This window comes from Scyliorhinus torazame, chromosome 26, assembly GCF_047496885.1.
Source record: "Scyliorhinus torazame isolate Kashiwa2021f chromosome 26, sScyTor2.1, whole genome shotgun sequence".
Lineage (NCBI taxonomy): Eukaryota > Metazoa > Chordata > Chondrichthyes > Carcharhiniformes > Scyliorhinidae > Scyliorhinus > Scyliorhinus torazame.
In genome coordinates, this window is record NC_092732.1 from 21,985,272 (window position 1) to 22,054,660 (window position 69,389).

Consider the following 69,389-nt stretch of genomic DNA (forward strand, 5'->3'; position numbering starts at 1 on the left):
ACGAAGGCAGGTGAAAGAGAGCGGAACGAGATGAAGGAGGGTGAAAGAGAGCGAAACGAGAAGAAGGAGGGTGAAAGAGAGCGAAACAAGACGAAGGAGGGTGAAAGAGAGCGAAACGAGATGAAGGAGTGTCAAAGAGAGCGAAACGAGACGAAGGAGGGTGAAACAGAGCGAAACTAGACGAACGAGGGTGAAAGAGAGCGAAAGGAGTCGAAGGAGGGTGAAAGAGAGCGGAACGAGATGAAGGAGGATGAAAGAGACCGAAACGAGGTGAAGGAGGGTGGAAGAGAGTGAAACGAGACGAAGGAGGGTGAAAGAGTGCGAAATGAGAAGAAGGAGGGTGAATGAGAGCAAAAAAAGACAAAGGAGGGTGAAAGAGAGCGAAACGAAATGAAGGAGGGTGGAAAAGAGCGAAACGAGACGAAGGAGGGTGAAAGAGAGTGAAACGAGACGAAGGAAGGTGAAAGAGAGCGAAAAGAGATAAAGGAGGGTGAAAGAGGGCGAAACGAGACGAAGGAGTGTGAAACAGAGCGAAACGAGACGAAGGAGGATGAAAGAGAGCTAAACGAGATGAAGGAGGGTCAAAGAGGGCGAAACGAGACGAAGGAGGGTGAAAAAGGGCGAAGCGAGACGAAGGAGCATAAAAGAGAGCGAAACGAGATGAAGGAGGGTGAAAGAGGGCGAAACGAGACGAAGGATGGTGAAAGAAAGCGAAACGAGACGAAGGAGGGTGAAAGAGAGTGAAACGAGACGAAGGAGGGTGAAAGAGGTCGAAACGAGACGAAGGCGGGTGAAAGAGAGCGGAACGAGATGAAGGAGGGTGAAAGAGAGCGAAACGAGAGAAAGGAGGGTGAAAGAGAGCGAAACGAGACGAAGGAGGGTGAAAGAGGACGAAACGAGACAAAGGAGGGTGAAAGAGAGCGAAAAGAGACAAAGGAGGGTGAAAGAGGGCGAAACGAGACGAAGGAGTGTGAAACAGAGCGAAACGAGATGAATGAGGATGAAAGAGAGCTAAACGAGACGAAGGAGGGTCAAAGAGAGCAAAACGAGATTAAGGAGGGTCAAAGAGGGCGAAACGAGACGAAGGAGGGTGAAAAAGGGCGAAGCGAGACGAAGGAGCATAAAAGAGAGCGAAACGAGATGAAGGAGGGTGAAAGAGGGCGAAACGAGACGAAGGATGGTGAAAGAAAGCGAAACGAGACGAAGGAGGGTGAAAGAGAGTGAAACGAGACGAAGGAGGGTGAAAGCGGGCGAAACGAGACTAAGGCAGGTGAAAGAGAGCGGAACGAGATGAAGGAGGGTGAAAGAGAGCGAAACGAGAAAAAGGAGGGTGAAAGAGAGCGAAACGAGATGAAGGAGGGTGAAAGAGAGCGAAACGAGATGAAGGAGTGTCAAAGAGAGCGAAACGAGACGAAGGAGGGTGAAAGAGAGCGAAACGAGACGAATGAGGGTGAAAGAGAGCGAAAGGAGTCGAAGGAGGGTGAAAGAGAGCGGAACGAGATGAAGGAGGATGAAAGAGACCGAAACGAGGTGAAGGAGGGTGAAAGAGAGCGAAATGAAATGAAGGTGGGTGAAAGAGATCGAAACAAGACAAAGGAGGGTAAAAGAGACCGAAACGAGACGAAAGAGGGTGGAAGAGAGTGAAACGAGACGAAGGAGGGTGAAAGAGTGCGAAATGAGAAGAAGGAGGGTGAATGAGAGCAAAAAAAGACAAAGGAGGGTGAAAGAGAGCGAAACGAAATGAAGGAGGGTGGAAGAGAGCGAAACGAGACGAAGGAGGGTGAAAGAGAGCGAAACGAGACGAAGGAAGGTGAAAGAGAGCGAAAAGAGATAAAGGAGGGTGAAAGAGGGCGAAACGAGACGAAGGAGTGTGAAACAGAGCGAAACGAGACGAAGGAGGATGAAAGAGAGCTAAACGAGATGAAGGAGGGTCAAAGAGGGCGAAACGAGACGAAGGAGGGTGAAAAAGGGCGAAGCGAGACGAAGGAGCATAAAAGAGAGCGAAACGAGATGAAGGAGTGTGAAAGAGGGCGAAACGAGACAAAGGATGGTGAAAGAAAGCGAAACGAGACGAAGGAGGGTGAAAGAGAGTGAAACGAGACGAAGGAGGGTGAAAGAGGGCGAAACGAGACGAAGGCGGGTGAAAGAGAGCGGAACGAGATGAAGGAGGGTGAAAGAGAGCGAAACGAGAAGAAGGAGGGTGAAAGAGAGCGAAACGAGACGAAGGAGGGTGAAAGAGAGCGAAACGAGATGAAGGAGTGTCAAAGAGAGCGAAACGAGACGAAGGAGGGTGAAAGAGAGCGAAACGAGATGAAGGAGGGTGAAAGAGAGCGAAAGGAGTCGAAGGAGGGTGAAAGAGAGCGGAACGAGATGAAGGAGGATGAAAGAGACCGAAACGAGGTGAAGGTGGGTGAAAGAGAGCGAAACGAGATGAAGTTGGGTGAAGGAGATCGAAATCAGACAAAGGAGGGTAAAAGAGACCGAAACGAGACGAAAGAGGGTGGAAGAGAGTGAAACGAGATGAAGGAGGGTGAATGAGAGCGAAATGAGAAGAAGGAGGGTGAATGAGAGCGAAACGAGATGAAGGAGGGTGAAAGAGAGCGAAAGGAGTCGAAGGAGGGTGAAAGAGAGCGGAACGAGATGAAGGAGGATGAAAGAGACCGAAACGAGGTGAAGGAGGGTGAAAGAGAGCGAAATGAGAAGAAGGAGGGTGAATGAGAGCGAAACGAGACAAAGGAGGGTGAAAGAGAGCGAAACGAAATGAAGGAGGGTGGAAGAGAGCGAAACGAGACGAAGGAGGGTGAAAGAGAGTGAAACGAGACGAAGGAAGGTGAAAGAGAGCGAAAAGAGATAAAGGAGGGTGAAAGAGGGTGAAACGAGACGAAGGCGGGTGGAACAGAGCGAAACAAGACGAAGGAGGGTGAAAGTGAGGGAAACGTGACAAAGGAGGGTGAAAGAGAGCAAAACGAGACGAAGGAGTGTGAAACAGAGCGAAACGAGACGAAGGAGGGTGAAAGAGAGTGAAAGGAGTCGAAGGAGGGTGAAAGAGAGTGGAACGAGACGAAGGAGGGTGAAAGAGACCGAAACTAGACGAAGGCGGGTGAAAGAGAGCGGAACGAGATGAAGGAGCATGAAAGAGAGCGAAACGAGAAGAAGCAGGGTGAAAGTGAGCGAAACGAGACGAAGGAGGGTGAAAGAGAGAGAAACGAGATGAAGGAGTGTCAAAGAGAGCGAAACGAGACGAAGGAGGGTGAAAGAGAGCGAAAGGAGTCGAAGGAGGGTGAAAGAGAGCGGAACGAGACGAAGGAGGGTGAAAGAGACCAAAACTAGACAAAGGCGGGTGAAAGAGAGCGGAACGAGATGAAGGAGCGTGAAAGAGAGTGAAACGAGACGAAGGAAGGTGAAAGAGAGCGAAACGAGACCAAAGAGGGTGAAAGAGAGAGAAACTAGACGAAGGAAGGTGAAAGAGAGTGAAAAGAGTCAAAGGAGGGTGAAAGGGAGCGAAACGAGATGAAGGAGGGTGAAAGAGTGCGAAACGAGACGAACTCGGGTGGAACAGAGCGAAACAAGATGAAGGAGGATGAAAGAGAGCAAAACGAGATGAAGGGGGGGTGAAAGAGAGCAAAACGAGACGAAGGAGTGTGAAAGAGAGCGAAACGAGACGATGCAGGGTGAAAGAGAGCGAAACGAGAGGAATGAGGGTGAAAGAGAGCGAAACGAGATGAAGGAGGGTGAAAGAGAGTGAAACGAGACAAAGGAGGGTGAAAGAGAGCGAAACGAGACGAAGGAGGGTGAAAGAGAGCGAAAGGAGTCGAAAGAAGGTGAAAGAGAGCGGAACGAGACGAAGGAGGGTGAAAGAGACCGAAACTAGACGAAGGCGGGTGAAAGAGAGCGGAACGAGATGAAGGAGGGTGGAAGAGAGCGAAACGAGAAGAAGGAGGGTGAAAGAGAGCGAAACGAGACGAAGGAGGGTGAAAGAGAGCGAAACGAGATGAAGGAGTGTCAAAGAGAGCGAAACGAGACGAAGGAGGGTGAAAGAGAGCGAAACGAGACGAAGGAGGGTGAAAGAGAGCGAAAGGAGTCGAAGGAGGGTGAAAGAGAGCGGAACGAGATGAAGGAGGATGAAAGAGACCGAAACGAGGTGAAGGAGGGTGAAAGAGAGCGAAACGAGATGAAGGTGGGTGAAGGAGATCGAAACCAGACAAAGGAGGGTAAAAGAGTCCGAAACGAGATGAAAGAGGGTGGAAGAGAGTGAAACGAGACGAAGGAAGGTGAAAGAGAGCGAAACGAGGCCAATGAGGGTGAAAGAGAGAGAAACCAGATGAAGGAAGGTGAAAGAGAGTGAAAAGAGTCAAAGGAGGTTGAAAGCGTGCGAAACGAGACGAAGTCGGGTGGAACAGAGCGAAACAAAATGAAGGAGGATGAAAGAGAGCAAAACGAGATGAAGGGGGGTGAAAGAGAGCAAAACGAGACGAAGGAGTGTGAAAGAGAGCGAAACGAGACGATGGAGGGTGAAAGAGAGCAAAACGAGAGGAAGGAGGGTGAAAGAGAGCAAAACGAGAGGAAGGAGGGTGAAAGAGAGAGAAACGTGACGAAGGAGGGTGAAAGGGAGCAAAACGAGATGAAGGAGGGTGAAAGAGAGCGAAACGAGATGAAGGAGGGTGAAAGAGAGCGAAAAGAGACAAAGGAGGGTGAAAGAGGGCGAAACGAGACGAAGGAGTGTGAAACAGAGCGAAACAAGACGAAGGAGGGTGAAAGAGAGTGAAACGAGACGAAGGAGGGTGAAAGAGGGCGAAACGAGACAAAGGCGGGTGGAACAGAGCGAAACAAGACGAAGGAGGGTGAAAAAGGGCGAAGCGAGACGAAGGAGGGTGAAAGAGAGCGAGAAGAGACAAAGGAGGGTGAAAGAGGGCGAAACGAGACGAAGGCGGGTGGAACAGAGCGAAACAAGACGAAGGAGGGTGAAAGTGAGCGAAACAAGACGAAGAAGGGTGAAAGAGAGCAAAACGAGACGAAGGAGTGTGAAACAGCGAAACGAGATGAAGGAGGATGAAAGACAGCTAAACGAGACGAAGGAGGGTGAAAGAGAGCGAAACGAGATGAAGGAGTGTGAAACAGAGCGAAACGAGACGAAGGAGGGTGAAAGAGAGCGAAAGGAGTCGAAGGAGGGTGAAAGAGAGTGGAACGAGACGAAGGAGGGTGAAAGAGACCGAAACTAGACGAAGGCGGGTGAAAAAGAGCGGAACGAGATGAAGGAGCGTGAAAGAGAGGGAAACGAGAAGAAGCAGGGTGAAGGAGAGCGAAACGAGACGAAGGAGGGTGAAAGAGAGAGAAACGAGATGAAGGAGTGTCAAAGAGAGCGAAACGAGACGAAGGAGGGTGAAAGAGAGCGAAAGGAGTCGAAGGAGGGTGAAAGAGAGCGGAACGAGACGACGGAGGGTGAAAGAGACCGAAACTAGACGAAGGCGGGTGAAAGAGAGCGGAACGAGATGAAGGAGCATGAAAGAGAGTGAAACGAGACGAAGGAAGGTGAAAGAGCGCGAAACGAGACCAAAGAGGGTGAAAGAGAGAGAAACTAGACGAAGGAAGGTGAAAGAAGTGAAAAGAGTCAAAGGAGGGTGAAAGGGAGCGGAACGAGACGAAGGAGGGTGAAAGAGACCGAAACTAGACGAAGGCGGGTGAAAGAGAGCGGAACGAGATGAAGGAGGATGAAAGAGACCGAAACGACTTGAAGGAGGGTGAAAGAGAGCGAAACGAGATGAAGGTGGGTGAAAGAGATCGAAACAAGACAAAGGAGGGTAAAAGAGACCGAAACGAGACGAAAGAGGGTGGAAGAGAGTGAAACGAGACGAAGGAGGGTGAAAGAGAGCGAAATGAGAAGAAGGAGGGTGAATGAGAGCGAAACGAGACAAAGGAGGGTGAAAGAGAGCGAAACGAAATGAAGGAGGGTGGAAGAGAGCGAAACGAGACGAAGGAGGGTGAAAGAGAGTGAAATGAGACGAAGGAAGGTGAAAGAGAGCGAAAAGAGATAAAGGAGGGTGAAAGAGGGCGAAACGAGACGAAGGAGTGTGATACAGAGCGAAACGAGACGAAGGAGGATGAAAGAGAGCTAAACGAGATGAAGGAGGGTCAAAGATGGCGAAACGAGACGAAGGAGGGTGAAAAAGGGCGAAGCGAGACGAAGGAGCATAAAAGAGAGCGAAACGAGATGAAGGAGGGTGAAAGAGGGCGAAACGAGACGAAGGATGGTGAAAGAAAGCGAAACGAGACGAAGGAGGGTGAAAGAGAGTGAAACGAGACGAAGGAGGGTGAAAGAGGGCGAAACGAGACGAAGGCGGGTGAAAGAGAGCGGAACGAGATGAAGGAGGGTGAAAGAGAGCGAAACGAGAAGAAGGAGGGTGAAAGAGAGCGAAACGAGACGAAGGAGGGTGAAAGAGAGTGAAACGAGATGAAGGAGTGTCAAAGAGAGCGGAACGAGATGAAGGAGGATGAAAGAGACCGAAACGAGGTGAAGGAGGGTGAAAGAGAGCGAAATGAGATGAAGGTGGGTGAAAGAGAGCGAAATGAGAAGAAGGAGGGTGAATGAGAGCGAAACGAGACAAAGGAGGGTGAAAGAGAGCGAAACGAAATGAAGGAGGGTGGAAGAGAGCGAAACGAGACGAAGGAGGGTGAAAGAGAGTGAAACGAGACGAAGGAAGGTGAAAGAGAGCGAAAAGAGATAAAGGAGGGTGAAAGAGGGCGAAACGAGACGAAGGCGGGTGGAACAGAGCGAAACAAGAAGAAGGAGGGTGAAAGTGAGCGAAACGAGACAAAGGAGGGTGAAAGAGAGCAAAACGAGATGAAGGAGTGTGAAACAGAGCGAAACGAGACGAAGGAGGGTGAAAGAGAGTGAAAGGAGTCGAAGGAGGGTGAAAGAGAGTGGAACGAGACGAAGGAGGGTGAAAGAGACCGAAACTAGACGAAGGCGGGTGAAAGAGAGCGGAACAAGATGAAGGAGCATGAAACAGAGCGAAACGAGAAGAAGCAGGGTGAAAGAGAGCCAAACGAGACGAAGGAGGGTGAAAGAGAGAGAAACGAGATGAAGGAGTGTCAAAGAGAGCGAAACGAGACGAAGGAGGGTGAAAGAGAGCGAAAGGAGTCGAAGGAGGGTGAAAGAGAGCGGAACGAGACGAAGGAGGGTGAAAGAGACCGAAACTAGACAAAGGCGGGTGAAAGAGAGCGGAACGAGATGAAGGAGCGTGAAAGAGAGTGAATCGAGACGAAGGAAGGTGAAAGAGAACGAAACGAGACCAAAGAGGGTGAAAGAGAGAGAAACTAGACGAAGGAAGGTGAAAGAGAGCGAAACGAGAGGAATGAGGGTGAAAGAGAGCGAAACGAGACGAAGGAGGGTGAAAGAGAGCGAAACGAGATGAAGGAGTGTCAAAGAGAGCGAAACGAGACGAAGGAGGGTGAAAGAGAGCGAAACGAGACGAAGGAGGGTGAAAGAGAGCGAAAGGAGTCGAAGGAGGGTGAAAGAGAGCGGAACGAGATGAAGGAGGATGAAAGAGACCGAAACGAGGTGAAGGAGGGTGAAAGAGAGCGAAACGAGATGAAGGTGGGTGAAGGAGATCGAAACCAGACAAAGGAGGGTAAAAGAGACCGAAACGAGACGAAAGAGGGTGGAAGAGAGTGAAACGAGACGAAGGAAGGTGAAAGAGAGCGAAACGAGACCAATGAGGGTGAAAGAGAGAGAAACCAGATGAAGGAAGGTGAAAGAGAGTGAAAAGAGTCAAAGGAGGTTGAAAGCGTGCGAAACGAGACGAAGTCGGGTGGAACAGAGCGAAACAAAATGAAGGAGGATGAAAGAGAGCAAAACGAGATGAAGGGGGGTGAAAGAGAGCAAAACGAGACGAAGGAGTGTGAAAGAGAGCGAAACGAGACGATGGAGGGTGAAAGAGAGCAAAACGAGAGGAAGGAGGGTGAAAGAGAGCAAAACGAGAGGAAGGAGGGTGAAAGAGAGAGAAACGTGACGAAGGAGGGTGAAAGGGAGCAAAACGAGATGAAGGAGGGTGAAAGAGAGCGAAACGAGATGAAGGAGGGTGAAAGAGAGCGAAAAGAGACAAAGGAGGGTGAAAGAGGGCGAAACGAGACGAAGGAGTGTGAAACAGAGCGAAACAAGACGAAGGAGGGTGAAAGAGAGTGAAACGAGACGAAGGAGGGTGAAAGAGGGCGAAACGAGACAAAGGCGGGTGGAACAGAGCGAAACAAGACGAAGGAGGGTGAAAAAGGGCGAAGCGAGACGAAGGAGGGTGAAAGAGAGCGAGAAGAGACAAAGGAGGGTGAAAGAGGGCGAAACGAGACGAAGGCGGGTGGAACAGAGCGAAACAAGACGAAGGAGGGTGAAAGTGAGCGAAACGAGACGAAGAAGGGTGAAAGAGAGCAAAACGAGACGAAGGAGTGTGAAACAGCGAAACGAGATGAAGAAGGATGAAAGACAGCTAAACGAGACGAAGGAGGGTGAAAGAGAGCGAAACGAGACGAAGGAGTGTGAAACAGAGCGAAACGAGACGAAGGAGGGTGAAAGAGAGCGAAAGGAGTCGAAGGAGGGTGAAAGAGAGTGGAACGAGACGAAGGAGGGTGAAAGAGACCGAAACTAGACGAAGGCGGGTGAAAAAGAGCGGAACGAGATGAAGGAGCGTGAAAGAGAGGGAAACGAGAAGAAGCAGGGTGAAGGAGAGCGAAACGAGACGAAGGAGGGTGAAAGAGAGAGAAACGAGATGAAGGAGTGTCAAAGAGAGCGAAACGAGACGAAGGAGGGTGAAAGAGAGCGAAAGGAGTCGAAGGAGGGTGAAAGAGAGCGGAACGAGACGACGGAGGGTGAAAGAGACCGAAACTAGACGAAGGCGGGTGAAAGAGAGCGGAACGAGATGAAGGAGCATGAAAGAGAGTGAAACGAGACGAAGGAAGGTGAAAGAGCGCGAAACGAGACCAAAGAGGGTGAAAGAGAGAGAAACTAGACGAAGGAAGGTGAAAGAAGTGAAAAGAGTCAAAGGAGGGTGAAAGGGAGCGGAACGAGACGAAGGAGGGTGAAAGAGACCGAAACTAGACGAAGGCGGGTGAAAGAGAGCGGAACGAGATGAAGGAGGATGAAAGAGACCGAAACGACTTGAAGGAGGGTGAAAGAGAGCGAAACGAGATGAAGGTGGGTGAAAGAGATCGAAACAAGACAAAGGAGGGTAAAAGAGACCGAAACGAGACGAAAGAGGGTGGAAGAGAGTGAAACGAGACGAAGGAGGGTGAAAGAGAGCGAAATGAGAAGAAGGAGGGTGAATGAGAGCGAAACGAGACAAAGGAGGGTGAAAGAGAGCGAAACGAAATGAAGGAGGGTGGAAGAGAGCGAAACGAGACGAAGGAGGGTGAAAGAGAGTGAAATGAGACGAAGGAAGGTGAAAGAGAGCGAAAAGAGATAAAGGAGGGTGAAAGAGGGCGAAACGAGACGAAGGAGTGTGATACAGAGCGAAACGAGACGAAGGAGGATGAAAGAGAGCTAAACGAGATGAAGGAGGGTCAAAGATGGCGAAACGAGACGAAGGAGGGTGAAAAAGGGCGAAGCGAGACGAAGGAGCATAAAAGAGAGCGAAACGAGATGAAGGAGGGTGAAAGAGGGCGAAACGAGACGAAGGATGGTGAAAGAAAGCGAAACGAGACGAAGGAGGGTGAAAGAGAGTGAAACGAGACGAAGGAGGGTGAAAGAGGGCGAAACGAGACGAAGGCGGGTGAAAGAGAGCGGAACGAGATGAAGGAGGGTGAAAGAGAGCGAAACGAGAAGAAGGAGGGTGAAAGAGAGCGAAACGAGACGAAGGAGGGTGAAAGAGAGTGAAACGAGATGAAGGAGTGTCAAAGAGAGCGGAACGAGATGAAGGAGGATGAAAGAGACCGAAACGAGGTGAAGGAGGGTGAAAGAGAGCGAAATGAGATGAAGGTGGGTGAAAGAGAGCGAAATGAGAAGAAGGAGGGTGAATGAGAGCGAAACGAGACAAAGGAGGGTGAAAGAGAGCGAAACGAAATGAAGGAGGGTGGAAGAGAGCGAAACGAGACGAAGGAGGGTGAAAGAGAGTGAAACGAGACGAAGGAAGGTGAAAGAGAGCGAAAAGAGATAAAGGAGGGTGAAAGAGGGCGAAACGAGACGAAGGCGGGTGGAACAGAGCGAAACAAGAAGAAGGAGGGTGAAAGTGAGCGAAACGAGACAAAGGAGGGTGAAAGAGAGCAAAACGAGATGAAGGAGTGTGAAACAGAGCGAAACGAGACGAAGGAGGGTGAAAGAGAGTGAAAGGAGTCGAAGGAGGGTGAAAGAGAGTGGAACGAGACGAAGGAGGGTGAAAGAGACCGAAACTAGACGAAGGCGGGTGAAAGAGAGCGGAACAAGATGAAGGAGCATGAAACAGAGCGAAACGAGAAGAAGCAGGGTGAAAGAGAGCCAAACGAGACGAAGGAGGGTGAAAGAGAGAGAAACGAGATGAAGGAGTGTCAAAGAGAGCGAAACGAGACGAAGGAGGGTGAAAGAGAGCGAAAGGAGTCGAAGGAGGGTGAAAGAGAGCGGAACGAGACGAAGGAGGGTGAAAGAGACCGAAACTAGACAAAGGCGGGTGAAAGAGAGCGGAACGAGATGAAGGAGCGTGAAAGAGAGTGAATCGAGACGAAGGAAGGTGAAAGAGAACGAAACGAGACCAAAGAGGGTGAAAGAGAGAGAAACTAGACGAAGGAAGGTGAAAGAGAGCGAAACGAGAGGAATGAGGGTGAAAGAGAGCGAAACGAGACGAAGGAGGGTGAAAGAGAGTGAAACGAGACGAAGGAGGGGGAAAGAGAGCGAAACGAGACGAAGGAGGGTGAAAGAGAGCGAAAGGAGTCGAAAGAAGGTGAAAGAGAGCGGAACGAGACGAAGGAGGGTGAAAGAGACCGAAACTAGACGAAGGCGGGTGAAAGAGAGCGGAACGAGATGAAGGAGGGTGAAAGAGAGCGAAACGAGAAGAAGGAGGGTGAAAGAGAGCGAAACGAGACGAAGGAGGGTGAAAGAGAGCGAAACGAGATGAAGGAGTGTGAAAGAGAGCGAAACGAGAAGAAGGAGGGTGAAAGAGAGCGAAACGAAACGAAGGAGGGTGAAAGAGAGCGAAAGGAGTCGAAGGAGGGTGTAAGAGAGCGGAACGAGATGAAGGAGGATGAAAGAGACCGAAACGAGGTGAAGGTGGGTGAAAGAGAGCGAAACGAGATGAAGTTGGGTGAAGGAGATCGAAACCAGACAAAGGAGGGTAAAAGAGACCGAAACGAGACGAAAGAGTTTGGAAGAGAGTGAAACGAGATGAAGGAGGGTGAATGAGAGCGAAATGAGAAGAAGCAGGGTGAATGAGAGCGAAACGAGACGAAGGAGGGTGAAAGAGAGCGAAACGAAATGAACGAGGGTGGAAGAGAGCGAGACGAGTCGAAGGAGGGTGAAAGAGAGTGAAACGAGACAAAGGAAGGTGAAAGAGAGCGAAACGAGACCAAATTGGATGAAAGAGAGAGAAACAAGACGAAGGAAGGTGAAAGAGAGTGAAAAGAGTCAAAGGAGGGTGAAAGAGTGCGAAACGAGACGAAGTCGGGTGGAACAGAGCGAAACAAGATGAAGGAGGATGAAAGAGAGCAAAACGAGATGAAGGGGGGTGAAAGAGAGCAAAACGAGACGAAGGAGTGTGAAAGAGAGCGAAACGAGACGATGGAGGGTGAAAGAGAGCAAAACGAGAGGAAGGAGGGTGAAAGAGAGCCAAACGAGAGGAAGGAGGGTGAAAGAGAGAGAAACGTGACGAAGGAGGGTGAAAGGGAGCAAAACGAGATGAAGGAGGATGAAAGAGAACGAAACGAGATGAAGGAGGGTGAAAGAGAGCGAAAAGAGACAAAGGAGGCTGAAAGAGGGCGAAACGAGACGAAGGAGTGTGAAACAGAGCGAAACAAGACGAAGGAGGGTGAAAGAGAGTGAAACGAGACGAAGGAGGGTGAAAGAGGGCGAAACGAGACGAAGGCGGGTGGAACAGAGCGAAACAAGACGAAGGAGGGTGAAAAAGGGCGAAGCGAGACGAAGGAGGGTGAAAGAGAGCGAGAAGAGACAAAGGAGGGAGAAAGAGGGCGAAACGAGACGAAGGCGGGTGGAACAGAGCGAAACAAGACGAAGGAGGGTGAAAGTGAGCGAAACGAGACGAAGGAGGGTGAAAGAGAGCAAAACGAGACGAAAGAGTGTGAAACAGAGCGAAACGAGACGAAGGAGGATGAAAGACAGCTAAACGAGACGAAGGAGGGTGAAAGAGAGCAAAACGAGACGAAGGAGTGTGAAACAGAGCGAAACGAGACGAAGGAGGGTGAAAGAGAGCGAAAGGAGTCGAAGGAGGGTGAAAGAGAGTGGAACGAGACGAAGGAGGGTGAAAGAGACCGAAACTAGACAAAGGCGGGTGAAAGAGAGCGGAACGAGATGAAGGAGCGTGAAAGAGAGTGAAACGAGAAGAAGCAGGGTGAAAGAGAGCGAAACGAGACGAAGGAGGGTGAAAGAGAGAGAAACGAGATGAAGGAGTGTCAAAGAGAGCGAAACGAGACGAAGGAGGGTGAAAGAGAGCGAAAGGAGTCGAAGGAGGGTGAAAGAGAGCGGAACGAGACGACGGAGGGTGAAAGAGACCGAAACTAGACGAAGGCGGGTGAAAGAGAGCGGAACGAGATGAAGGGGCGTGAAAGAGAGTGAAACGAGACGAAGGAAGGTGAAAGAGAGCGAAACGAGACCAAAGAGGGTGAAGGAGAGAGAAACTAGACGAAGGAAGGTGAAAGAGAGTGAAAAGAGTCAAAGGAGGGTGAAAGGGAGCGGAACGAGGCGAAGGAGGGTGAAAGAGACCGAAACTAGACGAAGGCGGGTGAAAGAGAGCGGAACGAGATGAAGGAGGGTGAAAGAGAGCGAAACGAGAAGAAGGAGGGTGAAAGAGAGCGAAACGAGACGAAGGAGGGTGAAAGAGAGCGAAACGAGTTGAAGGAGTGTCAAAGAGAGCGAAACGAGACGAAGGAGGGTGAAAGAGAGCGAAACGAGACGAAGGAGGGTGAAAGAGAGCGAAAGGAGTCGAAGGAGGGTGAAAGAGAGCGGAACGAGATGAAGGAGGATGAAAGAGACCGAAACGACTTGAAGGAGGGTGAAAGAGAGCGAAACGAGATGAAGGTGGGTGAAAGAGATCGAAACAAGACAAAGGAGGGTAAAAGAGACCGAAACGAGATGAAAGATGGTGGAAGAGAGTGAAACGAGACGAAGGAGGGTGAAAGAGAGCGAAATGAGAAGAAGGAGGGTGAATGAGAGCGAAACGAGACAAAGAAGGGTGAAAGAGAGCGAAACGAAATGAAGGAGGGTGGAAGAGAGCGAAACGAGACGAAGGAGGGTGAAAGAGAGTGAAACGAGACGAAGGAAGGTGAAAGAGAGCGAAAAGAGATAAAGGAGGGTGAAAGAGGGCGAAACGAGACGAAGGAGTGTGAAACAGAGCGAAACGAGACGAAGGAGGATGAAAGAGAGCTAAACGAGATGAAGGAGGGTCAAAGAGGGCGAAACGAGACGAAGGAGGGTGAAAAAGGGCGAAGCGAGACGAAGGAGCATAAAAGAGAGCGAAACGAGATGAAGGAGGGTGAAAGAGGGCGAAACGAGACGAAGGTTGGTGAAAGAAAGCGAAACGAGACGAAGGAGGGTGAAAGAGAGTGAAACGAGACGAAGGAGGGTGAAAGAGGGCGAAACGCGACAAAGGCGGGTGAAAGAGAGCGGAACGAGATGAAGGAGGGTGAAAGAGAGCGAAACGAGAAGAAGGAGGGTGAAAGAGAGCGAAACGAGACGAAGGAGGGTGAAAGAGAGTGAAACGAGATGAAGGAGTGTCAAAGAGAGCGAAACGAGACGAAGGATGGTGAAAGAGAGCGAAACGAGACGAAGGAGGGTGAAAGAGAGAGAAAGGAGTCGAAGGAGCGTGAAAGAGAGCGGAACGAGATGAAGGAGGATGAAAGAGACCGAAACGAGGTGAAGGAGGGTGAAAGAGAGCGAAATGTGATGAAGGTGGGTGAAAGAGATCGAAACAAGACAAAGGAGGGTAACAGAGACCGAAACGAGACGAAAGAGGGTGGAAGAGAGTGAAACGAGACGAAGGAGGGTGAAAGAGAGCGAAATGAGAAGAAGGAGGGTGAATGAGAGCGAAACGAGACAAAGGAGGGTGAAAGAGAGCGAAACGAAATGAAGGAGGGTGGAAGAGACCAAACGAGACGAAGGAGGGTGAAAGAGAGTGAAACGAGATGAAGGAAGGTGAAAGAGAGCGAAAAGAGATAAAGGAGGGTGAAAGAGGGCGAAACGAGACGAAGGCGGGTGGAACAGAGCGAAACAAGACGAAGGAGGGTGAAAGTGAGCGAAACGTGACAAAGGAGGGTGAAAGAGAGCAAAATCAGACGAAGGAGTGTGAAACAGAGCGAAACGAGACGAAGGAGGGTGAAAGAGAGTGAAAGGAGTCGAAGGAGGGTGAAAGAGAGTGGAACGAGACGAAGGAGGGTGAAAGAGACCGAAACTAGACGAAGGCGGGTGAAAGAGAGCGGAACGAGATGAAGGAGCATGAAAGAGAGCGAAACGAGAAGAAGCAGGGTGAAAGAGCGCGAAACGAGACGAAGGAGGGTGAAAGAGAGAGAAACGAGATGAAGGAGTGTCAAAGAGAGCGAAACGAGACGAAGGAGGGTGAAAGAGAGCGAAAGGAGTCGAAGGAGGTTGAAAGAGAGCGGAACGAGACGAAGGAGGGTGAAAGAGACCGAAACTAGACAAAGGCGGGTGAAAGAGAGCGGAACGAGATGAAGGAGCGTGAAAGAGAGTGAAACGAGACGAAGGAAGGTGAAAGAGAGCAAAACGAGACCAAAGAGGGTGAAAGAGAGAGAAACTAGACGAAGGAAGGTGAAAGAGTGTAAAGAGTCAAAGGAGGGTGAAAGGGAGCGAAACAAGATGAAGGAGGGTGAAAGAGTGCGAAACGAGACGAAGTCGGGTGGAACAGAGCGAAACAAGATGAAGGGGGATGAAAGAGAGCAAAACGAGATGAAGGGGGTGTGAAAGAGAGCAAAACGAGACGAAGGAGTGTGAAAGAGAGCGAAACGAGACGATGGAGGGTGAAAGAGAGCGAAACGAGAGGAATGAGCGTGAAAGAGAGCGAAACGAGACGAAGGAGGGTGAAAGAGAGTGAAACGAGACGAAGGAGGGTGAAAGAGAGTGAAACGAGACGAAGGAGGGTGCAAGAGAGCAAAAGGAGTCGAAAGAAGGTGAAAGAGAGCGGAACGAGACGGAGGAGGGTGAAAGAGACCGAAACTAGACGAAGGCGGGTGAAAGAGAGCGGAACGAGATGAAGGAGGGTGAAAGAGAGCGAAACGAGAAGAAGGAGGGTGAAAGAGAGCGAAACGAGACGAAGGAGGGTGAAAGAGAGCGAAACGAGATGAAGGAGTGTCAAAGAGAGCGAAACGAGACGAAGGAGGGTGAAAGAGAGCGAAACGAGACGAAGGAGGGTGAAAGAGAGCGAAAGGTGTCGAAGGAGGTGAAAGAGAGCGGAACGAGATGAAGGAGGATGAAAGAGACCGAAACGAGGTGATGGAGGGTGACAGAGAGCGAAACGAGATGAAGGTGGGTGAAGGAGATCGAAACCAGACAAAGGAGGGTAAAAGAGACCGAAACGAGACGAAAGAGGGTGGAAGAGAGTGAAACGAGACGAAGGAGGGTGAATGAGAGCGAAATGAGAAGAAGGAGGGTGAATGAGAGCGAAACGAGACGAAGGAGGGTGAAAGAGAGCGAAACGAAATGAAGGAGGGTGGAAGAGAGCGAAACGAGTCGAAGGAGGGTGAAAGAGAGTGAAACGAGACAAAGGAAGGTGAAAGAGAGCGAAACGAGACCAATGAGGGTGAAATAGAGAGAAACCAGATGAAGGAAGGTGAAAGAGAGTGAAAAGAGTCAAAGGAGGGTGAAAGGGAGCGAAACGAGATGAAGGAGGGTGAAAGAGTGCGAAACGAGACGAAGTCGGGTGGAACAGAGCGAAACAAGATGAAGGAGGATGAAAGAGAGCAAAACGAGATGAAGGGGGGTGAAAGAGAGCAAAACGAGACGAAGGAGTGTGAAAGAGAGCGAAACGAGACGATGGAGGGTGAAAGAGAGCAAAACGAGAGGAAGGAGGGTGAAAGAGAGCAAAACGAGAGGAAGGAGGGTGAAAGAGAGAGAAACGTGACGAAGGAGGGTGAAAGGGAGCAAAACGAGATGAAGGAGGGTGAAAGAGAGCGAAACGAGATGAAGGAGGGTGAAAGAGAGCGAAAAGAGACAAAGGAGGGTGAAAGAGGGCGAAACGAGACGAAGGAGTGTGAAACATAGCGAAACAAGACGAAGGAGGGTGAAAGAGAGTGAAACGAGACGAAGGAGGGTGAAAGAGGGCGAAACGAGACGAAGGCGGGTGGAACAGAGTGAAACAAGACGAAGGAGGGTGAAAAAGGGCGAAGCGAGACGAAGGAGGGTGTAAGAGAGCGAAACGAGACAAATGACCAAAGGAGGTTGGAAGAAGGCGAAACGAGACGAAGAAGTGTGGAAGAGAGCGAAACGATACGAAGGAGGGTGAAGGAGAGCGATACGAGGCGAAGGAGGGTGAAAGACAGCAAAACGAGACGAAGGAAGGTGAAAGAGAGTGAAACGAGACGAACGAGGGTGAAAGAGAGCGAAACAAAACGAAGGAGGGTGAAAGAGAGCGAAATGAGACGAAGGAAGGTGAAAGACAGCGAAACGAGTCAAAGAAGGGTGAAAGAGAGCGACACGAGACGAAGGAGGGTGAAAGAGAGCGAAACGAGATGAAGGGGGTGAAAGAGAGCGAAACGAGACGAAGGAGGATGAAAGAGAGCGAAACGAGACGAAGGAGGGTGAAAGAGAGTGAAACGAGACGAAGGAGGGTGAAAGAGAGCGAAACGAGACGAAGGAGGGTGAAAGAGAGCGAAACTAGACGAAGGAGGGTCAAAGAGAGCGAAACGAGACTAAGGAGGGTGAAAAAGAGCGAAACGAGACGAAGGAGGTTGAAAGAGAGCGAAACGAGATGAAGGAGGGTGAAAGAGAGCAAAACGAGACGAAGGAGGGTGAAAGAGGGCGAAACGAGACGAAGGAGGGTGGAAGAGAGCGAAACGAGACAAAGGAGGGTGAGAGGTAGCGAAACGAGACGAAGGAGGGTGAAAGAGTGCAAAACGAGACGTAGGAGGGTGAAAGAGATCGAAACGAGACGAAGGAGGGTGAAAGAGAGCGAAACGAGACGAAGGAAGGTGGAAGAGAGCGAAACGTGATGAAGGAAAGTGAAAGAGAGCGAAACGAGTCTAAGGAGGGTGAAAGAGAGCGAAACGAGACGAAGGAGGGTGAAAGAGAGCGAAAGTAGACGAAGGAGTGTCAAAGAGAGCGAAACGAGACGAAGGAGGGTGATAAAGAGTGAAACGAGACGAAGGAGGTTGAAACAGAGCGAAACGAGACGAAGGAGGGTGAAAGAGAGCTAAACAAGACGAAGGAGGGTGAAAGAGAGCGAAACGAGACAAAGGAGGGTGAAAGAGAGCGAAGCGAGGCGAAGGAAGGTGAAAGAGAGCGAAACTTGACGATGGAGGGTGGAAGAGAGCGAAACGAGACAAAGGAGTGTGAAAGAGAGCGAAACGAGACGAAGGAGGGTGAAAGAGAGCGAAACGAGACGAAGGAGGGTGAAAAAGAGTGAAACGAGACGAAGGAGGGTGAAAGAGAGCGTAACGAGACCAAGGAAGGTGAAAGAGAGCTAAACAAGATGAAGGAGGGTGAAAGAGAGCGAAACGAGACAAAGGAGGGTCAAAGAGAGCGAAACAAGGCGAAGGAAGGTGAAAGAGAGCGAAACGAGACGAAGGAGGGTGAAAGAGAGCGAAACGAGGTGAAGGAGGCTGAAAGAGAGCGAATCGAGACGAAGGAGGGTGGAAGTGAGTGAAACGAGACGAAGGAGGGTGAAGGAGAGCGATACGAGGCGAAGGAGGGTGAAAGAGAGCGAAGCGAGACAAAGTAGGTTGGAAGAAGGCGAAACGAGACGAAGGAGGGTGGAAGAGAGCGAAACGAGACGAAGGAGGGTGAAGGAGAGCGATACGAGGCGAAGGAGGGTGAAAGAGAGCAAAACGAGATGAAGGAGGGTGAGAGAGGGCGAAACGAGACGAAGGAGGGTGAAAGAGAGTGAAACGAGATGAAGGAGGGTGAAAGAGAGCAAAACGAGACGAAGGAGGGTGAAAGAGAGCGAAACGTGACGAAGGAGGGTGAAAGAGAGTGAAACGAGGCGAAGGAAGGTGAAAGACAGCGAAACGAGTCAAAGGAGGGTGAAAGAGAGTGAAACGAGAGGAAGGAGGGTGAAAGAGAGCGAAATGAGACGAAGGAGGGTGAAAGAGAGGGAAACAAGAAGAAGGAGGGTGCAAGAGAACGATACGAGACGAAGGAGGGTGAAAGAGAGCGAAACGAGACGAAGGATTGTGAGAGACGGAGAAACGAGACAAAGGAGGGTGAAAGAGAGCAAAACGAGACGAAGGAGGGTGAAAGAGAGCGAAACGAGACGAATGAGGGTGGAAGAGAGCGAAACGAGACGACGGAGGGTGAAAGAGAGCGAAACGAGACGAACGAGGGTGAAAGAGAGCAAAACGAGATGAAGGAGGGTGGAAGAGAGCGAAACGAGATGAAGGATGGTGAAAGAGAGCGAAATGAGTCGAAGGAGGGTGAAAGAGAGCGAAACGAGACAAGGAGGGTGAAAGAGAGCGAAACGAGACGATGGAGGGTGAAAGACAGCGAAACGAGATGAAGGAAGGTGAATGAGAGCGAAACGAGGCGAAGGAGGGGGAAAGAGAGCGAAACGAGACGAAGGAGGGTGAAAGAGAGCGAAACGAGACGAAGGAGGGTGAAAAAGAGTGAAACGAGACGAAGGAGGGTGAAAGAGAGCGAAACGAGATGAAGGAAGGTGAAAGAGAGCTAAACAAGAGGAAGGAGGGTGAAAGAGAGTGTAACAAGACAAAGGAGGGTGAAAGAGAGCGAAACGAGACCAAGGAGGGTGAAAAAGAGCGAAACGAGACGAAGGACGTTGAAAGAGAGCGAAACAAGACGAAGGAGGGTGAAAGAGAGTGAAACGAGACGAAGGAGGGTGAAAGAGAGCGAAACGAGACGAAGGAGGGTGAAAGAGAGCGAAACTAGACGAAGGAGGGCCAAAGAGAGCGAAACGAGACGAAGGAGGGTGAAAAAGAGCGAAACGAGACGAAGGAGGTTGAAAGAGAGCGAAACGAGACGAAGGAGGGTGAAAGAGAGCAAAACGAGACGAAGGAGGGTGAAAGAGGGCGAAACGAGACAAAGGAGGTTGGAAGAGAGCAAAACGAGATGAAGGAGGGTGGGAGAGGGCGATACGAGACGAAGGAGGGTGAAAGAGAGTGAAACGAGACGAAGGAGGGTGAAAGAGAGCAAAATGAGATGAAGGAGGGTGAAAGAGAGCGAAACGTGACGAAGGAGGGTGAAAGAGAGTGAAACGAGGCGAAGGAAGGTGAAAGAGAGCGAAACGAGTCAAAGGAGGGTGAAAGAGAGCGAAACGAGAGGAAGGAGGGTGAAAGAGAGCGAAACGAGACGAATGAGGGTGGAAGAGAGCGAAACGAGACGACGGAGGGTGAAAGAGAGCGAAACGAGACGAACGAGGGTGAAAGAGAGCAAAACGAGATGAAGGAGGGTGGAAGAGAGCGAAACGAGACGAAGGATTCTGAGAGACGGAGAAACGAGACAAAGGAGGGTGAAAGAGAGCAAAACGAGACGAAGGAGGCTGAAAGAGAGCGAATCGAGACGAAGGAGGGTGAAAAAGGGAGAAACGAGACGAAGGAGGGTGGAAGAGAGCGAAACGAGACGAAGGAGGGTGAGAGATAGCGAAACGAGACGAAGAAGGGTGAAAGAGAGCGAAGCGAGACAAAGGAGGTTGGAAGAAGGCGAAACGAGACGAAGGAGGGTGGAAGAGAGCGAAACGAGACGAAGGAGGGTGAAGGAGAGCAATACGAGGCGAAGGAGGGTGAAAGAGAGCAAAACGAGATGAAGGAGGGTGAGAGAGGGCGATACGAGACGAAGGAGGGTGAAAGAGAGTGAAACGAGACGAAGGAGGGTGAAAGAGAGCAAAACGAGACGAAGGAGGGTGAAAGAGAGCGAAACGAGACGAAGGAGGGTGAAAGAGAGTGAGACGAGACAAAGGAGGGTGAAAGAGAGCAAAACGAGACGAACGAGGGTGAAAGAGAGCAAAACGAGATGAAGGAGGGTGGAAGAGAGCGAAACGAGACGATGGATTGTGCGAGACGGAGAAACGAGACAAAGGAGGGTGAAAGAGAGCAAAACGAGACGAAGGAGGGTGAAAGAGAGCGAAACGAGACGAATGAGGGTGGAAGAGAGCGAAACGAGACGACGGTGGGTGAAAGAGAGCGAAACGAGACGAACGAGGGTGAAAGAGAGCAAAACGAGATGAAGGAGGGTGGAAGAGAGCGAAACGAGATGAAGGAGGGTGAAAGAGAGCGAAACAAGTCGAAGGAGGGTGAAAGAGAGCGAAACGAGACGAAGGAGGGTGAAAAAGAGTGAAACGAGACGAAGGAGGGTGAAAGAGAGCTAAACAAGAGGAAGGAGGGTGAAAGAGAGGGTAACGAGACAAAGGAGGGTGAAAGAGAGCGAAACGTGGCGAAGGAAGGTGAAAGAGAGCGAAACGAGACGAAGGAGGGTGAAAGAGAACAAAACGAGACGAAGGAGGGGGAAAGAGAGCGAAACGAGACGAAGGGGGGTGAAAGAAGGCGAAACGAGATGAAGGAGGGTGAGAGATAGCGAAACGAGACGAAGGAGGGTGAAAGAGAGCGAAACGAGATGAAGGAGTGTGAGAGAGGGCGAAACGAGATGAAGGAGGGTGAGAGAGGGCGAAACGAGACGAAGGAGGGTGAAAGAGAGCGAAACGAGACGAAGGAGGTTGAAAGAGAGCGAAACGAGACGAAGGAGGGTGAAAGAGAGCGAAACGAGATGCAGGAGGGTTAAAGAGAGCGAAATGAGACGAAGGAGGGTGAAAAAGAGCAAAACGAGACGAAGGAGGTTGAAAGAGAGCGAAACGAGATGAAAGAGGCTGAAAGAGAGCGAATCGAGATGAAGGAGGGTGAAAGAGGGCGATACGAGACGAAGGAGGGTGAAAGAGAGCGAAACGAGACGAAGGAAGGTGAAAGAGAGCGAAATGAGATGAAGGAAGGTGAAAGAGAGCGAAACGAGTCTAAGGAGGGTGAAACAGAGCGAAACGAGACGAAGGAGGGTGAGAGATAGCGAAACGAGACGAAGGAGGGTGAAAGAGAGCGAAACGAGATGAAGGAGGGTGAGAGAGGTCGAAACGAGATGAAGGAGGGTGAGAGAGGGCGAAACGAGACGAAGGAGGGTGAAAGAGGGCGAAACGAGACGAAGGAGGGTGGAAGAGAGCGAAACAAGTCTAAGGAGGGTGAAAGAGAGCGAAACGAGACGAAGGAGGGTGAGAGATAGCGAAACGAGACGAAGGAGTGTGAAAGAGAGCGAAACGAGATGAAGGAGTGTGAGAGAGGGCGAAACGAGATGAAGGAGGGTGAGAGAGGGCGAAACGCGACGAAGGAGGGTGAAAGAGGGCGTTACGAGCCGAAGGAGAGTGAAAGGGAGAGAAACGAGACGAAGGAAGGTGAAAGAGAGCGAAACGAGATGAAGGAAGGTGAAAGAGAGCGAAACGAGACGAAGGAAGGTGAAAGAGAGCGAAACGAGACGAAGGAGGGTGGAAGAGAGGGAAACGAGAAGAAGGAGGGTGAAAGAGAACGATACGAGACGAAGGAGGGTGAAAGAGAACGAAACGAGATGAAGGATTGTGAGAGACGGAGAAACGAGACAAAGGAGCGTGAAAGAGAGCGAAACAAGATGAAGGAGGGTGAAAGAGAGCGAAACGAGACAAAGGAGGGTGAAAGAGAGCGAAACAAGGCGAAGGAAGGTGAAAGAGAGCGAAACGAGACGCAGGAGGGTGAAAGAGAGCGAAACGAGATGAAGGAGGCTGAAAGAGAGCGAATCGAGACGAAGGAGGGTGAAAAAGGGAGAAACGAGACGAAGGAGGGTGAAAGAGAGCGAAACGAGACGAAGGAGGGTGAAAGAGAGCGAAACTAGACGAAGGAGGGCCAAAGAGAGCGAAACGGGACGAAGGAGGGTGAAAAAGAGCGAAACGAGACAAGGAGGGTGAAAGAGAGCGAAACGAGACGATGGAGGGTGAAAGACAGCGAAACGAGATGAAGGAAGGTGAATGAGAGCGAAACGAGGCGAAGGAGGGGGAAAGAGAGCGAAACGAGACGAAGGAGGGTGAAAGAGAGCGAAACGAGACGAAGGAGGGTGAAAAAGAGTGAAACGAGACGAAGGAGGGTGAAAGAGAGCGAAACGAGATGAAGGAAGGTGAAAGAGAGCTAAACAAGAGGAAGGAGGGTGAAAGAGAGTGTAACAAGACAAAGGAGGGTGAAAGAGAGCGAAACGAGACCAAGGAGGGTGAAAAAGAGCGAAACGAGACGAAGGACGTTGAAAGAGAGCGAAACAAGACGAAGGAGGGTGAAAGAGAGTGAAACGAGACGAAGGAGGGTGAAAGAGAGCGAAACGAGACGAAGGAGGGTGAAAGAGAGCGAAACTAGACGAAGGAGGGCCAAAGAGAGCGAAACGAGACGAAGGAGGGTGAAAAAGAGCGAAACGAGACGAAGGAGGTTGAAAGAGAGCGAAACGAGACGAAGGAGGGTGAAAGAGAGCAAAACGAGACGAAGGAGGGTGAAAGAGGGCGAAACGAGACAAAGGAGGTTGGAAGAGAGCAAAACGAGATGAAGGAGGGTGGGAGAGGGCGATACGAGACGAAGGAGGGTGAAAGAGAGTGAAACGAGACGAAGGAGGGTGAAAGAGAGCAAAATGAGATGAAGGAGGGTGAAAGAGAGCGAAACGTGACGAAGGAGGGTGAAAGAGAGTGAAACGAGGCGAAGGAAGGTGAAAGAGAGCGAAACGAGTCAAAGGAGGGTGAAAGAGAGCGAAACGAGAGGAAGGAGGGTGAAAGAGAGCGAAACGAGACGAATGAGGGTGGAAGAGAGCGAAACGAGACGACGGAGGGTGAAAGAGAGCGAAACGAGACGAACGAGGGTGAAAGAGAGCAAAACGAGATGAAGGAGGGTGGAAGAGAGCGAAACGAGACGAAGGATTCTGAGAGACGGAGAAACGAGACAAAGGAGGGTGAAAGAGAGCAAAACGAGACGAAGGAGGCTGAAAGAGAGCGAATCGAGACGAAGGAGGGTGAAAAAGGGAGAAACGAGACGAAGGAGGGTGGAAGAGAGCGAAACGAGACGAAGGAGGGTGAGAGATAGCGAAACGAGACGAAGAAGGGTGAAAGAGAGCGAAGCGAGACAAAGGAGGTTGGAAGAAGGCGAAACGAGACGAAGGAGGGTGGAAGAGAGCGAAACGAGACGAAGGAGGGTGAAGGAGAGCAATACGAGGCGAAGGAGGGTGAAAGAGAGCAAAACGAGATGAAGGAGGGTGAGAGAGGGCGATACGAGACGAAGGAGGGTGAAAGAGAGTGAAACGAGACGAAGGAGGGTGAAAGAGAGCAAAACGAGACGAAGGAGGGTGAAAGAGAGCGAAACGAGACGAAGGAGGGTGAAAGAGAGTGAGACGAGACAAAGGAGGGTGAAAGAGAGCAAAACGAGACGAACGAGGGTGAAAGAGAGCAAAACGAGATGAAGGAGGGTGGAAGAGAGCGAAACGAGACGATGGATTGTGCGAGACGGAGAAACGAGACAAAGGAGGGTGAAAGAGAGCAAAACGAGACGAAGGAGGGTGAAAGAGAGCGAAACGAGACGAATGAGGGTGGAAGAGAGCGAAACGAGACGACGGTGGGTGAAAGAGAGCGAAACGAGACGAACGAGGGTGAAAGAGAGCAAAACGAGATGAAGGAGGGTGGAAGAGAGCGAAACGAGATGAAGGAGGTTGAAAGAGAGCGAAACAAGTCGAAGGAGGGTGAAAGAGAGCGAAACGAGACGAAGGAGGGTGAAAAAGAGTGAAACGAGACGAAGGAGGGTGAAAGAGAGCTAAACAAGAGGAAGGAGGGTGAAAGAGAGGGTAACGAGACAAAGGAGGGTGAAAGAGAGCGAAACGTGGCGAAGGAAGGTGAAAGAGAGCGAAACGAGACGAAGGAGGGTGAAAGAGAACAAAACGAGATGAAGGAGGGGGAAAGAGAGCGAAACGAGACGAAGGGGGGTGAAAGAAGGCGAAACGAGATGAAGGAGGGTGAGAGATAGCGAAACGAGACGAAGGAGGGTGAAAGAGAGCGAAACGAGATGAAGGAGTGTGAGAGAGGGCGAAACGAGATGAAGGAGGGTGAGAGAGGGCGAAACGAGACGAAGGAGGGTGAAAGAGAGCGAAACGAGACGAAGGAGGTTGAAAGAGAGCGAAACGAGACGAAGGAGGGTGAAAGAGAGCGAAACGAGATGCAGGAGGGTTAAAGAGAGCGAAATGAGACGAAGGAGGGTGAAAAAGAGCAAAACGAGACGAAGGAGGTTGAAAGAGAGCGAAACGAGATGAAAGAGGCTGAAAGAGAGCGAATCGAGATGAAGGAGGGTGAAAGAGGGCGATACGAGACGAAGGAGGGTGAAAGAGAGCGAAACGAGACGAAGGAAGGTGAAAGAGAGCGAAATGAGATGAAGGAAGGTGAAAGAGAGCGAAACGAGTCTAAGGAGGGTGAAACAGAGCGAAACGAGACGAAGGAGGGTGAGAGATAGCGAAACGAGACGAAGGAGGGTGAAAGAGAGCGAAACGAGATGAAGGAGGGTGAGAGAGGTCGAAACGAGATGAAGGAGGGTGAGAGAGGGCGAAACGAGACGAAGGAGGGTGAAAGAGGGCGAAACGAGACGAAGGAGGGTGGAAGAGAGCGAAACAAGTCTAAGGAGGGTGAAAGAGAGCGAAACGAGACGAAGGAGGGTGAGAGATAGCGAAACGAGACGAAGGAGTGTGAAAGAGAGCGAAACGAGATGAAGGAGTGTGAGAGAGGGCGAAACGAGATGAAGGAGGGTGAGAGAGGGCGAAACGCGACGAAGGAGGGTGAAAGAGGGCGTTACGAGCCGAAGGAGAGTGAAAGGGAGAGAAACGAGACGAAGGAAGGTGAAAGAGAGCGAAACGAGATGAAGGAAGGTGAAAGAGAGCGAAACGAGACGAAGGAAGGTGAAAGAGAGCGAAACGAGACGAAGGAGGGTGGAAGAGAGGGAAACGAGAAGAAGGAGGGTGAAAGAGAACGATACGAGACGAAGGAGGGTGAAAGAGAACGAAACGAGATGAAGGATTGTGAGAGACGGAGAAACGAGACAAAGGAGCGTGAAAGAGAGCGAAACAAGATGAAGGAGGGTGAAAGAGAGCGAAACGAGACAAAGGAGGGTGAAAGAGAGCGAAACAAGGCGAAGGAAGGTGAAAGAGAGCGAAACGAGACGCAGGAGGGTGAAAGAGAGCGAAACGAGATGAAGGAGGCTGAAAGAGAGCGAATCGAGACGAAGGAGGGTGAAAAAGGGAGAAACGAGACGAAGGAGGGTGAAAGAGAGCGAAACGAGACGAAGGAGGGTGAAAGAGAGCGAAACTAGACGAAGGAGGGCCAAAGAGAGCGAAACGGGACGAAGGAGGGTGAAAAAGAGCGAAACGAGACGAAGGAGGTTGAAAGAGAGCGAAACGAGACGAAGGAGGGTGAAAGAGAGCAAAACGAGACGAAGGAGGGTGAAAGAGGGCAAAACGAGACAAAGGTGGTTGGAAGAGAGCAAAACGAGATGAAGGAGGGTGGGCGAGGGCGATACGAGACGAAGGAGGGTGAAAGAGAGTGAAACGAGACGAAGGAGGGTGAAAGAGAGCAAAATGAGATGAAGGAGGGTGAAAGAGAGCGAAACGTGACGAAGGAGGGTGAAAGAGAGTGAAACGAGGCGAAGGAAGGTGAAAGACAGCGAAACGAGTCAAAGGAGGGTGAAAGAGAGCGAAACGAGAGGAAGGAGGGTGAAAGAGAGCGAAACGAGACGAATGAGGGTGGAAGAGAGCGAAACGAGACGACGGAGGGTGAAAGAGAGCGAAACGAGACGAACGAGGGTGAAAGAGAGCAAAACGAGATGAAGGAGGGTGGAAGAGAGCGAAACGAGACGAAGGATTGTGAGAGACGGAGAAACGAGACAAAGGAGGGTGAAAGAGAGCAAAACGAGACGAAGGAGGGTGAAAGAGAGCGAAACGAGACGAAGGAGGGTGAAAGAGAGCGAATCGAGATGAAGGAGGGTGAAAAAGGGAGAAACGAGACGAAGGAGGGTGGAAGAGAGCGAAACGAGACGAAGGAGGGTGAGAGATAGCGAAACGAGACGAAGAAGGGTGAAAGAGAGCGAAGCGAGACATAGGAGGTTGGAAGAAGGCGAAACGAGACGAAGGAGGGTGGAAGAGAGCGAAACGAGACGAAGGAGGGTGAAGGAGAGCAATACGAGGCGAAGGAGGGTGAAAGAGAGCAAAACGAGATGAAGGAGGGTGAGAGAGGGCGATACGAGACGAAGGAGGGTGAAAGAGAGTGAAACGAGACGAAGGAGGGTGAAAGAGAGCAAAACGAGACGAAGGAGGGTGAAAGAGAGCGAAACGAGACGAAGGAGGGTGAAAGAGAGCAAAACGAGATGAAGGAGGGTGGAAGAGAGCGAAACGAGACGATGGATTGTGCGAGACGGAGAAACGAGACAAAGGAGGGTGAAAGAGAGCAAAACGAGACGAAGGAGGGTGAAAGAGAGCGAAACGAGACGAATGACGGTGGAAGAGAGCGAAACGAGACGACGGTGGGTGAAAGAGAGCGAAACGAGATGAACGAGGGTGAAAGAGAGCAAAACGAGATGAAGGAGGGTGGAAGAGAGCGAAACGAGATGAAGGAGGGTGAAAGAGAGCGAAACAAGTCGAAGGAGGGTGAAAGAGAGCGAAACGAGACGAAGGAGGGTGAAAAAGAGTGAAACGAGACGAAGGAGGGTGAAAGAGAGCTAAACAAGAGGAAGGAGGGTGAAAGAGAGGGTAACGAGACAAAGGAGGGTGAAAGAGAGCGAAACGTGGCGAAGGAAGGTGAAAGAGAGCGAAACGAGACGAAGGAGGGTGAAAGAGAACAAAACGAGACGAAGGAGGGGGAAAGAGAGCGAAACGAGACGAAGGGGGTGAAAGAAGGCGAAACGAGACGAAGGAGGGTGGAAGAGAGAGAAACGAGATGAAGGAGGGTGAAAGAGAGCGAAACGAGACGAAGGAGGGTGAAAGAGAGCGAAACGAGACGAAGGAGGGTGAAAGAGAGCGAAACGAGATGAAGGAGGGTTAAAGAGAGCGAAATGAGACGAAGGAGGGCGAAAAAGAGCAAAACGAGACGAAGGATGTTGAAAGAGAGCGAAACGAGATGAAAGAGGCTGAAAGAGAGCGAATCGAGACGAAGGAGGGTGAAAGAGGGCGATACGGGACGAAGGAGGGTGAAAGAGAGCGAAACGAGACGAAGGAAGGTGAAAGAGAGCGAAATGAGATGAAGGAAGGTGAAAGAGAGCGAAACAAGTCTAAGGAGGGTGAAACAGAGCGAAACGAGACGAAGGAGGGTGAGAGATAGCGAAACGAGACGAAGGAGGGTGAAAGAGAGCGAAACAAGATGAAGGAGGGTGAGAGAGGTCGAAACGAGATGAAGGAGGGTGAGAGAGGGCGAAACGAGACGAAGGAGGGTGAAAGAGGGCGAAACGAGACGAAGGAGGGTGGAAGAGAGCGAAACGAGTCTAAGGAGGGTGAAACAGAGCGAAACGAGACGAAGGAGGGTGAGAGATAGCGAAACGAGACGAAGGAGGGTGAAAGAGAGCGAAACGAGATGAAGGAGTGTGAGAGAGGGCGAAACGAGATGAAGGAGGGTGAGAGAGGGCGAAACGAGACGAAGGAGGGTGAAAGAGAGCGAAACGAGACGAAGGAGGTTGAAAGAGAGCGAAACGAGACGAAGGAGGGTGAAAGAGAGCGAAACGAGATGCAGGAGGGTTAAAGAGAGCGAAATGAGACGAAGGAGGGTGAAAAAGAGCAAAACGAGACGAAGGAGGTTGAAAGAGAGCGAAACGAGATGAAAGAGGCTGAAAGAGAGCGAATCGAGATGAAGGAGGGTGAAAGAGGGCGATATGAGACGAAGGAGGGTGAAAGAGAGCGAAACGAGACGAAGGAAGGTGAAAGAGAGCGAAATGAGATGAAGGAAGGTGAAAGAGAGCGAAACGAGTCTAAGGAGGGTGAAACAGAGCGAAACGAGACGAAGGAGGGTGAGAGATAGCGAAACGAGACGAAGGAGGGTGAAAGAGAGCGAAACGAGGTGAAGGAGGGTGAGAGAGGTCGAAACGAGATGAAGGAGGGTGAGAGAGGGCGAAACGAGACGAAGGAGGGTGAAAGAGGGCGAAACGAGACGAAGGAGGGTGGAAGAGAGCGAAACAAGTCTAAGGAGGGTGAAAGAGAGCGAAACGATACGAAGGAGGGTGAGAGATAGCGAAACGAGACGAAGGAGTGTGAAAGAGAGCGAAACGAGATGAAGGAGTGTGAGAGAGGGCGAAACGAGATGAAGGAGGGTGAGAGAGGGCGAAACGCGACGAAGGAGGGTGAAAGAGGGCGTTACGAGCCGAAGGAGAGTGAAAGGGAGAGAAACGAGACGAAGGAAGGTGAAAGAGAGCGAAACGAGATGAAGGAAGGTGAAAGAGAGCGAAACGAGACGAAGGAAGGTGAAAGAGAGCGAAACGAGACGAAGGAGGGTGGAAGAGAGGGAAACGAGAAGAAGGAGGTTGAAATAGAACGATACGAGACGAAGGAGGGTGAAAGAGAACGAAACGAGATGAAGGATTGTGAGAGACGGAGAAACGAGACAAAGGAGCGTGAAACAAGATGAAGGAGGGTGAAAGAGAGCGAAACGAGACAAAGGAGGGTGAAAGAGAGCGAAACGAGGCGAAGGAAGGTGAAAGAGAGCGAAACGAGACGAAGGAGGATGAAAGAGAGCGAAACGAGATGAAGGAGGCTGAAAGAGAGCGAATCGAGACGAAGGAGGGTGAAAAAGGGAGAAACGAGACGAAGGAGGGTGAAAGAGAGCGAAACGAGACGAAGGAGGGTGAAAGAGAGCGAAACTAGACGAAGGAGGGCCAAAGAGAGCGAAACGAGACGAAGGAGGGTGAAAAAGAGCGAAACGAGACGAAGGAGGTTGAAAGAGAGCGAAACGAGACGAATGACGGTGGAAGAGAGCGAAACGAGACGACGGTGGGTGAAAGAGAGCGAAACGAGATGAACGAGGGTGAAAGAGAGCAAAACGAGATGAAGGAGGGTGGAAGAGAGCGAAACGAGATGAAGGAGGGTGAAAGAGAGCGAAACAAGTCGAAGGAGGGTGAAAGAGAGCGAAACGAGACGAAGGAGGGTGAAAAAGAGTGAAACGAGACGAAGGAGGGTGAAAGAGAGCTAAACAAGAGGAAGGAGGGTGAAAGAGAGGGTAACGAGACAAAGGAGGGTGAAAGAGAGCGAAACGTGGCGAAGGAAGGTGAAAGAGAGCGAAACGAGACGAAGGAGGGTGAAAGAGAACAAAACGAGACGAAGGAGGGGGAAAGAGAGCGAAACGAGACGAAGGGGGTGAAAGAAGGCGAAACGAGACGAAGGAGGGTGGAAGAGAGAGAAACGAGATGAAGGAGGGTGAAAGAGAGCGAAACGAGACGAAGGAGGGTGAAAGAGAGCGAAACGAGACGAAGGTGGGTGAAAGAGAGCGAAACGAGATGAAGGAGGGTTAAAGAGAGCGAAATGAGACGAAGGAGGGCGAAAAAGAGCAAAACGAGACGAAGGATGTTGAAAGAGAGCGAAACGAGATGAAAGAGGCTGAAAGAGAGCGAATCGAGACGAAGGAGGGTGAAAGAGGGCGATACGGGACGAAGGAGGGTGAAAGAGAGCGAAACGAGACGAAGGAAGGTGAAAGAGAGCGAAATGAGATGAAGGAAGGTGAAAGAGAGCGAAACAAGTCTAAGGAGGGTGAAACAGAGCGAAACGAGACGAAGGAGGGTGAGAGATAGCGAAACGAGACGAAGGAGGGTGAAAGAGAGCGAAACAAGATGAAGGAGGGTGAGAGAGGTCGAAACGAGATGAAGGAGGGTGAGAGAGGGCGAAACGAGACGAAGGAGGGTGAAAGAGGGCGAAACGAGACGAAGGAGGGTGGAAGAGAGCGAAACGAGTCTAAGGAGGGTGAAAGAGAGCGAAACGAGACGAAGGAGGGTGAGAGATAGCGAAACGAGACGAAGGAGGGTGAAAGAGAGCGAAACGAGATGAAGGAGTGTGAGAGAGGGCGAAACGAGATGAAGGAGGGTGAGAGAGGGCGAAACGAGACGAAGGAGGGTGAAAGAGAGCGAAACGAGACGAAGGAGGTTGAAAGAGAGCGAAACGAGACGAAGGAGGGTGAAAGAGAGCGAAACGAGATGCAGGAGGGTTAAAGAGAGCGAAATGAGACGAAGGAGGGTGAAAAAGAGCAAAACGAGACGAAGGAGGTTGAAAGAGAGCGAAACGAGATGAAAGAGGCTGAAAGAGAGCGAATCGAGATGATGGAGGGTGAAAGAGGGCGATACGAGACGAAGGAGGGTGAAAGAGAGCGAAACGAGACGAAGGAAGGTGAAAGAGAGCGAAATGAGATGAAGGAAGGTGAAAGAGAGCGAAACGAGTCTAAGGAGGGTGAAACAGAGCGAAACGAGACGAAGGAGGGTGAGAGATAGCGAAACGAGATGAAGGAGGGTGAAAGAGAGCGAAACGAGGTGAAGGAGGGTGAGAGAGGTCGAAACGAGATGAAGGAGGGTGAGAGAGGGCGAAACGAGACGAAGGAGGGTGAAAGAGGGCGAAACGAGACGAAGGAGGGTGGAAGAGAGCGAAACAAGTCTAAGGAGGGTGAAAGAGAGCGAAACGATACGAAGGAGGGTGAGAGATAGCGAAACGAGACGAAGGAGTGTGAAAGAGAGCGAAACGAGATGAAGGAGTGTGAGAGAGGGCGAAACGAGATGAAGGAGGGTGAGAGAGGGCGAAACGCGACGAAGGAGGGTGAAAGAGGGCGTTACGAGCCAAAGGAGAGTGAAAGGGAGAGAAACGAGACGAAGGAAGGTGAAAGAGAGCGAAACGAGATGAAGGAAGGTGAAAGAGAGCGAAACGAGACGAAGGAAGGTGAAAGAGAGCGAAACGAGACGAAGGAGGGTGGAAGAGAGGGAAACGAGAAGAAGGAGGTTGAAATAGAACGATACGAGACGAAGGAGGGTGAAAGAGAACGAAACGAGATGAAGGATTGTGAGAGACGGAGAAACGAGACAAAGGAGCGTGAAACAAGATGAAGGAGGGTGAAAGAGAGCGAAACGAGACAAAGGAGGGTGAAAGAGAGCGAAACGAGGCGAAGGAAGGTGAAAGAGAGCGAAACGAGACGAAGGAGGATGAAAGAGAGCGAAACGAGATGAAGGAGGCTGAAAGAGAGCGAATCGAGACGAAGGAGGGTGAAAAAGGGAGAAACGAGACGAAGGAGGGTGAAAGAGAGCGAAACGAGACGAAGGAGGGTGAAAGAGAGCGAAACTAGACGAAGGAGGGCCAAAGAGAGCGAAACGAGACGAAGGAGGGTGAAAAAGAGCGAAACGAGACGAAGGAGGTTGAAAGAGAGCGAAACGAGACGAAGGAGGGTGAAAGAGAGCAAAACGAGACGAAGGAGGGTGAAAGAGGGCGAAACGAGACAAAGGAGGTTGGAAGAGAGCAAAACGAGATGAAGGAGGGTGGGAGAGGGCGATACGAGACGAAGGAGGGTGAAAGAGAGTGAAACGAGACGAAGGAGGGTGAAAGAGAGCAAAATGAGATGAAGGAGGGTGAAAGAGAGCGAAACGTGACGAAGGAGGGTGAAAGAGAGTGAAACGAGGCGAAGGAAGGTGAAAGACAACGAAACGAGTCAAAGGAGGGTGAAAGAGAGCGAAACGAGAGGAAGGAGGGTGAAAGAGAGCGAAACGAGACGAATGAGGGTGGAAGAGAGCGAAACGAGACGACGGAGGGTGAAAGAGAGCGAAACGAGACGAACGAGGGTGAAAGAGAGCAAAACGAGATGAAGGAGGGTGGAAGAGAGCGAAACGAGACGAAGGATTGTGAGAGACGGAGAAACGAGACAAAGGAGGGTGAAAGAGAGCAAAACGAGACGAAGGAGGGTGAAAGAGAGCGAAACGAGACGAAGGAGGGTGAAAGAGAGCGAATCGAGACGAAGGAGGGTGAAAAAGGGAGAAACGAGACGAAGGAGGGTGGAAGAGAGCGAAACGAGACGAAGGAGGGTGAGAGATAGCGAAACGAGACGAAGAAGGGTGAAAGAGAGCGAAGCGAGACAAAGGAGGTTGGAAGAAGGCGAAACGAGACGAAGGAGGGTGGAAGAGAGCGAAACGAGACGAAGGAGGGTGAAGGAGAGCAATACGAGGCGAAGGAGGGTGAAAGAGAGCAAAACGAGATGAAGGAGGGTGAGAGAGGGCGATACGAGACGAAGGAGGGTGAAAGAGAGCGAAACGAGACGAAGGAGGGTGAAAGAGAGTGAAACGAGACAAAGGAGGGTGAAAGAGAGCAAAACGAGACGAGCGAGGGTGAAAGAGAGCAAAACGAGATGAAGGAGGGTGGAAGAGAGCGAAACGAGACGATGGATTGTGCGAGACGGAGAAACGAGACAAAGGAGGGTGAAAGAGAGCACAACGAGACGAAGGAGGGTGAAAGAGAGCGAAACGAGACGAATGAGGGTGGAAGAGAGCGAAACGGGACGACGGTGGGTGAAAGAGAGCGAAACGAGACGAACGAGGGTGAAAGAGAGCAAAACGAGATGAAGGAGGGTGGAAGAGAGCGAAACGAGATGAAGGAGGGTGAAAGAGAGCGAAACAAGTCGAAGGAGGGTGAAAGAGAGCGAAACGAGACGAAGGAGAGTGAAAAAGAGTGAAACGAGACTAAGGAGGGTGAAAGAGAGCTAAACAAGAGGAAGGAGGGTGAAAGAGAGGGTAACGAGACAAAGGAGGGTGAAAGAGAGCGAAACGTGGCGAAGGAAGGTGAAAGAGAGCGAAACGAGACGAAGGAGGGTGAAAGAGAACAAAACGAGACGAAGGAGGGGGAAAGAGAGCGAAACGAGACGAAGGGGGGTGAAAGAAGGCGAAACGAGACGAAGGAGGGTGGAAGAGAGAGAAACGAGATGAAGGAGGGTGAAAGGGAGCGAAACGAGACGAAGGAGGGTGAAAGAGAGCGAAACGAGACGAAGGAGGGTGAAAGAGAGCGAAACGAGATGAAGGAGGGTTAAAGAGAGTGAAATGAGACGAAGGAGGGTGAAAAAGAGCAAAACGAGACGAAGGATGTTGAAAGAGAGCGAAACGAGATGAAAGAGGCTGAAAGAGAGCGAATCGAGACGAAGGAGGGTGAAAGAGGGCGACACGAGACGAAGGAGGGTGAAAGAGAGCGAAACGAGACGAAGGAAGGTGAAAGAGAGCGAAATGAGATGTAGGAAGGTGAAAGAGAGCGAAACGAGTCTAAGGAGGGTGAAACAGAGCGAAACGAGACGAAGGAGGGTGAGAGATAGCGAAACGAGACGAAGGAGGGTGAAAGAGAGCGAAACAAGATGAAGGAGGGTGAGAGAGGTCGAAACGAGATGAAGGAGGGTGAGAGAGGGCGAAACGAGACGAAGAAGGGTGAAAGAGGGCGAAACGAGACGAAGGAGGGTGGAAGAGAGCGAAACGAGTCTAAGGAGGGTGAAAGAGAGCGAAACGAGACGAAGGAGGGTGAGAGATAGCGAAACGAGACGAAGGAGGGTGAAAGAGAGCGAAACGAGATGAAGGAGTGTGAGAGAGAGCGAAACGAGATGAAGGAGGGTGAGAGAGGGCGAAACGAGACGAAGGAGGGTGAAAGAGAGCGAAACGAGACGAAGGAGGTTGAAAGAGAGCGAAACGTGGCGAAGGAAGGTGAAAGAGAGCGAAACGAGACGAAGGAGGGTGAAAGAGAACAAAACGAGACGAAGGAGGGGGAAAGAGAGCGAAACGAGACGAAGGGGGGTGAAAGAAGGCGAAACGTGACGAAGGAGGGTGGAAGAGAGAGAAACGAGATGAAGGAGGGTGAAAGAGAGCGAAACGAGACGAAGGAGGGTGAAAGAGAGCGAAACGAGACGAAGGAGGGTGAAAGAGAGCGAAACGAGATGAAGGAGGGTTAAAGAGAGCGAAATGAGACGAAGGAGGGTGAAAAAGAGCAAAACGAGACGAAGGATGTTGAAAGAGAGCGAAACGAGATGAAAGAGGCTGAAAGAGAGCGAATCGAGACGAAGGAGGGTGAAAGAGGGCGATACGAGACGAAGGAGGGTGAAAGAGAGCGAAACGAGACGAAGGAAGGTGAAAGAGAGCGAAATGAGATGTAGGAAGGTGAAAGAGAGCGAAACGAGTCTAAGGAGGGTGAAACAGAGCGAAACGAGACGAAGGAGGGTGAGAGATAGCGAAACGAGACGAAGGAGGGTGAAAGAGAGCGAAACAAGATGAAGGAGGGTGAGAGAGGTCGAAACGAGATGAAGGAGGGTGAGAGAGGGCGAAACGAGACGAAGAAGGGTGAAAGAGGGCGAAACGAGACGAAGGAGGGTGGAAAAGAGCGAAACGAGTCTAAGGAGGGTGAAAGAGAGCGAAACGAGACGAAGGAGGGTGAGAGATAGCGAAACGAGACGAAGGAGGGTGAAAGAGAGCGAAACGAGATGAAGGAGTGTGAGAGAGGGCGAAACGAGATGAAGGAGGGTGAGAGAGGGCGAAACGAGACGAAGGAGGGTGAAAGAGAGCGAAACGAGATGAAGGAGGTTGAAAGAGAGCGAAACGAGATGAAGGAGGGTGAAAGAGAGCGAAACGAGATGCAGGAGGGTTAAAGAGAGCGAAATGAGACGAAGGAGGGTGAAAAAGAGCAAAACGAGACGAAGGAGGTTGAAAGAGAGCGAAACGAGATGAAAGAGGCTGAAAGAGAGCGAATCGAGGTGAAGGAGGGTGAAAGAGGGCGATACGAGACGAAGGAGGGTGAAAGAGAGCGAAACGAGACGAAGGAAGGTGAAAGAGAGCGAAATGAGATGAAGGAAGGTGAAAGAGAGCGAAACGAGTCTAAGGAGGGTGAAACAGAGCGAAACGAGACGAAGGAGGGTGAGAGATAGCGAAACGTGACGAAGGAGGGTGAAAGAGAGCGAAACGAGATGAAGGAGGGTGAGAGAGGTCGAAACGAGATGAAGGAGGGTAAGAGAGGGCGAAACGAGACGAAGGAGGGTGAAAGAGGGCGAAACGAGACGAAGGAGGGTGGAAGAGAGCGAAACGAGTCTAAGGAGGGTGAAAGAGAGCGAAACGAGACGAAGGAGGGTGAGAGATAGCGAAACGAGACGAAGGAGTGTGAAAGAGAGCGAAACGAGATGAAGGAGTGTGAGAGAGGGCGAAACGAGATGAAGGAGGGTGAGAGAGGGCGAAACGCGACGAAGGAGGGTGAAAGAGGGCTTTACGAGCCGAAGGAGAGTGAAAGGGAGAGAAACGAGACGAAGGAAGGTGAAAGAGAGCGAAACGAGATGAAGGAAGGTGAAAGAGAGCGAAACGAGATGAAGGAAGGTGAAAGAGAGCGAAACGAGACGAAGGAGGGTGAAAGAGAGGGAAACGAGAAGAAGGAGGGTGAAAGAGAACGATACGAGACGAAGGAGGGTGAAAGAGAACGAAACGAGATGAAGGATTGTGAGAGACGGAGAAACGAGACAAAGGAGCGTGAAAGAGAGCGAAACAAGATGAAGGAGGGTGAAAGAGAGCGAAACGAGACAAAGGAGGGTGAAAGAGAGCGAAACGAGGCGAAGGAAGGTGAAAGAGAGCGAAACGAGACGAAGGAGGGTGAAAGAGAGCGAAACGAGATGAAGGAGGCTGAAAGAGAGCGAATCGAGACGAAGGAGGGTGAAAAAGGGAGAAACGAGACGAAGGAGGGTGGAAGAGAGCGAAACGAGACGAAGGAGGGTGAGAGATAGCGAAACGAGACGAAGGAGGGTGAAAGAGAGCGAAGCGAGACAAAGGAGGTTGGAAGAAGGCAAAACGAGACGAAGGAGGGTGGAAGAGAGCGAAACGAGACGAAGGAGGGTGAAGGAGAGCGATACGAGGCGGAGGGTGAAAGAGAGCAAAACGAGATGAAGGAGGGTGAGAGAGGGCGATACGAGACGAAGGAGTGTGAAAGAAAGTGAAACGAGACGAAGGAGGGTGAAAGAGAGCAAAACGAGACGTAGGAGGGTGAAAGAGAGCGAAACGTGACGAAGGAGGGTGAAAGAGAGTGAAACGAGGCGAAGGAAGGTGAAAGACAGCGAATCGAGTCAAAGGAGGGTGAAAGAGAGCGAAACGAGAGGAAGGAGGGTGAAAGAGAGCGAAACGAGACGAATGAGGGTGGAAGAGAGCGAAACGAGACGACGGAGGGTGAAAGAGAGCGAAACGAGACGAACGAGGGTGAAAGAGAGCAAAACAAGATGAAGGAGGGTGGAAGAGAGCGAAACGAGACGAAGGATTGTGAGAGACGGAGAAACGAGACAAAGGAGGGTGAAAGAGAGCAAAACGAGATGAAGGAGGGTGAAAGAGAGCGAAGCGAGACGAATGAGGGTGAAAGAGAGCAAAACGAGATGAAGGAGGGTGGAAGAGAGCGAAACGAGATGAAGGAGGGTGAAAGAGAGCGAAACGAGTCGAAGGAGGGTGAAAGAGAGCGAAACGAGACGAAGGAGGGTGAAAAAGAGTGAAACGAGACGAAGGAGGGTGAAAGAGAGCTAAACAAGAGGAAGGAGGGTGAAAGAGAGGGTAACGAGACAAAGGAGGGTGAAAGAGAGGGAAACAAGGCGAAGGAAGGTGAAAGAGAGCGAAACGAGACGAAGGAGGGTGAAAGAGAACAAAACAAGACGAAGGAGGGGGAAAGAGAGCGAAACGAGACGAAGGGGGGTGAAAGAAGGCGAAACGAGATGAAGGAGGGTGGAAGAGAGAGAAACGAGACGAAAGAGGGTGAAAGAGAGCGAAACGAGACGAAGGAGGGTGAAAGAGAGCGAAACGAGAAGAAGGAGGGTGAAAGAGAGCGAAACGAGATGAAGGAGGGTTAAAGAGAGCGAAATGAGACGAAGGAGGGTGAAAAAGAGAAAACGAGACGAAGGAGGTTGAAAGAGAGCAAAACGAGATGAAAGAGGCTGAAAGAGAGCGAATCGAGACGAAGGAGGGTGAAAGAGGGCGATACGAGACGAAGGAGGGTGAAAGAGAGCGAAACGAGACGAAGGAAGGTGAAAGAGAGCGAAACGAGATGAAGGAAGGTGAAAGAGAGCGAAACGAGTCTAAGGAGGGTGAAACAGAGCGAAACGAGACGAAGGAGGATGAGAGATAGCGAAACGCGACGAAGGAGGGTGAAAGAGAGCGAAGCGAGACAAAGGAGGTTGGAAGAAGGCAAAACGAGACGAAGGAGGGTGGAAGAGAGCGAAACGAGACGAAGGAGGGTGAAGGAGAGCGATACGAGGCGAAGGAGGGTGAAAGAGAGCAAAACGAGATGAAGGAGGGTGAGAGAGGGCGATACGAGACGAAGGAGTGTGAAAGAAAGTGAAACGAGACGAAGGAGGGTGAAAGAGAGCAAAACGAGACGTAGGAGGGTGAAAGAGAGCGAAACGTGATGAAGGAGGGTGAAAGAGAGTGAAACGAGGCGAAGGAAGGTGAAAGACAGCGAAACGAGTCAAAGGAGGGTGAAAGAGAGCGAAACGAGAGGAAGGAGGGTGAAAGAGAGCGAAACGAGACGAATGAGGGTGGAAGAGAGCCAAACGAGACGACGGAGGGTGAAAGAGAGCGAAACGAGACGAACGAGGGTGAAAGAGAGCAAAACAAGATGAAGGAGGGTGGAAGAGAGCGAAACGAGACGAAGGATTGTGAGAGACGGAGAAACGAGACAAAGGAGGGTGAAAGAGAGCAAAACGAGATGAAGGAGGGTGAAAGAGGGAGAAGCGAGACGAATGAGGGTGAAAGAGAGCAAAACGAGATGAAGGAGGGTGGAAGAGAGCGAAACGAGATGAAGGAGGGTGAAAGAGAGCGAAACGAGTCGAAGGAGGGTGAAAGAGAGCGAAACGAGACGAAGGAGGGTGAAAAAGAGTGAAACGAGACGAAGGAGGGTGAAAGAGAGCTAAACAAGAGGAAGGAGGGTGAAAGAGAGGGTAACGAGACAAAGGAGGGTGAAAGAGAGGGAAACAAGGCGAAGGAAGGTGAAAGAGAGCGAAACGAGACGGAGGAGGGTGAAAGAGAACAAAACAAGACGAAGGAGGGGGAAAGAGAGCGAAACGAGACGAAGGGGGGTGAAAGAAGGCGAAACGAGATGAAGGAGGGTGGAAGAGAGAGAAACGAGACGAAAGAGGGTGAAAGAGAGCGAAACGAGACGAAGGAGGGTGAAAGAGAGCGTAACGAGAAGAAGGAGGGTGAAAGAGAGCGAAACGAGATGAAGGAGGGTTAAAGAGAGCGAAATGAGACGAAGGAGGGTGAAAAAGAGAAAACGAGACGAAGGAGGTTGAAAGAGAGCGAAACGAGATGAAAGAGGCTGAAAGAGAGCGAATCGAGACGAAGGAGGGTGAAAGAGGGCGATACGAGACGAAGGAGGGTGAAAGAGAGCGAAACAAGACGAAGGAAGGTGAAAGAGAGCGAAAAGAGATGAAGGAAGGTGAAAGAGAGCGAAACGAGTCTAAGGAGGGTGAAACAGAGCGAAACGGGACGAAGGAGGATGAGAGATAGCGAAACGCGACGAAGGAGGGTGAAAGAGAGCGAAACGAGATGAAGGAGGGTGAGAGAGGTCGAAACGAGATGAAGGAGGGTGAGAGAGGGCGAAACGAGATGAAGGAGGGTGAAAGAGGGCGAAACGAGACGAAGGAGGGTGGAAGAGAGCGAAACGAGTCTAAGGAGGGTGAAAGAGAGCGAAACGAGATGAAGGAGGGTTAAAGAGAGCGAAATGAGACGAAGGAGGGTGAAAAAGAGCAAAACGAGACGAAGGAGGTTGAAAGAGAGCGAAACGAGATGAAAGAGGCTGAAAGAGAGCGAATCGAGACGAAGGAGGGTGAAAGAGGGCGATACGAGACGAAGGAGGGTGAAAGAGAGCGAAACGAGACGAAGGAAGGTGAAAGAGAGCGAAATGAGATGAAGGAAGGTGAAAGAGAGCGAAACGAGTCTAAGGAGGGTGAAACAGAGCGAAACGAGACGAAGGAGGGTGAGAGATAGCGAAACGAGACGAAGGAGGGTGAAAGAGAGCGAAACGAGATGAAGGAGTGTGAGAGAGGGCGAAACGAGATGAAGGAGGGTGAGAGAGGGCGAAACGAGACGAAGGAGGGTGAAAGAGGGCGTTACGAGCCGAAGGAGAGTGAAAGGGAGCGAAACGAGATGAAGGAAGGTGAAAGAGAGCGAAACGAGATGAAGGAAGGTGAAAGAGAGCGAAACGAGACGAAGGAAGGTGAAAGAGAGCGAAACGAGACGAAGGAGGGTGAAAGAGAGGGAAACGAGAAGAAGGAGGGTGAAAGAGAACGATACGAGACGAAGGAGGGTGAAAGAGAACGAAACGAGATGAAGGATTGTGAGAGACGGAGAAACGAGACAAAGGAGCATGAAAGAGAGCGAAACGAGATGAAGGAGGGTGAAAGAGAGCGAAACGAGACAAAGGAGGGTGAAAGAGAGCGAAACGAGGCGAAGGAGGGTGAAAGAGAGCGAAACTAGACGAAGGAGGGTGAAAGAGAGCGAAACTAGATGAAGGAGGCTGAAAGAGAGCGAATCGAGACGAAGGAGGGTGAAAAAGGGAGAAACGAGACGAAGGAGGGTGGAAGAGAGCGAAACGAGACGAAGGAGGGTGAGAGATAGCGAAACGAGACGAAGGAGGGTGAAAGAGAGTGAAGCGAGACAAAGGAGGTTGGAAGAAGGCGAAACGAGACGAAGGAGGGTGGAAGAGAGCAAAACGAGACGAAGGAGGGTGAAGGAGAGCGATACGAGGCGAAGGAGGGTGAAAGAGAGCAAAACGAGATGAAGGAGGGTGAGAGAGGGCGATACGAGACGAAGGAGTGTGAAAGAGAGTGAAACGAGATGAAGGAGGGTGAAAGAGAGCAAAACGAGACGAAGGAGGGTGAAAGAGAGCGAAACGTGACGAAGGAGGGTGAAAGAGAGTGAAACGAGGCGAAGGAAGGTGAAAGACAGCGAAACGAGTCAAAGGAGGGTGAAAGAGAGCGAAACGAGAGGAAGGAGGGTGAAAGAGAGCGAAACGAGACGAATGAGGGTGGAAGAGAGCGAAACGAGACGTCGGAGGGTGAAAGAGAGCGAAACGAGACGAACGAGGGTGAAAGAGAGCAAAACGAGATGAAGGAGGGTGGAAGAGAGCAAAACGAGACGAAGGATTGTGAGAGACGGAGAAACAAGAAAAAGGAGGGTGAGAGAGAGCAAAACGAGACGAAGGAGGGTGAAAGAGAACGAAACGAGACGAATGAGGGTGAAAGAGAGCAAAACGAAATGAAGGAGGGTGGAAGAGAGCGAAACGAGATGAAGGAGGGTGAAAGAGAGCGAAACGAGTCGAAGGAGGGTGAAAGAGAGCGAAACGAGACGAAGGAGGGTGAAAAAGGGAGAAACGAGACGAAGGAGGGTGGAAGAGAGCGAAACGAGACGAAGGAGGGTGAGAGATAGCGAAACGAGACGAAGGAGGGTGAAAGAGAGCGAAGCGAGACAAAGGAGGTTGGAAGAAGGCGAAACGAGACGAAGGAGGGTGGAAGAGAGCAAAACGAGACGAAGGAGGGTGAAGGAGAGCGATACGAGGCGAAGGAGGGTGAAAGAGAGCAAAACGAGATGAAGGAGGGTGAGAGAGGGCGATACGAGACGAAGGAGTGTGAAAGAGAGTGAAACGAGATGAAGGAGGGTGAAAGAGAGCAAAACAAGACGAAGGAGGGTGAAAGAGAGCGAAACGTGACGAAGGAGGGTGAAAGAGAGTGAAACGAGGCGAAGGAAGGTGAAAGACAGCGAAACGAGTCAAAGGAGGGTGAAAGAGAGCGAAACGAGAGGAAGGAGGGTGAAAGAGAGCGAAACGAGACGAATGAGGGTGGAAGAGAGCGAAACGAGACGACGGAGGGTGAAAGAGAGCGAAACGAGACGAACGAGGGTGAAAGAGAGCAAAACGAGATGAAGGAGGGTGGAAGAGAGCAAAACGAGACGAAGGATTGTGAGAGACGGAGAAACGAGAAAAAGGAGGGTGAAAGAGAGCAAAACGAGATGAAGGAGGGTGAGAGAGGTCTAAACGAAATGAAGGAGGGTGAGAGAGGGCGAAACGAGACGAAGGAGGGTGAAAGAGGGCGAAACGAGACGAAGGAGGGTGGAAGAGAGCGAAACGAGTCTAAGGAGGGTGAAAGAGAGCGAAACGAGACGAAGGAGGGTGAGAGATAGCGAAACGAGATGAAGGAGGGTGAAAGAGAGCGAAACGAGATGAAGGAGTGTGAGAGAGGGCGAAACGAGATGAAGGAGGGTGAGAGAGGGCGAAACGAGACGAAGGAGGGTGAAAGAGGGCGTTACGAGCCGAAGGAGAGTGAAAGGGAGCGAAACGAGAGGAAGGAAGGTGAAAGAGAGCCAAACGAGATGAAGGAAGGTGAAAGAGAGCGAAACGAGACGAAGGAAGGTGAAAGAGAGCGAAACGAGACGAAGGAGGGTGAAAGAGAGGGAAACGAGAAAAAGGAGGGTGAAAGAGAACGATACGAGACGAAGGAGGGTGAAAGAGAACGAAACGAGATGAAGGAGGGTTAAAGAGAGCGAAATGAGACGAAGGAGGGTGAAAAAGAGCAAAACGAGACGAAGGAGGTTGAAAGAGAGTGAAACGAGATGAAAGATGCTGAAAGAGAGCGAATCGAGACGAAGGAGGGTGAAAGAGGGCGATGCGAGACGAAGGAGGGTGAAAGAGAGCGAAACGAGACGAAGGAAGGTGAAAGAGAGCGAAATGAGATGAAGGAAGGTGAAAGAGAGCGAAACGAGTCTAAGGAGGGTGAAACAGAGCGAAACGAGACGAAGGAGGGTGAGAGATAGCGAAACGAGACGAAGGAGGGTGAAAGAGAGCGAAACGAGATGAAGGAGGGTGAGAGAAGTCGAAACGAGATGAAGGAGGGTGAGGGAGGGCGAAACGAGACGAAGGAGGGTGAAAGAGGGCGAAACGAGACGAAGGAGGGTGGAAGAGAGCGAAACGTGTCTAAGGAGGGTGAAAGAGAGCGAAACGAGACGAAGGAGGGTGAGAGATAGCGAAACGAGACGAAGGAGGGTGAAAGAGAGCGAAACGAGATGAAGAAGTGTGAGAGAGGGCGAAACGAGATGAAGGAGGGTGAGAGAGGGCGAAACGAGACGAAGGAGGGTGAAAGAGGGCGTTACGAGCCGAAGGAGTGTGAAAGGGAGCGAAACGAGACGAAGGAAGGTGAAAGAGAGCGAAACGAGATGAAGGAAGGTGAAAGAGAGCGAAACAAGACGAAGGAAGGTGAAAGAGAGCGAAACGAGACGAAGGAGGGTGAAAGAGAGGGAAACGAGAAGAAGGAGGGTGAAAGAGAACGATACGAGACGAAGGAGGGTGAAAGAGAACGAAACGAGATGATGGATTGTGAGAGACGGAGAAACGAGACAAAGGAGCGTGAAAGAGAGCGAAACGAGATGAAGGAGGGTGAAAGAGAGCGAAACGAGACAAAGGAGGGTGAAAGAGAGCGAAACGAGGTGAGGGAAGGTGAAAGAGAGCGAAACGAGACGAAGAAGGGTGAAAGAGAGCGAAACGAGATGAAGGAGGCTGAAAGAGAGCGAATCGAGACGAAGGAGGGTGAAAAAGGGAGAAACGATACGAAGGAGGGTGGAAGAGAGCGAAACGAGACGAAGGAGGGTGAGAGATAGCGAAACGAGACGAAGGAGGGTGAAAGAGAGCGAAGCGAGACAAAGGAGGTTGGAAGAAGGCGAAACGAGACGAAGGAGGGTGGAAGAGAGCGAAACGAGACGAAGGAGGGTGAAGGAGAGCGATACGAGGCGAAGGAGGGTGAAAGAGAGCAAAACGAGATGAAGGAGGGTGAGAGAGGGCGATACGAGACGAAGGAGTGTGAAAGAGAGTGAAACGAGATGAAGGAGGGTGAAAGAGAGCAAAACGAGACGAAGGAGGGTGAAAGAGAGCGAAACGTGACGAAGGAGGGTGAAAGAGAGTGAAACGAGGCGAAGGAAGGTGAAAGACAGCGAAACGAGTCAAAGGAGGGTGAAAGAGAGCGAAACGAGAGGAAGGAGGGTGAAAGAGAGCGAAACGAGACGAATGAGGGTGGAAGAGAGCGAAACGAGACGACGGAGGGTGAAAGAGAGCGAAACGAGACGAACGAGGGAGAAAGAGAGCAAAACGAGATGAAGGAGGGTGGAAGAGAGCGAAACGAGACGAAGGATTGTGAGAGACGGAGAAACGAGACAAAGGAGGGTGAAAGAGAGCGAAACGAGACGAAGGAGGGTGAAAGAGAGGGAAACGAGAAGAAGGAGGGTGAAAGAGAACGATACGAGACGAAGGAGGGTGAAAGAGAACGAAACGAGATGATGGATTGTGAGAGACGGAGAAACGACACAAAGGAGCGTGAAAGAGAGCGAAACGAGATGAAGGAGGGTGAAAGAGAGCGAAACGAGACAAAGGAGGGTGAAAGAGAGCGAAACGAGGCGAAGGAAGGTGAAAGAGAGCGAAACGAGACGAAGGAGGGTGAAAGAGAGCGAAACGAGATGAAGGAGGCTGAAAGAGAGCGAATCGAGACGAAGGAGGGTGAAAAAGGGAGAAACGAGACGAAGGAGGGTGGAAGAGAGCGAAACGAGACGAAGGAGGGTGAGAGATAGCGAAACGAGACGAAGGAGGGTGAAAGAGAGCGAAGCGAGACAAAGGAGGTTGGAAGAAGGCGAAACGAGACGAAGGAGGGTGGAAGAGAGCGAAACGAGACGAAGGAGGGTGAAGGAGAGCGATACGAGGCGAAGGAGGGTGAAAGAGAGCAAAACGAGATGAAGGAGGGTGAGAGAGGGCGATACGAGACGAAGGATTGTGAAAGAGAGTGAAACGAGATGAAGGAGGGTGAAAGAGAGCAAAACGAGACGAAGGTGGGTGAAAGAGACCGAAACGTGACGAAGGAGGGTGAAAGAGAGTGAAACGAGGCGAAGGAGGGTGAAAGAGAGCGAAACGAGAGGAAGGAGGGTGAAAGAGAGCGAAACGAGACGAATGAGGGTGGAAGAGAGCGAAACGAGACGACGGAGGGTGAAAGAGAGCGAAACGAGACGAACGAGGGTGAAAGAGAGCAAAACGAGATGAAGGAGGTTGGAAGAGAGCGAAACGAGACGAAGGATTGTGAGAGACGGAGAAACGAGACAAAGGAGGGTGAAAGAGAGCAAAACGAGACGAATGAGGGTGAAAGAGAGTGAAACGAGACGAATGAGGGTGAAAGAGAGCAAAACGAGATGAAGGAGGGTGGAAGAGAGCGAAACGAGATGAAGGAGGATGAAAGAGAGCAAAACGAGATGAAGGAGGGTGGAAGAGAGCGAAACGAGACGAAGGATTGTGAGAGACGGAGAAACCAGACGAAGGAAGGTGAAAGAGAGCGAAACGAGACGAAGTAGGGTGAAAGAGAGGGAAACGAGAAGAAGGAGGGTGAAAGAGAACGATACGAGACGAAGGAGGGTGAAAGAGAACGAAACGAGATGATGGATTGTGAGAGACGGAGAAACGAGACAAAGGAGCGTGAAAGAGAGCGAAACGAGATGAAGGAGGGTGAAAGAGAGCGAAGCGAGACAAAGGAGGTTGGAAGAAGGCGAAACGAGACGAAGGAGGGTGGAAGAGAGCGAAACGAGACGAAGGAGGGTGAAGGAGAGCGATACGAGGCGAAGGAGGGTGAAAGAGAGCAAAACGAGATGAAGGAGGGTGAGAGAGGGCGATACGAGATGAAGGATTGTGAAAGAGAGTGAAACGAGATGAATGAGGGTGAAAGAGAGCAAAACGAGACGAAGGAGGGTGAAAGAGAGCGAAACGTGACGAAGGAGGGTGAAAGAGAGTGAAACGAGGCGAAGGAAGGTGAAAGACAGAGAAACGAGTCAAAGGAGGGTGAAAGAGAGCGAAATGAGAGGAAGGAGGGTGAAAGAGAGCGAAACGAGACGAATGAGGGTGGAAGAGAGCGAAACGAGACGACGGAGGGTGAAAGAGAGCGAAACGAGACGAACGAGGGTGAAAGAGAGCAAAACGAGATGAAGGAGGGTGGAAGAGAGCGAAACGAGACGAAGGATTGTGAGAGACGGAGAAACGAGACAAAGGAGGGTGAAAGAGAGCAAAACGAGACGAAGGAGGGTGAAAGAGAGCAAAACGAGACGAATGAGGGTGAAAGAGAGCAAAACGAGATGAAGGAGGGTGGAAGAGAGCGAAACGAGATGAAGGAGGGTGAAAGAGAGCGAAACGAGTCGAAGGAGGGTGAAAGAGAGCGAAACGAGACTAAGGAGGGTGAAAAAGAGTGAAACGAGACGAAGGAGGGTGAAAGAGAGCAAAACGAGACGAATGAGGGTGAAAGAGAGCAAAACGAGATGAAGGAGGGTGGAAGAGAGCGAAACGAGATGAAGGAGGGTGAAACGAGTCGAAGGAGGGTGAAAGAGAACAAAACAAGACGAAGGAGGGGGAAAGAGAGCGAAACGAGACGAAGGAGGGTGAAAGAGAGCGAAACGAGACGAAGGAGGGTGAAAGAGAGCGAAACGAGACGAAGGAGGGTTAAAGAGAGCGAAATGAGACGAAGGAGGGTGAAAAGAGCAAAACGAGACGAAGGAGGTTGAAAGAGAGCGAAACGAGATGAAAGAGGCTGAAAGAGAGCGAATCGAGACGAAGGAGGGTGAAAGAGGGCGATACGAGACGAAGGAGGGTGAAAGAGAGCGAAACGAGACGAAGGAAGGTGAAAGAGAGCGAAACGAGGTGAAGGAAGGTGAAAGAGAGCGAAACGAGTCTAAGGAGGGTGAAACAGAACGAAACGAGACGAAGGAGGGTGAGAGATAGCGAAACGAGATGAAGGAGGGTGAAAGAGAGCGAAACGAGATGAAGGAGGGTGAGAGAGGTCGAAACGAGATGAAGGAGGGTGAGAGATAGCGAAACGAGATGAAGGAGGGTGAAAGAGAGCGAAACGTGACGAAGGAGGGTGAAAGAGAGTGAAACGAGGCGAAGGAAGGTGAAAGACAGCGAAACGAGTCAAAGGAGGGTGAAAGAGAGCGAAACGAGAGGAAGGAGGGTGAAAGAGAGCGAAACGAGACGAATGAGGGTGGAAGAGAGCGAAACGAGACGACGGAGGGTGAAAGAGAGCGAAACGAGACGAACGAGGGTGAAAGAGAGCAAAACGAGATGAAGGAGGGTGGAAGAGAGCGAAACGAGACGAAGGATTGTGAGAGACGGAGAAACGAGACAAAGGAGGGTGAAAGAGAGCAAAACGAGACGAAGGAGGGTGAAAGAGAGCGAAACGAGACGAATGAGGGTGAAAGAGAGCAAAACGAGATGAAGGAGGGTGGAAGAGAGCGAAACGAGATGAAGGAGGGTGAAAGAGAGCGAAACGAGTCGAAGGAGGGTGAAAGAGAGCGAAACGAGACGAAGGAGGGTGAAAAAGAGTGAAACGAGACGAAGGAGGGTGAAAGAGAGCTAAACAAGAGGAAGGAGGGTGAAAGAGAGGGTAACGAGACAAAGGAGGGGGAAAGAGAGCGAAACGAGACGAAGGGGGGTGAAAGAAGGCGAAACGAGACGAAGGAGGGTGGAAGAGAGAGAAACGAGACGAAGGAGGGTGAAAGAGAGCGAAACGAGACGAAGGAGGGTGAAAGAGAGCGAAACGAGATGAAGGAGGGTTAAAGAGAGCGAAATGAGACGAAGGAGGGTGAAAAAGAGCAAAACGAGACGAAGGAGGTTGAAAGAGAGCGAAACGAGATGAAAGAGGCTGAAAGAGAGCGAATCGAGACGAAGGAGGGTGAAAGAGGGCGATACGAGACGAAGGAGGGTGAAAGAGAGCGAAACGAGACGAAGGAAGGTGAAAGAGAGCGAAACGAGATGAAGGAAGGTGAAAGAGAGCGAAACGAGTCTAAGGAGGGTGAAACAGAGCGAAACGAGACGAAGGAGGGTGAGAGATAGCGAAACGAGACGAAGGAGGGTGAAAGAGAGCGAAACGAGATGAAGGAGGGTGAGAGAGGTCGAAACGAGATGAAGGAGGGTGAGAGAGGGCGAAACGAGACGAAGGAGGGTGAAAGAGGGCGTTACGAGCAGAAGGAGAGTGAAAGAGAGCGAAACGAGACGAAGGAAGGTGAAAGAGAGCGAAACGAGTCAAAGGAGGGTGAAAAATAGTGAAACGAGACGAAGGAGGGTGAAAGAGAGCTAAACAAGAGGAAGGAGGGTGAAAGAGAGGGTAACGAGACAAAGGAGGGTGAAAGAGAGGGAAACGAGGCAAAGGAAGGTGAAAGAGAGCAAAACGAGACGAAGGAGGGTGAAAGAGAACAAAACAAGACGAAGGAGGGGGAAAGAGAGCGAAACGAGACGAAGGGGGGTGAAAGAAGGCGAAACGAGACGAAGGAGGGTGGAAGAGAGAGAAACGAGACGAAGGAGGGTGAAAGAGAGCGAAACGAGACGAAGGAGGGTGAAAGAGAGCGAAACGAGATGAAGGAGGGTTAAAGAGAGCGAAATGAGACGAAGGAGGGTGAAAAAGAGCAAAACGAGACGAAGGAGGTTGAAAGAGAGCGAAACGAGATGAAAGAGGCTGAAAGAGAGCGAATCGAGACGAAGGAGGGTGAAAGAGGGCGATACGAGACGAAGGAGGGTGAAAGAGAGCGAAACGAGACGAAGGAAGGTGAAAGAGAGCGAAACGAGATGAAGGAAGGTGAAAGAGAGCGAAACGAGTCTAAGGAGGGTGAAACAGAGCGAAACGAGACGAAGGAGGGTGAGAGATAGCGAAACGAGACGAAGGAGGGTGAAAGAGAGCGAAACGAGATGAAGGAGGGTGCGAGAGGTCGAAACGAGATGAAGGAGGTGAGAGAGGGCGAAACGAGACGAAGGAGGGTGAAAGAGGGCGTTACGAGCAGAAGGAGAGTGAAAGAGAGCGAAACGAGACGAAGGAAGGTGAAAGAGAGCGAAACGAGTCGAAGGAGGGTGAAAGAGAGCGAAACGAGATGAAGGATTGTGAGAGACGGAGAAACGAGACAAAGGAGCGTGAAAGAGAGCGAAAGGAGATGAAGGAGGGTGAAAGAGAGCGAAACGAGACAAAGGAGGGTGAAAGAGAGCGAAACGAGGCGAAGGAAGGTGAAAGAGAGCGAAACGAGACGAAGGAGGTGAAAGAGACGAAACGAGATGAAGGAGGCTGAAAGAGAGCGAATCGAGATCAAGGAGGGTGAAAAAGGGAGAAACGAGACGAAGGAGGGTGGAAGAGAGCGAAACGAGACGAAGGAGGGTGAGAGATAGCGAAACGAGACGAAGGAGGGTGAAAGAGAGCGAAGCGAGACAAAGGAGGTTGGAAGAAGGCGAAACGAGACGAAGGAGGGTGGAAGAGAGCGAAACGAGACAAAGGAGGGTGAAGGAGAGCGATACGAGGCGAAGGAGGGTGAAAGAGAGCAAAACGAGATGTAGGAGGGTGAGAGAGGGCGAAACGAGATGAAGGAGGGTGAAAGAGAGTGAAACGAGACGAAGGAGGGTGGAAGAGAGCGAAACGAGACAAAGGAGGGTGAAGGAGAGCGATACGAGGCGAAGGAGGTTGAAAGAGAGCAAAACGAGATGTAGGAGGGTGAGAGAGGGCGAAACGAGATGAAGGAGGGTGAAAGAGAGTGAAACGAGACGAAGGAGGGTTAAAGAGAGCAAAACGAGATGAAGGAGGGTGAAAGAGGGCGAAACGTGACGAAGGAGGGTGAAAGAGAGTGAAACGAGGCGAAGGAAGGTGAAAGACAGCGAAACGAGTCAAAGGAGGGTGAAAGAGAGCGAAACGAGAGGAAGGAGGGTGAAAGAGAGCGAAATGAGACGAAGGAGGGTGAAAGAGAGGGAAACAAGAAGAAGGAGGGTGAAAGAGAGCGATACGAGACGAAGGAGGGTGAAAGAGAGCGAAACGAGACGAAGGATTGTGAGAGACGGAGAAACGAGATAAAGGAGGGTGAAAGAGAGCAAAACGAGACGAAGGAGGGTGAAAGAGAGCGAAACGAGATGAATGAGGCTGGAAGAGAGCGAAACGAGACGACGGAGGGTGAAAGAGAGCGAAACGAGACGAACGAGGGTGAAAGAGAGCAAAACGAGATGAAGGAGGGTGGAAGAGAGCGAAACGAGATGAAGGAGGGTGAAAGAGAGCGAAACGAGTCGAAGGAGGGTGAAAGAGAGCGAAACGAGACGAAGGAGGGTGAAAGAGAGCGAAACGAGACGATGGAGGGTGAAAGACAGCGAAACGAGATGAAGGAAGGTGAATGAGAGCGAAACGAGACGAAGTAGGGTGAAAGAGAGCGAAACGAGACGAAGGAGGGTGAAAGAGAGCGAAACGAGACGAAAGAGGGTGAAAAAGATTGAAACGAGACGAAGGAGGGTGAAAGAGAGCGAAACGAGACGAAGGAAGGTGAAAGAGAGCTAAACAAGAGTAAGGAGGGTGAAAGAGAGCGTAACGAGACAAAGGATGGTGAAAGAGAGCGAAAGGAGACGAAGGAGGGTGAAAAGAGCGAAACGAGATGAAGGAGGTTGAAAGAGAGCGAAACAAGACGAAGGAGGGTGAAAGAGAGCGAAGCGAGACAAAGGAGGTTGGAAGAAGGCGAAACGAGACGAAGAAGTGTGGAAGAGAGCGAAACGATACAAAGGAGGGTGAAGGAGAGCGATACGAGGCGAAGGAGGGTGAAAGACAGCAAAACGAGACGAAGGAAGGTGAAAGAGAGTGAAACGAGTCGAAGGAGGGTGAAAGAGAGCGAAACGAGATGAAGGATTGTGAGAGACGGAGAAACGAGACAAAGGAGCGTGAAAGAGAGCGAAAGGAGATGAAGGAGGGTGAAAGAGAGCGAAACGAGACAAAGGAGGGTGAAAGAGAGCGAAACGAGGCGAAGGAAGGTGAAAGAGAGCGAAACGAGACGAAGGAGGTGAAAGAGACGAAACGAGATGAAGGAGGCTGAAAGAGAGCGAATCGAGATCAAGGAGGGTGAAAAAGGGAGAAACGAGACGAAGGAGGGTGGAAGAGAGCGAAACGAGACGAAGGAGGGTGAGAGATAGCGAAACGAGACGAAGGAGGGTGAAAGAGAGCGAAGCGAGACAAAGGAGGTTGGAAGAAGGCGAAACGAGACGAAGGAGGGTGGAAGAGAGCGAAACGAGACAAAGGAGGGTGAAGGAGAGCGATACGAGGCGAAGGAGGGTGAAAGAGAGCAAAACGAGATGTAGGAGGGTGAGAGAGGGCGAAACGAGATGAAGGAGGGTGAAAGAGAGTGAAACGAGACGAAGGAGGGTGGAAGAGAGCGAAACGAGACAAAGGAGGGTGAAGGAGAGCGATACGAGGCGAAGGAGGTTGAAAGAGAGCAAAACGAGATGTAGGAGGGTGAGAGAGGGCGAAACGAGATGAAGGAGGGTGAAAGAGAGTGAAACGAGACGAAGGAGGGTTAAAGAGAGCAAAACGAGATGAAGGAGGGTGAAAGAGGGCGAAACGTGACGAAGGAGGGTGAAAGAGAGTGAAACGAGGCGAAGGAAGGTGAAAGACAGCGAAACGAGTCAAAGGAGGGTGAAAGAGAGCGAAACGAGAGGAAGGAGGGTGAAAGAGAGCGAAATGAGACGAAGGAGGGTGAAAGAGAGGGAAACAAGAAGAAGGAGGGTGAAAGAGAGCGATACGAGACGAAGGAGGGTGAAAGAGAGCGAAACGAGACGAAGGATTGTGAGAGACGGAGAAACGAGATAAAGGAGGGTGAAAGAGAGCAAAACGAGACGAAGGAGGGTGAAAGAGAGCGAAACGAGATGAATGAGGCTGGAAGAGAGCGAAACGAGACGACGGAGGGTGAAAGAGAGCGAAACGAGACGAACGAGGGTGAAAGAGAGCAAAACGAGATGAAGGAGGGTGGAAGAGAGCGAAACGAGATGAAGGAGGGTGAAAGAGAGCGAAACGAGTCGAAGGAGGGTGAAAGAGAGCGAAACGAGACGAAGGAGGGTGAAAGAGAGCGAAACGAGACGATGGAGGGTGAAAGACAGCGAAACGAGATGAAGGAAGGTGAATGAGAGCGAAACGAGACGAAGTAGGGTGAAAGAGAGCGAAACGAGACGAAGGAGGGTGAAAGAGAGCGAAACGAGACGAAAGAGGGTGAAAAAGATTGAAACGAGACGAAGGAGGGTGAAAGAGAGCGAAACGAGACGAAGGAAGGTGAAAGAGAGCTAAACAAGAGTAAGGAGGGTGAAAGAGAGCGTAACGAGACAAAGGATGGTGAAAGAGAGCGAAAGGAGACGAAGGAGGGTGAAAAGAGCGAAACGAGATGAAGGAGGTTGAAAGAGAGCGAAACAAGACGAAGGAGGGTGAAAGAGAGCGAAGCGAGACAAAGGAGGTTGGAAGAAGGCGAAACGAGACGAAGAAGTGTGGAAGAGAGCGAAACGATACAAAGGAGGGTGAAGGAGAGCGATACGAGGCGAAGGAGGGTGAAAGACAGCAAAACGAGACGAAGGAAGGTGAAAGAGAGTGAAACGAGACGAAGGAGGGTGAAAGAGAGCGAAACAAAACGAAGGAGGGTGAAAGAGAGTGAAAGGAGTCGAAGGAGGGTGAAAGAGAGTGGAACGAGACGAAGGAGGGTGAAAGAGACCGAAACGAGACGAAGGCAGGTGAAAGAGAGCGGAACGAGATGAAGGAGGGTGAAAGAGAGTGAAACGAGACGAAGGAGGGTGAAAGAGAGTGAAACAAAACGAAGGAGGGTGAAAGAGAGCGAAACGAGACGAAGGAAGGTGAAAGACAGCGAAACGAGTCAAAGAAGGGTGAAAGAGAGCGACACGAGATGAAGGAGGGTGAAAGAGAGCGAAACGAGATGGAGGGGGTGAAAGAGAGCGAAACGAGACGAAGGAGGATGAAAGAGAGCGAAACGAGACGAAGGAGGGTGAAAGAGAGTGAAACGAGACGAAGGAGGGTGAAAGAGAGCGAAACGAGACGAAGCAGGGTGAAAGAGAGCGAAACTAGACGAAGGAGGGCCAAAGAGAGCGAAACGAGACGAAGGAGGGTGAAAAAGAGCGAAACGAGCCGAAGGAGGTTGAAAGAGAGCGAAACGAGACGAAGGAGGGTGAAACAGAGCGAAATGAGACGAAGGAGGGTGAGAGATAGCGAAACGAGACGAAGGAGGGTGAAAGAGAGCGAAACGAGATGAAGGAAGGTGAAAGAGAGCGAAACGAGTCTAAGGAGGGTGAAACAGAGCGAAACGAGACGAAGGAGGGTGAGAGATAGCGAAACGAGACGAAGGAGGGTGAAAGAGAGCGAAACGAGATGAAGGAGGGTGAGAGAGGTCGAAACGAGATGAAGGAGGGTGAGAGTGGGCGAAACGATACGAAGGATGGTGAAAGAGGGCGAAACGAGACGAAGGAGGGTGGAAGAGAGCGAAACGAGTCTAAGGAGGGTGAAAGAGAGCAAAACGAGACGAAGGAGGGTGAGAGATAGCGAAACGAGATGAAGGAGGGTGAAAGAGAGCGAAACGAGATGAAGGAGTGTGAGAGAGGGCGAAACGAGATGAAGGAGGGTGAGAGAGGGCGAAACGAGACGAAGGAGGGTGAAAGAGGGCGTTACGAGCCGAAGGAGAGTGAAAGGGAGCGAAACGAGACGAAGGAAGGTGAAAGAGAGCGAAACGAGATGAAGGAAGGTGAAAGAGAGCGAAACGAGACGAAGGAAGGTGAAAGAGAGCGAAACGAGATGAAGGAGGGTGAAAGAGAGGGAAACGAGAAGATGGAGGGTGAAAGAGAACGATACGAGACGAAGGAGGGTGAAAGAGAACGAAACGAGATGAAGGATTGTGAGAGACGGAGAAACGAGACAAAGGAGCGTGAAAGATAACGAAACGAGATGAAGGAGGGTGAAAGAGAGCGAAACGAGACAAAGGAGGGTGAAAGAGAGCGAAACGAGGCGAAGGAAGGTGAAAGAGAGCGAAACCAGACGAAGGAGGGTGAAAGAGAGCGAAACGAGATGAAGGAGGCTGCAAGCGAGCGAATCGAGATGAAGGAGGGTGAAAAAGGGAGAAACGAGACGAAGGAGGGTGGAAGAGAGCGAAACGAGACGAAGGAGGGTGAGAGATAGCGAAACGAGACGAAGGAGGGTGAAAGAGAGCGAAGCGAGACAAAGGAGGTTGGAAGAAGGCGAAATGAGACGAAGGAGGGTGGAAGAGAGCGAAACGAGACGAAGGAGGGAGAAGGAGAGCGATACGAGGCGAAGGAGGGTGAAAGAGAGCAAAACGAGATGAAGGAGGGTGAGAGAGGGCGAAACGAGACGAAGGAGGGTGAAAGAGAGTGAAACGAGACGAAGGACGGTTAAAGAGAGCAAAACGAGACGAAGGAGGGTGAAAGAGAGCGATACGAGAGGAAGGAGGGTGAAAGAGAGCGAAACGAGACGAAGGATTGTGAGAGACGGGGAAACGAGACAAAGGAGGGTGAAAGAGAGCAAAACGAGACGAAGGAGGGTGAAAGAGAGCGAAACGAGACGAATGAGGGTGGAAGAGAGCGAAACGAGACGACGGAGGGTGAAAGAGAGCGAAATGAGACGAACGAGGGTGAAAGACAGCAAAACGAGATGAAGGAGGGTGGAAGAGAGCGAAACGAGATGAAGGTGGTGAAAGAGAGCGAAACGAGTCGAAGGAGGGTGAAAGAGAGCGAAACGAGACGAAGGAGGGTGAAAGAGAGCGAAACAAGACGATGGAGGGTGAAAGACAGCGAAACGAGATGAAGGAAGGTGAATGAGAGCGAAACGAGACGAAGGAGGGTGAAAGAGAGCAAAACGAGACGAAGGAGTGTGAAAGAGAGCGAAACGAGACGAAGGAGGGTGAAAAAGAGTGAAACGAGACGAAGGAGGGTGAAAGAGAGCAAAACGAGACGTAGGAAGGTGAAAGAGAGCTAAACAAGAGTAAGGATGGTGAAAGAGAGCGTAACGAGACAAAGGAGGGTGAAAGAGAGCGAAACGAGATGAAGGAGGTTGAAAGAGAGCGAAACAAGACGAAGGAGGGTGAAAGAGAGCGAAACGAGACGAAGGAGGGTGAGAGATAGCGAAACGAGACGAAGGAGGGTGAAAGAGAGCAAAACGAGACGAAGGAGGGTGAAAGAGAGCGAAACGAGACGAAGGAGGGCGAAACGAGACGAAGGAGGGTGGAAGAGAGCGAAACGAGACGAAGGAGGGAGAAAGAGAGCGAAACGATATGAAGGAGGGTGAAAGAGAGCGAAGCGAGACAAAGGAGGTTGGAAGAAGGCGAAACGAGACGAAGAAGTGTGGAAGAGAGCGAAACGATACGAAGGAGGGTGAAGGAGAGCGATACGAGGCGAAGGAGGGTGAAAGACAGCAAAACGAGATGAAGGAAGGTGAAAGAGAGTGAAACGAGACGAAGGAGGGTGAAAGAGAGCGAAACAAAACGAAGGAGGGTGAAAGAGAGCGAAACGAGACGAAGGAGGGTGAAAGAGAGTGAAACGAGACGAAGGAGGGTGAAAGAGAGCGAAACGAGACGAAGCAGGGTGAAAGAGAGCGAAACTAGACGAAGGAGGGTGGAAGAGAGCGAAACGAGTCTAAGGAGGGTGAAAGAGAGCAAAACGAGACGAAGGAGGGTGAGAGATAGCGAAACGAGATGAAGGAGGGTGAAAGAGAGCGAAACGAGATGAAGGAGTGTGAGAGAGGGCGAAACGAGATGAAGGAGGGTGAGAGAGGGCGAAACGAGACGAAGGAGGGTGAAAGAGGGCGTTACGAGCCGAAGGAGAGTGAAAGGGAGCGAAACGAGACGAAGGAAGGTGAAAGAGAGCGAAACGAGATGAAGGAAGGTGAAAGAGAGCGAAACGAGACGAAGGAAGGTGAAAGAGAGCGAAACGAGACGAAGGAGGGTGAAAGAGAGGGAAACGAGAAGATGGAGGGTGAAAGAGAACGATATGAGACGAAGGAGGGTGAAAGAGAACGAAACGAGATGAAGGATTGTGAGAGACGGAGAAACGAGACAAAGGAGCGTGAAAGAGAGCGAAACGAGATGAAGGAGGGTGAAAGAGAGCGAAACGAGACAAAGGAGGGTGAAAGAGAGTGAAACGAGGCGAAGGAAGGTGAAAGAGAGCGAAACCAGACGAAGGAGGGTGAAAGAGAGCGAAACGAGATGAAGGAGGCTGAAAGAGAGCGAATCGAGATGAAGGAGGGTGAAAAAGGGAGAAACGAGACGAAGGAGGGTGGAAGAGAGCGAAACGAGACGAAGGAGGGTGAGAGATAGCGAAACGAGATGAAGGAGGGTGAAAGAGAGCGAAGCGAGACAAAGGAGGTTGGAAGAAGGCGAAACGAGACGAAGGAGGGTGGAAGAGAGCGAAACGAGACGAAGGAGGGTGAAGGAGAGCGATACGAGGCGAAGGAGGGTGAAAGAGAGCAAAACGAGATGAAGGAGGGTGAGAGAGGGCGAAACGAGACGAAGGAGGGTGAAAGAGAGTGAAACGAGACGAAGGAGGGTTAAAGAGAGCAAAACGAGACGAAGGAGGGTGAAAGAGAGCGATACGAGACGAAGGAGGGTGAAAGAGAGCGAAACGAGACGAAGGATTGTGAGAGACGGAGAAACGAGACAAAGGAGGGTGAAAGAGAGCAAAACGAGACGAAGGAGGGTGAAAGAGAGGGAAACAAGAAGAAGGAGGGTGAAAGAGAGCGATACGAGAGGAAGGAGGGTGAAAGAGAGCGAAACGAGATGAAGGATTGTGAGAGACGGGGAAACGAGACAAAGGAGGGTGAAAGAGAGCAAAACGAGACGAAGAAGGGTGAAAGAGAGCGAAACGAGACGAATGAGGGTGGAAGAGAGCGAAACGAGACGACGGAGGGTGAAAGAGAGCGAAATGAGACGAACGAGGGTGAAAGAGAGCAAAACGAGATGAAGGAGGGTGGAAGAGAGCGAAACGAGATGAAGGTGGTGAAAGAGAGCCAAACGAGTCGAAGGAGGGTGAAAGAGAGCGAAACGAGACGAAGGAGGGTGAAAGAGAGCGAAACAAGACGATGGAGGGTGAAAGACTGCGAAACGAGATGAAGGAAGGTGAATGAGAGCGAAACGAGACGAAGGAGGGTGAAAGAGAGCGAAACGAGACGAAGGAGGGTGAAAGAGAGCGAAACGAGACGAAGGAGGGTGAAAAAGAGTGAAACGAGACGAAGGAGGGTGAAAGAGAGCGAAACGAGACGAAGGAAGGTGAAAGAGAGCTAAACAAGAGTAAGGATGGTGAAAGAGAGCGTAACGAGACAAAGGAGGGTGAAAGAGAGCGAAACGAGATGAAGGAGGTTGAAAGAGAGCGAAACAAGACGAAGGAGGGTGAAAGAGAGCGAAACGTGACGAAGGAGGGTGAGAGATAGCGAAACGAGACGAAGGAGGGTGAAAGAGAGCAAAACGAGACGAAGGAGGGTGAAAGAGAGCGAAACGAGACGAAGGAGGGTGAAGGAGGGCGAAACGAGACGAAGGAGGGTGGAAGAGAACGAAACGAGACGAAGGAGGGAGAAAGAGAGCGAAACGATATGAAGGAGGGTGGAAGAGAGCGAAGCGAGACAAAGGAGGTTGGAAGAAGGCGAAACGAGACGAAGAAGTGTGGAAGAGAGCGAAACGATACGAAGGAGGGTGAAGGAGAGCGATACGAGGCGAAGGAGGGTGAAAGACAGCAAAACAAGACGAAGGAAGGTGAAAGAGAGTGAAACGAGACGAAGGAGGGTGAAAGAGAGCGAAACTAAAAGAAGGAGGGTGAAAGAGAGCGAAACGAGACGAAGGAAGGTGAAAGACAGCGAAACGAGTCAAAGAAGGGTGAAAGAGAGCGACACGAGACGAAGGAGGGTGAAAGTGAGCGAAACGAGATGAAGGGGGTGAAAGAGAGCGAAACGAGACGAAGGAGGATGAAAGAGAGCGAAACGAGACGAAGGAGGGTGAAAGAGAGTGAAACGAGACGAAGGAGGGTGAAAGAGAGCGAAACGAGACGAAGCAGGGTGAAAGAGAGCGAAACTAGACGAAGGAGGGCCAAAGAGAGCGAAACGAGACGAAGGAGGGTGAAAAAGAGCGAAACGAGCCGAAGGAGGTTGAAAGAGAGCGAAACGAGACGAAGGAGGGTGAAAGAGAGCAAAACGAGATGAAGGAGGGTGAAAGAGGCCGAAACGAGACAAAGGAGGGTGAAAGAGAGCGAAACGAGATGAAGGAGGGTGAAAAAGAGCGAATAGAGATGAAGGAGGTTGAAAGAGAGCGAAACAAGACGAAGGAGGGTGAAAGAGAGCGAAACGAGACGAAGGAGGGTGAGAGATAGCGAAACAAGACGAAGGAGGGTGAAAGAGAGCAAAACGAGACGGAGGAGGGTGAAAGAGAGCGAAACGAGACGAAGGAGGGTGAAGGAGGGCGAAACGAGACGAAGGAGGGTGGAAGAGAGCAAAACGAGACGAAGGAGGGAGAAAGAGAGCGAAACGATATGAAGGAGGGTGAAAGAGAGCGAAGCGAGACAAAGGAGGTTGGAAGAAGGCGAAACGAGACGAAGAAGTGTGGAAGAGAGCGAAATGATACGAAGGAGGGTGAAGGAGAGCGATACGAGGCGAAGGAGGGTGAAAGACAGCAAAACGAGATGAAGGAAGGTGAAAGAGAGTGAAACGAGACGAAGGAGGGTGAAAGAGAGCGAAACAAAACGAAGGAGGGTGAAAGAGAGCGAAACGAGACGAAGGAAGGTGAAAGACAGCGAAACGAGTCATAGAAGGGTGAAAGAGAGCGACACGAGACGAAGGAGGGTGAAAGAGAGCGAAACGAGATGAAGGGGGTGAAAGAGAGCGAAACGAGACGAAGGAGGATGAAAGAGAGCGAAACGAGACGAAGGAGGGTGAAAGAGAGTGAAACGAGACGAAGGAGTGTGAAAGAGAGCGAAACGAGACGAAGCAGGGTGAAAGAGAGCGAAACTAGAAGAAGGAGGGCCAAAGAGAGCGAAACGAGACGAAGGTGGGTGAAAAAGAGCGAAACGAGCCGAAGGAGGTTGAAAGAGAGCGAAACGAGACGAAGGAGGGTGAAAGAGAGCAAAACGAGACGAAGGAGGGTGAAAGAGGCCGAAACGAGACGAAGGAGGGTGGAAGAGAGCGGAACGAGACAAAGGAGGGTGAGAGGTAGCGAAACGAGACGAAGGAGGGTGAAAGAGAGCAAAACGAGACGGAGGAGGGTGAAGGAGAGTGATACGAGGCGAAGGAGGGTGAAAGACAGCAAAACGAGACGAAGGAAGGTGAAAGAGAGTGAAACGAGACGAAGGAGGGTGAAAGAGAGCGAAACAAAACGAAGGAGGGTGAAAGAGAGCGAAACGAGACGAAGGAAGGTGAAAGACAGCGAAACGAGTCAAAGAAGGGTGAAAGAGAGCGACACGAGACGAAGGAGGGTGAAAGTGAGCGAAACGAGATGAAGGGGGTGAAAGAGAGCGAAACGAGACAAAGGAGCATGAAAGAGAGGAAACGAGACGAAGGAGGGTGAAAGAGAGTGAAACGAGACGAAGGAGGGTGAAAGAGAGCGAAACGAGACGAAGCAGGGTGAAAGAGAGCGAAACTAGACGAAGGAGGGCCAAAGAGAGCGAAACGAGACGAAGGAGGGTGAAAAAGAGCGAAACGAGCCGAAGGAGGTTGAAAGAGAGCGAAACGAGACGAAGGAGGGTGAAAGAGAGCAAAACGAGATGAAGGAGGGTGAAAGAGGCCGAAACGAGACAAAGGAGGGTGAAAGAGAGTGAAACGAGACGAAGGAGGGTGAAAAAGAGCGAAACGAGATGAAGGAGGTTGAAAGAGAGCGAAACAAGACGAAGGAGGGTGAAAGAGAGCGAAACGAGACGAAGGAGGGTGAGAGATAGCAAAACAAGACGAAGGAGGGTGAAAGAGAGCAAAACGAGACGGAGGAGGGTGAAAGAGAGCGAAACGAGACGAAGGAGGGTGAAGGAGGGCGAAACGAGACGAAGGAGGGTGGAAGAGAGCGAAACGAGACGAAGGAGGGAGAAAGAGAGCGAAACGATATGAAGGAGGGTGAAAGAGAGCGAAGCGAGACAAAGGAGGTTGGAAGAAGGCGAAACGAGACGAAGAAGTGTGGAAGAGAGCGAAATGATACGAAGGAGGGTGAAGGAGAGCGATACGAGGCGAAGGAGGGTGAAAGACAGCAAAACGAGACGAAGGAAGGTGAAAGAGAGTGAAACGAGACGAAGGAGGGTGAAAGAGAGCGAAACAAAACGAAGGAGGGTGAAAGAGAGTGAAACGAGACGAAGGAAGGTGAAAGACAGCGAAACGAGTCATAGAAGGGTGAAAGAGAGCGACACGAGACGAAGGAGGGTGAAAGAGAGCGAAACGAGATGAAGGGGGTGAAAGAGAGCGAAACGAGACGAAGGAGGATGAAAGAGAGCGAAACGAGACGAAGGAGGGTGAAAGAGAGTGAAACGAGACGAAGGAGGGTGAAAGAGAGCGAAACGAGACGAAGCAGGGTGAAAGAGAGCGAGACTAGACGAAGGAGGGCCAAAGAGAGCGAAACGAGACGAAGGAGGGTGAAAAAGAGCGAAACGAGCCGAAGGAGGTTGAAAGAGAGCGAAACGAGACGAAGGAGGGTGAAAGAGAGCAAAACGAGACGAAGGAGGGTGAAAGAGGCTGAAATGAGACGAAGGAGGGTGGAAGAGAGCGGAACGAGACAAAGGAGGGTGAGAGGTAGCGAAACGAGACGAAGGAGGGTGAAAGAGAGTGAAACGAGACGAAGGAGGGTGAAAGAGAGCGAAACAAAACGAAGGAGGGTGAAAGAGAGCGAAACGAGACGAAGGAAGGTGAAAGACAGCGAAACGAGTCAAAGAAGGGTGAAAGAGAGCGACACGAGACGAAGGAGGGTGAAAGTGAGCGAAACGAGATAAAGGGGGTGAAAGAGAGCGAAACGAGACGAAGGAGGATGAAAGAGAGGAAACGAGACGAAGGAGGGTGAAAGAGAGTGAAACGAGACGAAGGAGGGTGAAAGAGAGCGAAACGAGACGAAGCAGGGTGAAAGAGAGCGAAACTAGACGAAGGAGGGTGGAAGAGAGCGAAACGAGTCTAAGGAGGGTGAAAGAGAGCAAAACGAGACGAAGGAGGGTGAGAGATAGCGAAACGAGATGAAGGAGGGTGAAAGAGAGCGAAACGAGATGAAGGAGTGTGAGAGAGGGCGAAACGAGATGAAGGAGGGTGAGAGAGGGCGAAACGAGACGAAGGAGGGTGAAAGAGGGCGTTACGAGCCGAAGGAGAGTGAAAGGGAGCGAAACGAGACGAAGGAAGGTGAAAGAGAGCGAAACGAGATGAAGGAAGGTGAAAGAGAGCGAAACGAGACGAAGGAAGGTGAAAGAGAGCGAAACGAGACGAAGGAGGGTGAAAGAGAGGGAAACGAAAAGATGGAGGGTGAAAGAGAACGATATGAGACGAAGGAGGGTGAAAGAGAACGAAACGAGATGAAGGATTGTGAGAGACGGAGAAACGAGACAAAGGAGCGTGAAAGAGAGCGAAACGAGATGAAGGAGGGTGAAAGAGAGCGAAACGAGACAAAGGAGGGTGAAAGAGAGTGAAACGAGGCGAAGGAAGGTGAAAGAGAGCGAAACCAGACGAAGGAGGGTGAAAGAGAGCGAAACGAGATGAAGGAGGCTGAAAGAGAGCGAATCGAGATGAAGGAGGGTGAAAAAGGGAGAAACGAGACGAAGGAGGGTGGAAGAGAGCGAAACGAGACGAAGGAGGGTGAGAGATAGCGAAACGAGACGAAGGAGGGTGAAAGAGAGCGAAGCGAGACAAAGGAGGTTGGAAGAAGGCGAAACGAGACGAAGGAGGGTGGAAGAGAGCGAAACGAGACGAAGGAGGGTGAAGGAGAGCGATACGAGGCGAAGGAGGGTGAAAGAGAGCAAAACGAGATGAAGGAGGGTGAGAGAGGGCGAAACGAGACGAAGGAGGGTGAAAGAGAGTGAAACGAGACGAAGGAGGGTTAAAGAGAGCAAAACGAGACGAAGGAGTGTGAAAGAGAGCGATACGAGACGAAGGAGGGTGAAAGAGAGCGAAACGAGACGAAGGATTGTGAGAGACGGAGAAACGAGACAAAGGAGGGTGAAAGAGAGCAAAACGAGACGAAGGAGGGTGAAAGAGAGGGAAACAAGAAGAAGGAGGGTGAAAGAGAGCGATACGAGAGGAAGGAGGGTGAAAGAGAGCGAAACGAGATGAAGGATTGTGAGAGACGGGGAAACGAGACAAAGGAGGGTGAAAGAGAGCAAAACGAGACGAAGGAGGGTGAAAGAGAGCGAAACGAGACGAATGAGGGTGGAAGAGAGCGAAACGAGACGACGGAGGGTGAAAGAGAGCGAAATGAGACGAACGAGGGTGAAAGAGAGCAAAACGAGATGAAGGAGGGTGGAAGAGAGCGAAACGAGATGAAGGTGGTGAAAGAGAGCCAAACGAGTCGAAGGAGGGTGAAAGAGAGCGAAACGAGACGAAGGAGGGTGAAAGAGAGCGAAACAAGACGATGGAGGGTGAAAGACAGCGAAACGAGATGAAGGAAGGTGAATGAGAGCGAAACGAGACGAAGGAGGGTGAAAGAGAGCGAAACGAGACGAAGGAGGGTGAAAGAGAGCGAAACGAGACGAAGGAGGGTGAAAAAGAGTGAAACGAGACGAAGGAGGGTGAAAGAGAGCGAAACGAGATGAAGGAAGGTGAAAGAGAGCTAAACAAGAGTAAGGATGGTGAAAGAGAGCGTAACGAGACAAAGGAGGGTGAAAGAGAGCGAAACGAGATGAAGGAGGTTGAAAGAGAGCGAAACAAGACGAAGGAGGGTGAAAGAGAGCGAAACGAGACGAAGGAGGGTGAGAGATAGCGAAACGAGACGAAGGAGGGTGAAAGAGAGCAAAACGAGACGAAGGAGGGTGAAAGAGAGCGAAACGAGACGAAGGAGGGTGAAGGAGGGCGAAACGAGACGAAGGAGGGTGGAAGAGAACGAAACGAGACGAAGGAGGGAGAAAGAGAGCGAAACGATATGAAGGAGGGTGGAAGAGAGCGAAGCGAGACAAAGGAGGTTGGAAGAAGGCGAAACGAGACGAAGAAGTGTGGAAGAGAGCGAAACGATACGAAGGAGGGTGAAGGAGAGCGATACGAGGCGAAGGAGGGTGAAAGACAGCAAAACAAGACGAAGGAAGGTGAAAGAGAGTGAAACGAGACGAAGGAGGGTGAAAGAGAGCGAAACAAAACGAAGGAGGGTGAAAGAGAGCGAAACGAGACGAAGGAAGGTGAAAGACAGCGAAACGAGTCAAAGAAGGGTGAAAGAGAGCGACACGAGACGAAGGAGGGTGAAAGTGAGCGAAACGAGATGAAGGGGGTGAAAGAGAGCGAAACGAGACGAAGGAGGATGAAAGAGAGCGAAACGAGACGAAGGAGGGTGAAAGAGAGTGAAACGAGACGAAGGAGGGTGAAAGAGAGCGAAACGAGACGAAGCAGGGTGAAAGAGAGCGAAACTAGACGAAGGAGGGCCAAAGAGAGCGAAACGAGACGAAGGAGGGTGAAAAAGAGCGAAACGAGCCGAAGGAGGTTGAAAGAGAGCGAAACGAGACGAAGGAGGGTGAAAGAGAGCAAAACGAGATGAAGGAGGGTGAAAGAGGCCGAAACGAGACAAAGGAGGGTGAAAGAGAGCGAAACGAGACGAAGGAGGGTGAAAAAGAGCGAAACGAGATGAAGGAGGTTGAAAGAGAGCGAAACAAGACGAAGGAGGGTGAAAGAGAGCGAAACGAGACGAAGGAGGGTGAGAGATAGCGAAACAAGACGAAGGAGGGTGAAAGAGAGCAAAACGAGACGGAGGAGGGTGAAAGAGAGCGAAACGAGACGAAGGAGGGTGAAGGAGGGCGAAACGAGACGAAGGAGGGTGGAAGAGAGCAAAACGAGACGAAGGAGGGAGAAAGAGAGCGAAACGATATGAAGGAGGGTGGAAGAGAGCGAAACGAGATGAAGGTGGTGAAAGAGAGCCAAACGAGTCGAAGGAGGGTGAAAGAGAGCGAAACGAGACGAAGGAGGGTGAAAGAGAGCGAAACAAGACGATGGAGGGTGAAAGACTGCGAAACGAGATGAAGGAAGGTGAATGAGAGCGAAACGAGACGAAGGAGGGTGAAAGAGAGCGAAACGAGACGAAGGAGGGTGAAAGAGAGCGAAACGAGACGAAGGAGGGTGAAAAAGAGTGAAACGAGACGAAGGAGGGTGAAAGAGAGCGAAACGAGACGAAGGAAGGTGAAAGAGAGCTAAACAAGAGTAAGGATGGTGAAAGAGAGCGTAACGAGACAAAGGAGGGTGAAAGAGAGCGAAACGAGATGAAGGAGGTTGAAAGAGAGCGAAACAAGACGAAGGAGGGTGAAAGAGAGCGAAACGTGACGAAGGAGGGTGAGAGATAGCGAAACGAGACGAAGGAGGGTGAAAGAGAGCAAAACGAGACGAAGGAGGGTGAAAGAGAGCGAAACGAGACGAAGGAGGGTGAAGGAGGGCGAAACGAGACGAAGGAGGGTGGAAGAGAACGAAACGAGACGAAGGAGGGAGAAAGAGAGCGAAACGATATGAAGGAGGGTGGAAGAGAGCGAAGCGAGACAAAGGAGGTTGGAAGAAGGCGAAACGAGACGAAGAAGTGTGGAAGAGAGCGAAACGATACGAAGGAGGGTGAAGGAGAGCGATACGAGGCGAAGGAGGGTGAAAGACAGCAAAACAAGACGAAGGAAGGTGAAAGAGAGTGAAACGAGACGAAGGAGGGTGAAAGAGAGCGAAACTAAAAGAAGGAGGGTGAAAGAGAGCGAAACGAGACGAAGGAAGGTGAAAGACAGCGAAACGAGTCAAAGAAGGGTGAAAGAGAGCGACACGAGACGAAGGAGGGTGAAAGTGAGCGAAACGAGATGAAGGGGGTGAAAGAGAGCGAAACGAGACGAAGGAGGATGAAAGAGAGCGAAACGAGACGAAGGAGGGTGAAAGAGAGTGAAACGAGACGAAGGAGGGTGAAAGAGAGCGAAACGAGACGAAGCAGGGTGAAAGAGAGCGAAACTAGACGAAGGAGGGCCAAAGAGAGCGAAACGAGACGAAGGAGGGTGAAAAAGAGCGAAACGAGCCGAAGGAGGTTGAAAGAGAGCGAAACGAGACGAAGGAGGGTGAAAGAGAGCAAAACGAGATGAAGGAGGGTGAAAGAGGCCGAAACGAGACAAAGGAGGGTGAAAGAGAGCGAAACGAGATGAAGGAGGGTGAAAAAGAGCGAAACGAGATGAAGGAGGTTGAAAGAGAGCGAAACAAGACGAAGGAGGGTGAAAGAGAGCGAAACGAGACGAAGGAGGGTGAGAGATAGCGAAACAAGACGAAGGAGGGTGAAAGAGAGCAAAACGAGACGGAGGAGGGTGAAAGAGAGCGAAACGAGACGAAGGAGGGTGAAGGAGGGCGAAACGAGACGAAGGAGGGTGGAAGAGAGCAAAACGAGACGAAGGAGGGAGAAAGAGAGCGAAACGATATGAAGGAGGGTGAAAGAGAGCGAAGCGAGACAAAGGAGGTTGGAAGAAGGCGAAACGAGACGAAGAAGTGTGGAAGAGAGCGAAATGATACGAAGGAGGGTGAAGGAGAGCGATACGAGGCGAAGGAGGGTGAAAGACAGCAAAACGAGATGAAGGAAGGTGAAAGAGAGTGAAACGAGACGAAGGAGGGTGAAAGAGAGCGAAACAAAACGAAGGAGGGTGAAAGAGAGCGAAACGAGACGAAGGAAGGTGAAAGACAGCGAAACGAGTCATAGAAGGGTGAAAGAGAGCGACACGAGACGAAGGAGGGTGAAAGAGAGCGAAACGAGATGAAGGGGGTGAAAGAGAGCGAAACGAGACGAAGGAGGATGAAAGAGAGCGAAACGAGACGAAGGAGGGTGAAAGAGAGTGAAACGAGACGAAGGAGGGTGAAAGAGAGCGAAACGAGACGAAGCAGGGTGAAAGAGAGCGAAACTAGAAGAAGGAGGGCCAAAGAGAGCGAAACGAGACGAAGGTGGGTGAAAAAGAGCGAAACGAGCCGAAGGAGGTTGAAAGAGAGCGAAACGAGACGAAGGAGGGTGAAAGAGAGCAAAACGAGACGAAGGAGGGTGAAAGAGGCCGAAACGAGACGAAGGAGGGTGGAAGAGAGCGGAACGAGACAAAGGAGGGTGAGAGGTAGCGAAACGAGACGAAGGAGGGTGAAAGAGAGCAAAACGAGACGGAGGAGGGTGAAGGAGAGTGATACGAGGCGAAGGAGGGTGAAAGACAGCAAAACGAGACGAAGGAAGGTGAAAGAGAGTGAAACGAGACGAAGGAGGGTGAAAGAGAGCGAAACAAAACGAAGGAGGGTGAAAGAGAGCGAAACGAGACGAAGGAAGGTGAAAGACAGCGAAACGAGTCAAAGAAGGGTGAAAGAGAGCGACACGAGACGAAGGAGGGTGAAAGTGAGCGAAACGAGATGAAGGGGGTGAAAGAGAGCGAAACGAGACAAAGGAGCATGAAAGAGAGGAAACGAGACGAAGGAGGGTGAAAGAGAGTGAAACGAGACGAAGGAGGGTGAAAGAGAGCGAAACGAGACGAAGCAGGGTGAAAGAGAGCGAAACTAGACGAAGGAGGGCCAAAGAGAGCGAAACGAGACGAAGGAGGGTGAAAAAGAGCGAAACGAGCCGAAGGAGGTTGAAAGAGAGCGAAACGAGACGAAGGAGGGTGAAAGAGAGCAAAACGAGATGAAGGAGGGTGAAAGAGGCCGAAACGAGACAAAGGAGGGTGAAAGAGAGTGAAACGAGACGAAGGAGGGTGAAAAAGAGCGAAACGAGATGAAGGAGGTTGAAAGAGAGCGAAACAAGACGAAGGAGGGTGAAAGAGAGCGAAACGAGACGAAGGAGGGTGAGAGATAGCAAAACAAGACGAAGGAGGGTGAAAGAGAGCAAAACGAGACGGAGGAGGGTGAAAGAGAGCGAAACGAGACGAAGGAGGGTGAAGGAGGGCGAAACGAGACGAAGGAGGGTGGAAGAGAGCGAAACGAGACGAAGGAGGGAGAAAGAGAGCGAAACGATATGAAGGAGGGTGAAAGAGAGCGAAGCGAGACAAAGGAGGTTGGAAGAAGGCGAAACGAGACGAAGAAGTGTGGAAGAGAGCGAAATGATACGAAGGAGGGTGAAGGAGAGCGATACGAGGCGAAGGAGGGTGAAAGACAGCAAAACGAGACGAAGGAAGGTGAAAGAGAGTGAAACGAGACGAAGGAGGGTGAAAGAGAGCGAAACAAAACGAAGGAGGGTGAAAGAGAGTGAAACGAGACGAAGGAAGGTGAAAGACAGCGAAACGAGTCATAGAAGGGTGAAAGAGAGCGACACGAGACGAAGGAGGGTGAAAGAGAGCGAAACGAGATGAAGGGGGTGAAAGAGAGCGAAACGAGACGAAGGAGGATGAAAGAGAGCGAAACGAGACGAAGGAGGGTGAAAGAGAGTGAAACGAGACGAAGGAGGGTGAAAGAGAGCGAAACGAGACGAAGCAGGGTGAAAGAGAGCGAGACTAGACGAAGGAGGGCCAAAGAGAGCGAAACGAGACGAAGGAGGGTGAAAAAGAGCGAAACGAGCCGAAGGAGGTTGAAAGAGAGCGAAACGAGACGAAGGAGGGTGAAAGAGAGCAAAACGAGACGAAGGAGGGTGAAAGAGGCTGAAATGAGACGAAGGAGGGTGGAAGAGAGCGGAACGAGACAAAGGAGGGTGAGAGGTAGCGAAACGAGACGAAGGAGGGTGAAAGAGAGTGAAACGAGACGAAGGAGGGTGAAAGAGAGCGAAACAAAACGAAGGAGGGTGAAAGAGAGCGAAACGAGACGAAGGAAGGTGAAAGACAGCGAAACGAGTCAAAGAAGGGTGAAAGAGAGCGACACGAGACGAAGGAGGGTGAAAGTGAGCGAAACGAGATAAAGGGGGTGAAAGAGAGCGAAACGAGACGAAGGAGGATGAAAGAGAGGAAACGAGACGAAGGAGGGTGAAAGAGAGTGAAACGAGACGAAGGAGGGTGAAAGAGAGCGAAACGAGACGAAGCAGGGTGAAAGAGAGCGAAACTAGACGAAGGAGGGTGGAAGAGAGCGAAACGAGTCTAAGGAGGGTGAAAGAGAGCAAAACGAGACGAAGGAGGGTGAGAGATAGCGAAACGAGATGAAGGAGGGTGAAAGAGAGCGAAACGAGATGAAGGAGTGTGAGAGAGGGCGAAACGAGATGAAGGAGGGTGAGAGAGGGCGAAACGAGACGAAGGAGGGTGAAAGAGGGCGTTACGAGCCGAAGGAGAGTGAAAGGGAGCGAAACGAGACGAAGGAAGGTGAAAGAGAGCGAAACGAGATGAAGGAAGGTGAAAGAGAGCGAAACGAGACGAAGGAAGGTGAAAGAGAGCGAAACGAGACGAAGGAGGGTGAAAGAGAGGGAAACGAAAAGATGGAGGGTGAAAGAGAACGATATGAGACGAAGGAGGGTGAAAGAGAACGAAACGAGATGAAGGATTGTGAGAGACGGAGAAACGAGACAAAGGAGCGTGAAAGAGAGCGAAACGAGATGAAGGAGGGTGAAAGAGAGCGAAACGAGACAAAGGAGGGTGAAAGAGAGTGAAACGAGGCGAAGGAAGGTGAAAGAGAGCGAAACCAGACGAAGGAGGGTGAAAGAGAGCGAAACGAGTTGAAGGAGGCTGAAAGAGAGCGAATCGAGATGAAGGAGGGTGAAAAAGGGAGAAACGAGACGAAGGAGGGTGGAAGAGAGCGAAACGAGACGAAGGAGGGTGAGAGATAGCGAAACGAGACGAAGGAGGGTGAAAGAGAGCGAAGCGAGACAAAGGAGGTTGGAAGAAGGCGAAACGAGACGAAGGAGGGTGGAAGAGAGCGAAACGAGACGAAGGAGGGTGAAGGAGAGCGATACGAGGCGAAGGAGGGTGAAAGAGAGCAAAACGAGATGAAGGAGGGTGAGAGAGGGCGAAACGAGACGAAGGAGGGTGAAAGAGAGTGAAACGAGACGAAGGAGGGTTAAAGAGAGCAAAACGAGACGAAGGAGTGTGAAAGAGAGCGATACGAGACGAAGGAGGGTGAAAGAGAGCGAAACGAGACGAAGGATTGTGAGAGACGGAGAAACGAGACAAAGGAGGGTGAAAGAGAGCAAAACGAGACGAAGGAGGGTGAAAGAGAGGGAAACAAGAAGAAGGAGGGTGAAAGAGAGCGATACGAGAGGAAGGAGGGTGAAAGAGAGCGAAACGAGATGAAGGATTGTGAGAGACGGGGAAACGAGACAAAGGAGGGTGAAAGAGAGCAAAACGAGACGAAGGAGGGTGAAAGAGAGCGAAACGAGACGAATGAGGGTGGAAGAGAGCGAAACGAGACGACGGAGGGTGAAAGAGAGCGAAATGAGACGAACGAGGGTGAAAGAGAGCAAAACGAGATGAAGGAGGGTGGAAGAGAGCGAAACGAGATGAAGGTGGTGAAAGAGAGCCAAACGAGTCGAAGGAGGGTGAAAGAGAGCGAAACGAGACGAAGGAGGGTGAAAGAGAGCGAAACAAGACGATGGAGGGTGAAAGACAGCGAAACGAGATGAAGGAAGGTGAATGAGAGCGAAACGAGACGAAGGAGGGTGAAAGAGAGCGAAACGAGACGAAGGAGGGTGAAAGAGAGCGAAACGAGACGAAGGAGGGTGAAAAAGAGTGAAACGAGACGAAGGAGGGTGAAAGAGAGCGAAACGAGATGAAGGAAGGTGAAAGAGAGCTAAACAAGAGTAAGGATGGTGAAAGAGAGCGTAACGAGACAAAGGAGGGTGAAAGAGAGCGAAACGAGATGAAGGAGGTTGAAAGAGAGCGAAACAAGACGAAGGAGGGTGAAAGAGAGCGAAACGAGACGAAGGAGGGTGAGAGATAGCGAAACGAGACGAAGGAGGGTGAAAGAGAGCAAAACGAGACGAAGGAGGGTGAAAGAGAGCGAAACGAGACGAAGGAGGGTGAAGGAGGGCGAAACGAGACGAAGGAGGGTGGAAGAGAACGAAACGAGACGAAGGAGGGAGAAAGAGAGCGAAACGATATGAAGGAGGGTGGAAGAGAGCGAAGCGAGACAAAGGAGGTTGGAAGAAGGCGAAACGAGACGAAGAAGTGTGGAAGAGAGCGAAACGATACGAAGGAGGGTGAAGGA